At 41.8% G+C, this 72,089-nt stretch overlaps 1 protein-coding gene and 1 long non-coding RNA gene across 4 annotated transcripts; both read left to right on the forward strand.

Annotated features, from left to right (window-relative positions):
* Positions 1-4,842: 4,842 nt before the first annotated feature.
* Positions 4,843-10,980, forward strand: LOC120094692 (uncharacterized). 2 transcript variants are annotated; one of them, XR_010054794.1, is made up of 5 exons: positions 4,843-5,485; positions 6,350-6,737; positions 8,046-8,235; positions 9,608-9,699; positions 10,533-10,980. It is a non-coding gene; the product is annotated as an uncharacterized LOC120094692 (long non-coding RNA). The 2 variants fall into 2 exon arrangements; XR_005489162.2 differs by lacking the exons at positions 4,843-5,485; positions 6,350-6,737 and adding an exon at positions 6,747-7,246 and having other exon boundaries at positions 9,608-10,980.
* Positions 10,981-27,718: 16,738 nt separating this feature from the next.
* On the forward strand, positions 27,719-56,595 carry Cd28 (Cd28 molecule). Of its 2 annotated transcripts, none has more exons than NM_013121.2 (4): positions 27,719-27,797; positions 45,694-46,050; positions 48,028-48,143; positions 52,458-53,182. In NM_013121.2, the coding sequence occupies exons 1-4, from the start codon at positions 27,743-27,745 to the stop codon at positions 52,584-52,586; spliced, it is 657 nt and encodes a 218-aa protein (NP_037253.2). In that variant the 5' UTR covers positions 27,719-27,742; the 3' UTR covers positions 52,587-53,182. The 2 variants fall into 2 exon arrangements, with proteins under 2 accessions (NP_037253.2, XP_008765300.1); XM_008767078.4 differs by lacking the exon at positions 27,719-27,797 and adding an exon at positions 27,817-32,074 and having other exon boundaries at positions 52,458-56,595.
* Positions 56,596-72,089: the final 15,494 nt, after the last annotated feature.

Consider the following 72,089-nt stretch of genomic DNA (forward strand, 5'->3'; position numbering starts at 1 on the left):
AAATGTCAGGAAGATTACTGCCGGATGTTGGTTAATATACACGGAATAGCATTTTTTCTGCTTATAGAGCCAAGAAAATAACTCGAAGTAACTTCACAGTATTAGATATGAACACTGGGGGAGCAAGCTGACCTTTCTAATAGAACAATACCCTACTATTACATTGGTGTTTCCTGGGGCCCTTTGGAATTTTGAGTTATAAGAAGCCATGGTCCCCCCTCCCCTCTCCCCTCCCCTCCCCCCTCCCCTCCCCTCCCCTCTCCCTCCTCTCCCCTCTCCTCTCCCCTCCCCTCCCCCCTCCCCTCCCCTCTCCTCTCCCCTCCCCTCTCCCCTCTTCTCCCCTCCTCTCCCCTCCTCTCCCCTTCTCTCCCCTCCTCTCCTCTCTTCCCCTCCGCTCCCCTCTCCTCTCCTCTCTCCTCTCCTCTTCCCTTCCCTCTTCTCTCCTCCCTCCTTACATTCCCCTTTCCTTCCATTTCTCCTTTCCTTCCATTCCCCCTTCCTTCCTTCCTTCCTACCTTCCTTTCTTTCCTTTTTACTTTTTTCCTTCCTTTCTTCTCCCTTCCCCCCCCATTCCTCCCTTTCAGTAAAGATAGCAAGGTAAGAGGGATCAAATAAAAGAAAGGAAATGAAGTACCAAAAGAAGGACTTAACCATTAAAGCAGACACTTTCCCAAAGGAGTACTCCATCTGCACTTATCATTTACACCTAATAGCCACATGCAGGATGTACTTCCTGTGCTCTGAATCATACATTCTCAACAGAAATTACCCACCGGGGTAAAAGAGGTGTGTGTGTGTGTGTGTGTGTGTGTGTGTGTGTGTGTGTGTGTAAAATTACTTTTTAATGTATAAAGCATGGATATATGCACAATTACTTAGGCAGGTATACAGTGTAACTATGGTATTAAAAATCCATAGGGTGGCAATTAGGAAAAGAATGTCTGGAAAGATTCTTCACTGGGAGGTGACAGTGAAAGCAAGTGGCCGAGAAGTGCTGTCTTAGTGGGATGCTCATGCTGTACAGAGAAGGTAACTTACTTCCGGAAAAACTTCTTAATCTCGAGTAACTTGGTGTTTATTCAATAACATCAACTAGAAATTGATATGGTGGGATGAAGCTGAAATGGTAGCATGGCTTAAAAAATAGTGGGCAATTATTGGGGCAAATAAATGGGTTTTTCAATAGACTTACTTACTACAAACTCAAGAAACGTAGGCCAGACTCTTAGAATTGGAATTAAAAGAAGTAGGAGGGGGGCTGGGGATTTAGCTCAGTGGTAGAGCACTTACCTAGGAAGCGCAAGGCCCTGGGTTCAGTCCCCAGCTCCGAAAAAAAGAACCAAAAAAAAAAAAAAAGAAGTAGGAGGTAAAATCTCTTGTACTTTTTTTAGAATCTACAGTAGACCAGTAGACACTCTCCCCACCTCCTTACTTGTCTTGTCTTGCTAAGTTAATGGAGGATATATATATATATATATATATATATATATATATATATATATCCTGTGGTATATCTAGACTGGGGCATGTGGCGCTTTGAACATTGTATACAGGTAGGCGACTCATTGTTTACGTTATATTACGTTGATCTCTTCAGTTGCTTACCCAGAGTCAGTGTGCTTGTTCCCTGAGTTGTTTATAGCACTTGCATTTACTAGTACAATTATTATTTAATGAGACATTAGATAAACCAGTGAATAGAAAAGAAATAGGATTGTAGTTTCTACAAAAACCACGTTGAATGTAAAAAGTGAGTAAGGAGAATAGCCAACATGTTTTATATGCATGTTCTCAGTCACACTCAAATACAGTTAGAAGATTGGGTTTAGACAAGCTTGGGTTTCACCAGAGGATTATAAAAGAAGCAGAGAAAATAGAGGGAATTAAATATTATATATACACATATATACATATATGTATACATATATACATATATGTACATGCACAAATATACATATATACACATATAAACACACATATACACACCTGCATATATGCATATATAACATACATACATACATACATGATGGCTATTGGGTCTTAAGTTGCAGTAAAAAGAGAATTGTTAAGGATGTGAGAACCTAAAAATATAGGCTTGGTTAACTGAGGAGCACTGCAGTAGCAGAGTAATCTGAGATATTGAGGGTTGCAACTGTATGCTGGAATGCTTGAAATTAAGTTTATGAAGGTGGTCCAGTTAATGAAAATGATAAAAGGGTCTGTCTGCTTATTGCTCTGAAGATGCCAGCTCAAGAGGGTTGACCCAAATAACATAAGAGATCAGGCTATTAAAAGGATATTAAAGTCCTGAAGAATAGCCTCAGTAAAAATGTGCTGGCTGGTTTTGTGTTAGCTTCACACAAGTTAGTGTCATCTGAGAAGATGAAGCCTCAACTGGGAAAATGCCTTCATGGGTCTGGGCTGTAGGTAAGCCTGTAGGGCATTTTCTTAATTAGTGATAGACAAGGGAGGGCCCAGCCCGTCATGGGTGGTGCCTCCTCAGGGATGGTGGTCCTAGGTTATGTTATATATATATATATATATATATATATATATATATATATATATATATATATATACTCATATATGCACACACATATATATATACATGTGTGTATGTATATGTATATGTGAAAGCAGGCCAAATAAGTCATAAAGAGCAAGCCAGCAAGAAGCACTCCTTCATGGTTTCTGCATCAGTTCCTGCCTCTAGGTTCTCACCTGTTTGAATTCCTGCCATGGCTGTTTTTGAAAGTGATGAACTGTGATCTGGAAGAGTAGGCAAAATAAATCCTTTCCTCCTTAGGTTGCCTTTAGTCTGGTGTTTTATTGCAGCAGTAAAACCCTAGCTAAGAATGGGTTGAGTGGAGACAATAGAATGGCTCGAAAAATGCAGTTTACCCAGGGACAGAGTAGCAAGTGGCACGGTGTTCTGAGGGCAGAGAATGTTCATCACATCTGACTGTGATTGACAAGGGGGTTTACACCTGACTATGTGGGTCCCAGCTGAGTATTGATGCTGACAAGTCAGACTGAGATAGAAGGACAGAACTGAGGACAGTGTTTCAGACTGTGGGTCACAGGGTGCACAAAGGACAAACAGTAGGAGAAAGCATGCAGTGTTGTGTCAAGGAGTTCACTCAGTAGGGAAGCTGTAGGCTCTGAAGGTCTAGATGTTGAACTGAGAGTGACTTTTATTTTTTATTTTTTTTGCCATTTACTATTTGTAGAGAAATAATTATCATTTGACTGCCATCTTTAGAAATTTCTCAATGGGCTAATCTTTACTAATGCTACCCTTCTAGCAAGAATTCATTCTCACATGGAGTTTTAGGCTATGAGAAATCGTGCCTACATTTGGAAATATGGATAAATAGTCAAACACATTAAAATGTGAAAGGGAAGATGGAACTGGATAGAAAAAAATAGAAAGTTTATATCTATATTCGCTTAGAGACAATATTCTCGGAAGCTCATGTCTTTGCAAACTTCAGATCTTTTATCTCTGTGTGTTGATCTGGGTGCGCTCAACGTTAGAATGTCACGTCTTCAAACGTGCAAATCCTTCCCCATCGAGCTAAAAATAAGCAGTTAATTCTGTCTCTTCTTCTTCCTCTACTTTCCACTTGTTATCATGTTTTGATTTGAGAAGAGATACCAAACTGCCACAAGCAACTGAGTGTAGGGGTGGCTTGATCTGGGTCTCTCTCTTTAAGCAGAACAGCACTGAAAGTCAAGCTGTTAGAGCAAGGTGTAATGAAAAGAGGGATGGTGTTGCTTTGGATGAGGCAATGCTCACCGACATCAGACTATGAAGAGCTCATGTTTCACTCTCCACTAGTCTTTCTGTTGTATTTGACCACTCATCTCGGGTAGGTTCTAGTAGTCAAATGAGTTTTCCACAAAAAGACTTTATTTCTAACTTCAAATTTTCTGGTTTTTTTTCCCCCTCTATGACCTGCTATATAACCCTGGCTGGTTTGGAGCTCTTTATACAGACGAGACTGACCTTGAATTTACACGATCCCCCTGCCCCCTGCCCATGTAACAGTGTAGGCAGGACCCAGCCATGCCCGGCATCCTTAAAGAGATTTTAACAAAGGGACACTTTTCAGAAGCACGGAAAGGGTTCAGAGAGATAACGAGGGTGTGACTAGGAATGATAGGAAGCTGCGACTGCTCTTAGACTCGAGGGGACAAATGGAGAGAATCCAACAAGAGCTAGATCTACAGAGAGGACCACACAACCAGAGCGAGAGCTGTGTAGAGGTTTGTCATAACTGCCAAAACTAGTCAGTCAGGGCAAGGGGAGACATGACAAATGCTTAGCTTTCTCTCCTACCCACAGAGTCTTATGTAAAGTATGGAATTCAAATGGAAGGCAAAGGGTTCAAGAGAGTCCGGGTCATACTGTCCAAAGTCGTCAGAACAGGCCAAACCTAGTTTCTTCAACTCTTCAGTCCTTCAGGAGTCTGCCTCTCAGTTTCTCCCATATGCAACACTTCATTAAACTCAGAAAAAATTAGAAATCTGAATTTACTTTTCCAAGACCAGGATCCTGATCCACAGTTCAGGTTGGCTTTGAACTTGTCCTCCTGCCTCAATCCCCTTGCTGCTGGGGTATGTGCTACCATCTGGGTGCAAATATAATCCTTCTCCCTCCCCTCTTACCCCCTCATCCTCCTCCTCTTCTCTTTCCTCCCCCCACCCCAATTAGAGCTTTAGAGAGGGCACAGTGAACAGGACATGTTGAGAAACGACACACAGAATGACAAGTGGAAGTCAAACTGTCCTGCTTATGACTGATCAGTTTAGGTTGCAGGGAAGAACTTAGTATGGGGACGTGTGAAGCTGCCAGCAGGACCTGGAATTCATATCTTTCCCAGTGAGACCCAGAGATAGCACCAAAGCATGTGGGAGTGCCAGCTCTTGAAGGAAAGCAGGGAATGTTGGTTTTCTTTTGGGGAGGAAAAGTGTGGGTCTGCCCACCACGATGAAGATGGGAATGTAGGGTTTGGGTTGCGCTCTGTGAGGGCATCTCTTGCCCAGGAGAGAAGTATCTAGCACAGAAGTCCCACTAGTACACTGTAGCAGAAGAGCTGAGAACATTGTCTTTCCCTCAGTTTCTCATGCCTTCAGGAGTTAGGCACCAGGGATGGGAAGGCACAGATGAGTGATTTTACTCTAAGTGAGAACACTGACAGTTACTGAAGATGTTCTTTAAGGATGGGGGGGGGTGGTTTTCATTCATTTGTCACGAGGTTTGCACAGCTGACACTCTAATGACCTGTTGTCAACTGGGCTTTGGAGATGGTAAAAAGGAAGCTTGGCAAAGTTAAAGGGCCTTGATGAGAGCCGCAGAAATTACCTGGTGGCAGAGCTAGGATTCAAATCTAGACAGTTGGGTGCAGAGCTGATGTTCTTAACTCCTTTCCACATCCTGGAGACCGGCCTGTGAACAAATAATTACCCGGTAATGAATGAGGTAAGTGCTAAGGGGAGGCTGCATGCAGCAGAGGAAGCAGTGACTGAGCCGATCTGAGAGTCAGCCATTTGTACAAAGTCCCTTGCCTGCTGCCAGAAGTGAGCACAGCAGAGTCTTTTTAGGACTGGCATTATTATTACATAGGCACAGCCTCAGATGTGGAGGTCAACTCATGCTGCCCTGCTGCCTGGCTCATACATAACAACACTTAAAATAATTTCTTCCTGACACCCTGGATCCCTTCCAAGAGTTTTGTTCCAGTTCACAGATAAGGCAGAAACAGGAAAAGGATGTGCTAATGTTTCCCGACCAGGGACCTAGGTTGGAGTTTGGAATAGGTTTGTAATTAAAATATTGTTAAGGTTCTATGACATTATCTATATTTATATGTCTTAATAAACATGCTGTATAAAAAAAAACCATAAACACCAGGTGTGTGACTGGCTAAATCGTCCCATTTCTGTGCTTATAGGTCTATGATGAATAAAGGTTGCTTATTAATATTTCTTACCTCAAATACTTTTTACCACAACAGTAATAACTTAGTTGTAGAATATCATGATTTCTGCTAATAGCACAGAAACAAATTTACTTCTTTGTCTCATCCCTCTACAGTAGCTTTGTTTTGTTACTGGCTTGTCCCTTGGAGATCTTTGAACTATTGAACATCCATATATTTGATTCATAAATTACTTAATATTTGAGTATTGTTAGTTTATTTGGCCAAAGTGGACACTCCAAGCAGGTGCTGTCCACTGCCGCCAGGCGCTGGCCTATTCATGCCAGGATGTTAAGCACATCCTGTAGTTTGGTGTAAACACCAGGTGGGATTCTAATCCGCAGTCTTCTTCTGTTCCTCCGTAGGGAACGAGAACCAGTGGGAAGTACCAGTCAGCAATTCTCTGTGCCTTTAGAAGTCAGCAAGTTTCACTCCAAAACGACACAAAAAGGGAACTGGCCCAGTCACTCCCAAGCCTCCTCTGTACATAGCCTCCTTCTTGGCACGATCCCAGAAACTCTCAGAGAAGCTCCAAGTGGATGTGTAAATCCTTTCTTGGACTAGTTTCCCTTCTGTTGAGGTTTGGAGACGTTCTCTTTCCTTTCCAATGTTGAAGTTGCCTGGGAGTCACCTCCCTGGCTCATTATTGGATGATTCTATCATTTTGTACAGGGAGACAAAATGAAACAAGGTGACCCTCACAGCCATGGGGCCAATAGCTGGGTATTGTGGTCATCAAGGTAGACTCCAGAGGTAAGAGGAAGTCTGCTTACACATCTGGCCAGGTATTATCACACAGTTGTGTACAAGGACCACAGCTCTGTTCTTTAGAACCTTTTGCTCCTTAGCATGTCAGGGGATCCAACTAGCACAGGAGGTCTAATGAGCAGAGTGATTTGGGAGGGATGGGTACTACAACAGCTTTGTAAGACAAGAGGTTATGTCTTCTGATTACTTTTCCATCATCAAATGAAAGAATCGGAAAACTGGTAAGTGTGTCAGACTCCTGGCTGTCTCTTAGCATTGATTTCCTTTTTGCTCATTGTCCTGGAATTCTGAGTATGCAAATAGGAAAGATGATGAAGCTACGTTGGCCATGTGACTAAGCTTAGGTTGATAGGAAATAAGCAGAAATACTGCAATTTCTGGGTTGTGACCTGAAAGAGAAAGGGGGTGGCTACTTGACGGGTGGTGACCGAGTTCCTGGCTCTCCAGTTGACATTTTGAGTCCTGAGCTGCTAAGTCGCAGACTGTTGAATGAGGTAAGAAGGCACACCGTGGCCTTTATGTCTTTAGGAATCAATTTGGGTGTTTGTCAGGTAATCCTAACAATCTTTTTTTCTTTCTTTCTATTTATTTATTTATTATCCTGATCACTGCCCCTGCCTCCTCCCAGTCCCCCTTCACATAGTCCCTCCCCCATATCTCTCCCCTTCTCCTCTGAGAGAGTGGAGGCCTTCCTGGGTATACCCCTACCCTGGCCCATGACGTCTCTGCAGGGCCAGGCACATCCTCTCCCACTGAGGCCAGACAAGGCAGCCCAGTTAGGGAAACAGGATGCAAAGACAGACATCAGATTTGGGGACAGTCCCTGGCTCCAGTTGCCCAACAGGTTTTTACACCAAGGGAGTGACTTGGATGTTCAATAGATTAGTGTCAGCTTCAATTGAGAACATGGCCTTATGGCTCCAATGCTTCTGTTTTCTGAAGGTAGCCAGACTCCTCTCACAGATAGTTTGCTTGAACTCCTCATGGTTTCCATTTAGATTGCTGTCTTTCGAGGATTCTATAAGAAAGGGGCACGGTAGCAGGTCTCAGCTAGAATAGGGGTGGATATCTTGATCTTTCATTAGACTCAGAAACTCTGTTCCAAACCATCATTCTTTCAAACATCGCTGCATTTCTCTGGTGTGCCCTAGGATGGATGTGTGCAAGAAGACGGTTGATTTCTCAGCCATGACTACACAGTGTTTGAATCTGTTGCTAGGACATCTGTTGAATTTCCAAATTCTATCTTAGGAAAGAAATATAATTTTTCTTTGATGCTACATTCTTCTTTAGGCAGAAATACAAGGAAACCACTGTCTGTGGTGGCATTTTGGCAGAACTCTCAAGTGTAGCCTGGATCTGGGAACCCACAATTCAAGAATAAGGCACCATTTACGTACAAAACTGTTGGATTTGGAAGGATACTTGGTTTGGTATGTTCATGAAGCCACTGACTTACAGGGTCAAAGAGCTTATTTTTCAAGTAAGTATATTTTACTGTTTATGAGAGACTACCAAAATAATTATTTCCTGTGTGGGTCAGCGGGAGTGAGGTAATCTCAAGGAAAATGTTCCATTGTGCTTATTGGGCTGGGCGGGGAAGTGACTCCAGACATCTCTTAAAGGAACAGTCATCACATTAAGTGGTGAAATCTGGTTCGTATGTCTATGGGAGAGAGGTTCATTTTCTTTTTTGTACTTTCAGGATCTCTCATGAGAGGCAACAAATGAGACTGTACACATATGTTGGCACAGTTTCACTCATTCTTCTGTGGCACACTTATAAAGTGGGTTGATGTATATAGTGTATAGATGTTTTAGAAAGATAATTCTATAGGAGCCAGAATAGAACATGTCCTGTTTCCATTAATTTGGAAGGAGAAACTTACCTTGCACTTGTCTGCCTTGAGCCACTTGAGATGTTTTATTTGCCAGCCTACACTAAATGATTAATCGCATTAACCACTTTTGGATGAATGAATGTGAATGAATGAATGGCTTGCCAAGGAAGTAGATTTTAGTGAGGAGATTTCTACCTACATTTTGACCTGTCCTGGTACTGTGACTCTGGCTGAAAGGTCAATTTGTTGTCCAAGGCTAGAATTTGACTAAGGCAATGAACTTCATGGTTCAGAGATTAAGTAACACTATGCTTCATATAACCACCCTTCTAAGAATCAGGCTTAGGGTTACCTACACCTTGTGAGATATTGGCACAGCATGTGGAGTGATCACACCAGTTGGACCAACAGGTAATAGACAATCACACCAAATTAATAGGATTCCAGTTCTGGTCCATATATTAGAGGGACAACTTTGGACATACAGGTAGAGTGATATACTTCACTCTATTGACCTTGCTCCATTGCTATGCTACAGAAGTTTAGAGTGTATATTACAGCTTGTAGAGTTTCATATTATAATACAGAATGTTCAATGTGTGACAATTTTTGTTGAGTGTCTATTAGCTGCGGGCATGTATTGGGGCTGGAATGAAGACATGGACCAAACAAACAAACAAACAAACAAACAAACACCTGACCACAAAATAATTATAAATTGTATTCATTCATGAAATATAAACTGCTATGTGAGGTAGAGAATAAATGAAAATTTACCAGGGGCCAGAAATGAGTGTCTGGGCAAGATGTGCCTACTGGTGCTGTAGTGGCACGGCTGTGAAGTGCTAACCAACTCTTCCTTGCTTAGATTTGAGGTTGTTTCAAAGGAATTAATGCCTGGGTCTGTTAACCTGGTTAACATCCCGTGGCTGGAAGGAGGTCTAGAAGTAACCTACAACTGTTAAGTGGACAATGGTGTTAAACTGCCTCTAAACACTGTCTTTATACCTACAGATTGGCACTGCTCTCAGCTTTGGTCAGAGAAGCTTCTCCTTTCAGTGAACAATGGTTGACGTAGAGACTCAAAACTGGTTGAAGCGCTGAGAGTAAGTGACCTTTGAGTGATTGTCTCTAATCTAAACAGGACATCTAGGCTACTTCCTCCAAGGATGAGGAAACATTGCAGAAGTGATGGGCAGAGGGTTAGAAAACAAATGAAATGAAATGCTGCCTGGTGGGTATGACATGGCCATGATACCCATGAATTAAGCAGTTACTTTCCCAAGACTCAAACAAGATGAGGGCTTATCACATTATACCCTGAGCCCCCTCCCCCTTCCTGAGGAATGATTGGCAGGCAATGAATGGTAGAAGAGGGAAACTCATCTTCTTCAGTGGTGTGTCAATCATGCTCCAGTACATACATTCTCCCCGTGCACGGGGAAGCGATCCTAATCAGACTCAATGAGTCACACCCCACACCACCATCCAAAACCAAGTAAATAAAGAGGCAGACTTGCAGACAAGAACAGTTCTGGGTCAACAATGTGGAAGGTGGGCTGTGATCCCATCTCCTCCCTGGGGGCCCTGTCTATCTGCTGGAGGTGGTCTCTGCAGATCCCATCCCCCCACTGCTGGGCAATTTTGGCTAAGTCACCTGCGATGAGACCTGGGAGCCTCTCACATCCCAGGTCTCTGGGGCTTTCTAGAGGTTCCCTCCACCTACCCCCTCCGAGGCTGCATGATGTTTATTCCCATTCATTCTCCTTGCCCATGGGCTTCTCTCCTGTCTCCTCCCCTACCTGAAAGAAATACAGAGACAAAAGTGGAGCAGAGTGAAGGAAAGGCTGTCCAGTCATGGGCCCAACTTGGGACCCATCTCATGGGTGAACACCAAACACTGACACTGTTGCTGATGCTATGTTGTGTTTGCTGATAGGAGTCTAGCACGGCTGTCCTCTGAGACAGATGCTGATACTTACAGCCAATCACTGGGCTGAGGTCAGGGACCCCTGTGGAAGAGCTAGGGGAAGAATTGAAGGAGCTGAAGAAGACGCCAAACCCATAGGAAGAACAACAGTGCTAACTAACCTGGGCCCCTAGGAGCTCTCAGAGACTGGGCTACCAACCAAAGAGCAAACAAAATACTGGTCCAAGGCTTCCAGTACATGTGTAGCCGAGGACTGCCTTGTCTGGCCTCAGTGGGAGCAGATGAACATAATCTCGTAGAGACTTGATGCCCCAGGGAAGGAGGATGCCCAGGATGGGAGGAGGCGTACCCTCTCAGAGTCAAAGGGGAGGGAGAATGGAATAAAGAACTCTGGGAGGGGGAACCTGGAAAGGGGGGCAACATTTGGAATGTAAATAAATAAACTAACTAATCAAAAATAAAAAACAAAACCCAGGTAGACTTGTTGGAAAGAAGAGATTTACCAGAAATGGGCAGGAGGTGTGAGAGGCTGTAATGGGTGAATGTGATTGTCCTTGTTTTCTAGAATAAACACTGTGGTAATTTGAATGAAACCAGTCCCCCTAGTCCTGCAGGGAGTGGTAATATTAGGAGGTGTGGCCTTGTTGGAATAGGCTTTGTTGGAGGAGGTTTGTCGTTGGGAGCTCGCTTGAGGTCTCAGAAATTCAACACAGTCTCCTTCTGCTGCCTGTGGATGAAGATGTAGAGCTCTCAGTCCTTCTCCAGCACCGTGCCTGCCTGGACACTGCCATGCTTCCCACCATGATGACAATGGACTGAATCTCTAAAACTGTAAGCCATCCCCAATTAAATGTTTCCCTTTATAAGAGTTGCCCTGGTTTCTTCACAGCAATAACAAGACAAACACCATGACTAAAACCAGCTTCTGGAAGAAAAGGGTTTATTTTATCTTATAGATAAACATCGCTATGACGGAAGTCAGAGCAGGAATTCAAGACAGGGACCTGAGGCAGGATCTGAAGCACGGACACAGTGACTGTTGTTTACTGGTTTGCCCTTCATGGCTTGCTCAGTCTGTTTAATTATAGAACTTAGGTTTACCTGCTTAGGAATGGCACCACCCACAGTGGGCTGGGCCTTCCCACATCAATTATTAATCAAGAAACTGCCCTCATAGACTTTCCTATAGGCAATCTAATAGAAGCATTTTTTTTCAAGTGAAGTTTCCCTTTTCCAGAAGACTCTAGCTAGTGTCAAGCTGCTAAAAACACTAGCCAGCATAATAAAAAGGGCCAAAAATATTGCAAACATATATGAAATTGTCGAAGAATAAAACATTTTTAAAGAAAATGAAGGGAGACTGAAAGAAGAAAAAGCTAAAACACACACACACACACACACACACACACACACACACACACACACACACACCACATACACCAGAAAACAAAAAACCCTGTTAGGAGAAGCTTTGGGGAGAGTGAGAGGAACATATCACAGACTGGAAGGAAGTCATCTTAATGACTTAGTGACTAGAATGAATTGTTGTTTTAGAGAAGAAAGCAAAGGAAACAAGGCCAGGAGTTTCCTAGGTGTGCAGGTGTATGTGTTCTAACTGGCAAAAGTCTTCCAAAAATGTTTAGATGTACTCCCAAGACACAATGTGCAAAGGTATGTGTTGGGTGTATTGGAGAAGTTGGGGCTTTATTTCCATATCTAGAACAAGAATTGTTTGGGCTGGAGAGATGGTTTGCTCGTTATTTACAGAGGACTTGGATTTGATTTCCAGGATCCACATGGCATGGCTCACAGGGTCCATAGGAGGTGCATCACCACCTTTCTTCTGAAAGTTGCTTTTGGTCATGGGGTTTATTATAGCAATTGAAGGCAAACCAGGACACCCAGAAACACCCGTTACACCCTCCTGCCTCCTGCCCATTTCTGCTAAATCTCCCTCCTCTTCAGCAAGCCTGCCTCTTATTTTTATGCACTTTCTTGGTGTTTGGAGGGTGTCGGATGTGACTCATTGAGTCTAATTAGGATTGCTTTCATGAGCATGGCTAACTTAACAGTGGCTACGCCACTAAAGAATACGAGAGCCTATCTTCTAGCAACTGTTGACTGCCACTCTAGTTCCAGTGGATCCAACACTCTCTTCTGGATTCCACAGATGCTTCCCACACAGGGTGTACACACACATATACATAAAGATAAAAAATAAACAGACAGACAAATGAAAAAAGGATTCCGAACTTGGGCGAGGTCCTCCCGTCATGAATTTAAGGTCTCATCTCAGCTGAGTAATAGTGGTGGGAATGGAAAGTTGCACTTCATCTAAAGTGCAGGAAAAAACAAGTACTAGAAGAGTGAACTGGTGGAGCTTGTGATTCTGGCCCAAGCATCAGCACCATGGTGGGAGCCCCCATCCATATTCAGCTGCTATTTGGAACTGGAGGTCTAGGAGCATATGGCGGCCGGAGTGTATAATGTTATTTACCCTGTCTGCTTCACGATCCTTTAGAATGACAGCCATCCTCTCTCATGGAGGTTATTAGGACGCATCCAGACGCCAGGTCTCGGATGCTGAGTGTTTACTGTGCATGTGCGAGTTTGTGTTTATGGTTCATGCGTAGGTAGATGAGGTGCTAATGGCTGTCAGATGTCCTGCCTTATCCAGGGCTTCTCAGGGAGCCATGCATATAAACTTGGTGAGGAGAATGACATCCTCTTTTCCACTATCCTCTCTAACTGAAATTTAACACTGCAAAGATATATTTAGGCAACGGACCACAGTGATTTTACTTTAACTCGTGACTTTGTCATCAGTAGAGATCACAGATTATTTTCTTACCACAGTATGTTTGATGAAAATATTCCTTTGAAAAAAGGTAAAGCCAAGTGCTGACGTATACACCTTTAATGGGAGGCCAAGGCGGGACTGGTGTGGATTCCAAGCTGGATTGGGCTATGCAGTGAAACCCTGCATCAGAAAAGTAAAAATGGCTCTGGGGAATGAAGCTCAATGTTAAGGAACATTCTTACGAGCAAGGCCTGAAGTTTGATACCCCTCAAAACACACACACACACACACACACTCTCTCTCTCTCTCTCTCTCTCTCTCTCGCACACTCACATGCACACACATCCCAAACCACCCCACCACCACATTGACCCCTTCCTCAAATATTTGAAAACTGTATTTTGTTTTGTTTTGGTTGGTTGGTTTTTTTTCAAGACAGAGTTTTCCTGTTTAGCATGGCTGTCCTGGAACTCACTCTGTAGTTGAGGATGATCTTGAACTCATAGATCTGCCTGTCTTTGTCTCCTGAGTGCTGGCACTAAAGACACGCCACTATGCTTGATTGATGAAAACTGTGTTCTAGTAGTATAGATGAGCTTTTGATTTTGCAGCCATATGTATTTATCCTATACATTTAAAAACTATTGAGATAAGGCTCTTAGATGGGTAAAGGGTTTCTGGACACAAGAAAGGTCAAGAACAGCAGGCTTAGTTACTGGAATTCAATAGGCTTTCATTTTTAACCTATCTCATTTTCATATCTCCTCTCATATGATATACTTCTTCTGTTTTGGTGGCAAAAAGGCAAGAGTCAAGAGGTTCTGTGAACCCCTTATCTATGCAGATACACCACACACACTTTGTCCAGTTTGTAGACCAATTCAGAGACTGGATTTCCAAGAACTAGAAAGAGTGGTAGATTTAGAGTTAGATAGATCTGAGAGACTGTGCCCATAATATTGGGTACAAATTGTACATTTTCATAAATGTTCCCTATGCAGCAATCTGAAAAAATAACAGACATCATTTGTTTTGAAACCATGACCTCCAGGACCTGGGTAAAGTCCAGCAGCCAGCCATAGCCTTCCCAGTCCCTGTGGGCTGCAGCCTCGGCGTCCTTAGGGACCACATCTGAAGACATAGTGCAAATCATTATCCAGTCTGCCACTTCCACCGCTCAGCCACCTTACCAGTGATATTTTTGGAAGTCTGAATTTCTCAGCACAGACAGCAACAGTAGCAAGCCTGAGAGGTTAGATGACTGTCTGAGGTGGCACCCTCGAGTTAAGTGCCATATTCTCACTCTTTGCTGAAATGAAAATGCTTCTATTTCTGCATTTTGGAGGGAGGGAGAAGAGACAGAAGCAGTGTCTGGTCATATCACCAAAGACTAAAAACTGAATATAAGAATGCACAGAATATTCACCCGTCGCCCACCACAAGGTGTGAGCTACAAGGTGTGAGCTCGTCTTCCTGCCTGCCTGCTCGCCTGCCTGCCTGCCTTGCTTGCTTCCTTCCTTTTTACTAGGTCTCATGCCACCCAGGTTGACCTTGAACTCATGATCCACGGGAGTATAGTTTCTGATGCTTCTCCTATCAGTTCATACAGCTTAGGTGGAGTTTATTCGGAAGCTGTGATTTAATGACAAAAAACAAGAAGTCAAGGCATCTAAGAGCTGGGGGAAGTGTGCCTGAGTCCTTTGTGGCTGTTTCCTAGGTCTCTTCATCAATAACATGGACTACAAGCTCCCACACATGGGTTTTCTGAGATAATATGGGTGAACTGCAAAAGGGACCATCATTTGTCAGTCTGTAGCTTCTGATCCTAGACAATGGACACTAAGAAACTGGTCACTTCCTCTTTTTTCTTTCTGTTTCTCAGGCCTTCAGTTTTCCTTCTCGTGATGCATTTTGTTGTGGATTTGAAATCTCGCCTTTTCTCTTGATTTAAACAATTGCTCCCCTGATGTCACACCTCCCGCCGCCCCCGACTCTCTTGTGTCTCATCCCCACCTTCCTGACCAACCTTTTTTCTGTACCACGCGCTAGCTAGGAGTAAAGACTCTATCCTTGGAGGCAGTGTCTGTGGTTCTCCAGCGATGCCTGTGGCCGGTTGTATAAATGTGCAGAATTCTGGGCTGCTTTCTGTGGCTGCAGGTCTCAGTCACCGTCTCCAGTGGTTTTTCTCAGGGACAGTTCTCTGCCCATCAGCCTGACTCCTTTGCCTTTCTTAATCTTTCTCACTTGATTTAAAACTGAGTCAGCAAGTGGAAGACAGTAATTTATTATCCTTTCCAAACTCAACAACAGAAAAATACCAAGATTTAAGGCACAAGTGGGAAGGAGCCACTTCACTGCTTGTAGTGGCCCTGAGCTGGAAGTCCCCTAAGGCCCGCTTTCACCTTCCTCTGCTCTGAGCGCTCAGCAGTCAGGCTGGACACAGAGCTTAAGGCCACTGATAACAATCATATGAAACCGACATTGGCGAGCAGACCTGTTTTAAACACTGGATCCATTATGCAGATGCCTCCTGAGTCCATGACATCAAAGCAGGGGTTTGTCTTACTGTAAGACTTCTGCACTGAACTCAGTTCACAGAGTAAGATCCAAGCATGGTGTGGAGATTCGTGGTGACTGACAAGTCTGCCACAGCCCAAGCCTTCCTTGGTGAAATTTCACTTTCACGTCACCCAACTCTTTGTGGGTCTGCAAGCAGGCCAGGCCCCTTAAGACTTTTATTGGTAGTGTATACTGTGCCTGAAAAGCAAGTTCCCCTCCTGACTATGGTCTGTATTCTCTGTATCATGTGACCCTGCTCACACGTGCCTCTCCAGGTAGATTAGGGTCTTCTTCCTCCACGTTTCTTCAAGGCTGACATTTTTGAGGGGATATGGGAATTCTCTTAATCTTCCAGTCTATAGGGTGAATGAATGCATTTCTAAGGTGACTTCACGTGACTTACATACACTTCCGGTCTTACTTGTTCCGTTTAGAGCTGCACAACTGTGGTTTCCCCAGAAGAGCCTGATAATAATTTGGTCCAGCAAACATGAGTAAATGTCACAGTGTGAGCAATATCAGGAGAAATTAGCTCAGAGCCAAGCCCTGAGAGGATAAGGTTTCCCCATATTCCCAGTCTCCATCCAGAGTCTGCGATTGGGCAGATCGATGAGCTCGGTGCTAGGCACTCCAAGTCTGAGTGGGCTGGGATGCCATGGGAGCTACATTCTGTGAGCACTGAAGTCGTCTGGACTTCTTCTCAAGGCAATATGTAAAAGACACCATATGTAGCGTTGGTGTTGTGGGTGTTCTAGGTGCATTCTTACACAAATCCTAGATTTATCTGGTCTTAGTGGTCTTTTCCTGTTTTTCCTTTTGTGCATTCTTTTTGAGATCGCATAGCTCAGGCTGGCTGCAAACTGATTGTATATAGTCCAGGCTGGCACCCAAATTCTTCATCTACCTGCCATAGCTTCTGGATTCTCTCATGTCACCACTCAGCTCCCTCTCTCCTTCCCAAGTACCTCTCCTTCCTATTTCTAGAAGAAAGCACACAATTTTAATTTCATCCTGTGTACTTATGGGAGATTGATAAAGACGTGTGTGTGTGTGTGTGTGTGTGTGTGTGTGTGTGTGTGTGTAAAGATAACTAAGCATGATATCACTTAGGAAGAAAAACACACTGCTTTTTCTAGAAAAATTAAGTCTTAAATCTTTGAGATGGTTTTGCCTTTGCCTTACATAGCAAATGCTTAATAAACTATAGCCACAAGTATAATCATTAATTATTAGTAATAAGATTCGATTTTTAAAAGCAGGTTGCATTTATGCTAAAAATCAAAGCAAGTGTGGAGAGCACTCTCCTGGCCCTACATTCTTCATAGGAAGTAGAGATTGTATATATTAGCTGGAGTTCATCCAGGCTGCTTTTGGGACAAACAGGATAGCAGGTCAACAGCTGTTACTCTTCTATGACATTCCGGGAAGTGGACAGATGTATTCAGATGACCTTCCTTATTCAGTGACTGTGGGAACTTGTGGGAAAGAGTAGGAGACAGGGGGCCACAGCAGAGCAGGGAGGAGGAGCAGATTCCCAGTGGGTCAGTAACATGAGCGACCACGGAGAGCAATGTTGAAGTTAACAGCTTTATTTCCTGGGGGGGCCGCTTTAAGCAACACGTTCGAAGGCCTATAAAACTTGTAGCAGAGGGGGAGGAAGCTTAAGCATGACAGTTTTCCCAAGGCTTGGACAGGATTTCAGTTCCTGAAGAGGTTAGAGGTGGCCGGCTTACAATCCACTTATTACATGGTCAGGAATAGAAAAGGGATCTGTCAGGTTCAATACAGGATGCAGAGTGAAATGCATTCCTTTCCTTGCTCTCCCACCACAATCATGTCTAATTGTCATCTGGACTCCAGAAAATACCTAAACATCCCAGTGCCTTTAAGCAGCAAATCAGACACAGGAAGCTTGCTGCCCCTGTGCCATGCCATCCAGAAGGTAGGAGACTGTCTTTAGATCAACCTCAGTGAAACCGTCAGATTTTCAGAAATGCAGAATTTTGGGTATAGTTGACTATTTCGCTGATAACCATCTTCTCAGCAAACAATGTCAGGTATGTAAGTTTACCCTGTTGACGTGGCCTAGCTGGAGTCTGAAGGCAGCACACCTTCTCCGTGTTCATGATGCCACGCCCCCTTTGCTTTCTTCAGATTGACAAATACACGAACTTCTTGTCAGAGCCTATTGTCTGGGCTCCTGATAGGTCTGCCTTGCTCACAGTAGTCTGAGTTCTTTGTCTGGTCAGGATAACTTCCTTTCAGATGATATCAAGGCTGTACTTTGATACTTTGTTCCTCTTCTGGTGAGGTCTCCATGAGTATAAGGTCAGCATGATGGTGCTGAGAACCAAATCGTCCTGATTAAAGAAGACATTAGAGAAGCAGTTCTTAACCACTGGGTTGTGTCCCCCTTGGGGCTCCCATATGAGACAGCCTGCATATCAGAGTCTTACATTAGGATTCATGACAGTAGAAACACTACAGTTATGAAGTAGCAACATAGTAACTTTATGGTTGGGAGTCACCACAGCATGAGGAAATGTATTAGAGGGTCACAGCATTAGGAAGGTTGAGAACCACTGCCTTAGAGTCACGTTTAGCAGAATGAAACAAATTAAGACAGCTGCTTAGAGTTGCATTGTGAGTATACGGCTTAGCCACTCTGAGCTCTTGTTTCCTTAACCATGAAATGGAGATAATGATGCTCTTCACCTCCTGGGGTTGTAGTGAGGATTAGGTGAGATGAAGCATGCCTAGCTCTTAGCTCATGCAGCTGGAAGCCTCAGATAAATCTTAGCTACAGCTTTTATAACTCAGTGATAAGCCTACCTGCTAAGGGGCCAAAGTCCACTTAGGTCCTTTAGGTAATTGCTCTAGGAAAAATTTCACAATATTGTTTCATGTAGTTCTTGATAAAAACTCTTAAGTTGTTCTTGCAAAAGTTTTACTCGGTTGGATTAGATGATCACTGTAACTTTCCTTTCTTCCGGGTTTAGCATTATTTTCTGTATAAGGCACTGATTCTGCATGTTTGGGGTAATATACATGACTTTCATAACTTCATCATTGCCTATCATTTTAAATAAATTCTTAAAAAAATACTAGCAGCTGGCATAATACTATAAAGCCCAAAGACAGAATCACTTGTTTCACTATTTTCCTACAACCATCCTGGGAGCATTTGAACCTGTGTAGAAGGAGCTGTGGAAGAATTAGGAACATAAATGAATAGCAAGTATCTAACTGGAATCCAGATCAATATGCTTTATGCTGTTTGGCTTGTTCTGTGTGACAGTAGCTACAAGACTTCTTACTGATAACTCGCAGCTCAACACTGTAACTCTTGGAAGCTTTCAATGATACTTTGTAGTTAATACCTATGTGTGTTCAAACTTCAAGAGTGTCCAATAAGGGGAAACACAATGCTAATTTCCAAAGACACATGCTGGAAGAAACCACTCTGTGTAGTAAAATGGATCCATCTAAATAGACCACAGGTACATTTTATGATCTGTTCTGATGGAGTTAACAAACATTTATTCAGCCTTTACAAGCAATGTGAAATAGAGATCAAATATGTCTCTAGATTAAGGATGGAGAAGATTCATACTGTGTGAAATATGAACAACATATTGAGTTAGATATTTTCATCTCTGTTTTATATAAGATGAATTGAGACTATAGCTCTCTCAAAGCTTCTTCTTCTTCTTCTTCTTTGAGAGAGAGAGAGAGAGAGAGAGGGAGGGAGAGAGAGAGAGAGAGAGGGAGGGAGAGAGAGAGAGAGAGAGAGAGAGAGAGAGAGAGGTAGGTAGGTTTAGGGTTATGGAGATTGGGACCACAAGGAGAGAGAGAGGGGGGATAGCTTAGCCATGCTTAAGGACAGTGTGGAGGAGAGGAGAGAAGAGAGACCACGCCTTAAGAACATGTAGGATGGAGCAGTGGAGCCTCCATGTACAGGGGCTGAGGGCTCTGCTCAACTGAGTCAAGAGCAGCCAAGATGGAACCTGGAAATTAGTAAGTAGGAACTCAGAGTTATCGGCAGGAGGTAACAGCATGGAGGTTAGACAGTTGCCCAGCTATTGTGCTGCTTAAGGCTTATTAAAACATAAAGGCTGTGTGGGTGTCTTTCATTTGGGAACATAAGCCATCGAGGTGGGTAGTAACTCCAAGCCGGGATTTATTAAACTATTAATGCTACAGACATGTCAGGGTACCTTTGTGCACTCTCGGGTTTAAGATTCCTTCTCTCATTTCTATTTCTTAGGATTACAGGAATGCCATTGAATCTCAAGAACAAACGTGAAATGGCAAATAAAGTATGGGCCTTTTTATTTTAAATTAATTATTTAAATAAGAGGATATCCTGTGAGTTCAATATATATATATATATATATATATATATATATATATATATATATATATATATGTGTGTGTGTGTGTGTGTGTGTGTGTGTGTGTGTGTATGTATACACACACACACACACACAATTGAACATGTATTTTGAAAGGTGTGTGGGGGAACAAATGGCAGCTTGTGTTTCTTTTTATTCTAAGGAAAGAAAGCCAGCTTTTACTAGTCCATTGATAAACATTAAGTGCACTGGGGCCTGGAGGGATGGCTCAGTGGTTAAGAGCTCCTGCTGCTCTTTCAGAGGATCAGAATTTGGTTCCATCATCCCTATTACGTAGCTTAGGTCTGTAACTCCAGCTCCAGAGGAACATGGCGCCCTCTCCTGGCCTCTACAGGTACCTGCATCCATGTGACATACTCTCACACAGTCATATACATACATAAGTAAAATTAAATCCCTTTTCAAAGACTTGAGTATGCTTAATTGCTGTCTTTTAAATCTGTGTCACTTTACCCAGAGATTCATCTTCCTTCATTTTCAATAAAGGAGTCAAATCAGATCAGTTGTCCTGGTTCATTTCCATGTAAGCTCAGTTCAGTTAAGCATTACCATATGTGTAACATGAACTGGATGCTATCTTACTATCTTAATATGCTTGAGAACATTAACTGACTTTTACCTTTTTAAAATAAGCCATAGAAAACTGTGACAGAACATACACACACACACACACACACACACACACACACACACACACCACATTTTGGAGAAGACATCAAAATTATAAAAATAAAGCAAAAACAGGTGAATGTCACTATAGTAAACTTAAAAGTCATTAAGAAAATAAAAAAGCAAAGAAATGATCTACTGGATGCAAGAAAATGTTTGTGTTCCCTAAGGGGATAGGAACTCCACAGGAAGACCAACAGAGTCAACTAACCTGGACACTTGGGGCTCTCAGAGTCTGAACTACCAACCAAAGAACATGGCTGGACCTATGACTTCCTGCTTACATGTAGCAGATCTGCAGCTTGCCTTTTATGTGGGTCCTGGACAACTGGAGCAGGGCTGTCCCAAAAGCTGTTGCCTGTATGTGGGATGGATTGTACCTGCTGGGCATTGTCTGACCTCAGTGGAAGAGGAAGGACCTCGCAGAGACTTGAGGTGCCAGGGTGGCAGGTGTGGGGTGGGAGGGACACCTGGTGGCCCCCACCCTCTCAGAGGAGAAGGGAAGGGGGTGACTGGGCGGGGGCAGTGAGCAGGATATAAGTGAATAAGCAAAGAAAAATTAAAAAGTAAAAATGTTATATTTAAAAAAGAATGAGAAGTTATAAGTTGTTTATAATAGATCTAGTATTCCAGTGTAACAAATCATTAAAGGACAAAAACACATTAAAAAAGGAAAATGTTTGCAAAGTATGTGTCTGATAAAGGGTTGATATTTAGAATATATAAAGAACTCCAAAACCCAATGGATAAACTGTAAATAACTCAATTAAAATGAGTTTTAAACTTGGATAGACATTTCTCAAAAGACGCCATCACAAAAGGGCAAAGGATACAGGAAAAAGGCTTAACATCGTTAATTATGAGGAGTACCCAAATCGAAGCCACAGTGAGGTACCTTATCAGTACAGAGAGAACAGATATTACAGGGAAGAGTGGTAAATGTTGGGGAAGATGTGGGGGAAGGAGCCCCCATGTGATTTGTTATCCTACTGGGGGAGGGCATCCAAGGGAAATTCAATCAGAAGTAGAGGAGCTATCCCATTCCAAAGTACACCGCACCACCACTCAGAGCAGGGGACACAGGAGTACACCGCACCACCATTCACAGCAGAGGACGCGGGAGTACACGTGGGAGTACACCGCACCACCATTCACAGCAGAGGACACGGGAGTACACCGCACCACCACTCACAGCAGAGGACGCGGGAGTACATCGCACCACCACTCACAGCAGAGGACACCGGAGTACACCGCACCACCACTCACAGCAGAGGACACCGGAGTACACCGCACCACCACTCACAGCAGAGGACACGGGAGTACACCGCACCACCACTCACAGCAGAGGACACCGGAGTACACCGCACCACCACTCACAGCAGAGGACGCGGGAGTACATCGCACCACCACTCACAGCAGAGGACGCGGGAGTACACCGCACCACCACTCACAGCAGAGGACACGGGAGTACACGTGGGAGTACACCGCAGCACCACTCACAGCAGAGGACACGGGAGTACACCGCACCACCACTCACAGCAGAGGACACGGGAGTACACCGCACCACCACTCACAGCAGAGGACACGGGAGTACATGTGGGAGTACACCGCACCACCATTCACAGCAGAGGACGCGGGAGTACACGTGGGAGTACACCGTAGCACCACTCACAGCAGAGGACGCGGGAGTACATCGCACCACCACTCACAGCAGAGGACACGGGAGTACACCGCACCACCACTCACAGCAGAGGACACGGGAGTACATGTGGGAGTACACCGCACCACCATTCACAGCAGAGGACGCGGGAGTACACGTGGGAGTACACCGTAGCACCACTCACAGCAGAGGACACGGGAGTACACCGCACCACCACTCACAGCAGAGGACACGGGAGTACACCGCACCACCACTCACAGCAGAGGACGCGGGAGTACACCGCACCACCACTCACAGCAGAGGACACGGGAGTACATCGCACCACCACTCACAGCAGAGGACGCGGGAGTACACCGCACCACCACTCACAGCAGAGGACACCGGAGTACACCGCACCACCACTCACAGCAGAGGACACGGGAGTACATCGCACCACCACTCACAGCAGAGGACGCGGGAGTACACCGCACCACCACTCACAGCAGAGGACACGGGAGTACACGTGGGAGTACACCGCAGCACCACTCACAGCAGAGGACGCGGGAGTACACCGCAGCACCACTCACAGCAGAGGACGCGGAGCAACCTAAGAGTCTGTTCATTATGAATGAACCAGGAGCATGTGGAACGAATAGACTCTGCAATGAAAAAGAAGAAGGTGCTGCTGTGTGAACAGAAATGGAGGTCATTGCATTCAGAGAAGTAAGTAAAGGGGCTGGAGAGATGACTCAGTGGTTAGGAACGCTTGCTGCTTCAGGTTCAGTTCCCTGCAGCCACTTGGGCCCCAAAGGCTCTGCATCCTTTTCTCAGTTTCTCAGGCATTTGCACTCACATGTATGCGTGTACATAATTTAAAACACAAACTTATTGTTTTAGGCCTTTTCCTTTTTATTTATTCTTCTCTTATATGTTACATCCCAATTGGAATTTTCCCTCTGCCCCCTCCTCTCAGTCTCTCTCCTATAGTGAGAGTTTTGGTTTCTTAAAAATACAAAAATATTATAGGAATATATATTCATTTTAATCCCAGGTCTAGGATATAGGGGCTGCTTCCGATTGTCCACGGTAGCTGACTACGATTTGCCTTGTGCTCTAGCAGGGGCATGACTTTGCTGCTGAAAACAGTTTCTGTGACTGTGATGTTAGAAATTCTGAGGACTTTTCAGAAGATATATAAATGCTAGTGACCCAGGAGGTAAGGTTGTTGTTGATGGTGGGTTGTGTTTTTTTTAAAGTAGTTATGTGCAGAGAAGAAGAAGAGGAGGAGGAGGAGGAGGAGGAAGAGGAAGAGGAGGAGGAAGAGGAGGAAGAGGAGGAAGAAGAGGAGGAGGAGGAGGAGGAGGAAGAGGAAGAGGAGGAGGAAGAGGAGGAAGAGGAGGAAGAAGAGGAGGAGGAGGAGAAAGAAGAAGAAGAAGAAGAAGAAGAAGAAGAAGAAGAAGAAGAAGAAATAATTAGATATCTTGACTGAAATATTAAACTCAGTGCCAAACTCAGTGCCCCAATCAACAGGAAGTAGTATAATGATAACATCAACCCCTTTCACCTCTATCCTTTTTTCTACCCCTACCTAGTGTTAGTGAGTTGAAAGAGTAGGAAAGGTGTGGAGAAGAGTGGAAGAAAAAAGAACCCATAAAGTAGTCACATGTCCAACTACACTCCCCCACTACCTCCCCTTTCTCCTGGATCCCCCATCTCCACCCCTCAGAAAAGAGCAGGTCTTCCAGATACATCAACCCAATATGGTATAACAAGCTACAAGAAGGCCAGGCACATGCCATCACATTAAGACTGGACAGGGCAACCCAGGAGGAAGAAAAATGTCCCAAAAGCAAGCAAAAGACTCAGTAATATCCTGGAACCCACTGTTAGGAATCCCACAAGAGCATTAAGCTACACAACCATAACGTGTATGCAGAGGACCTGGGTCAGACCCATACAGGATCGCTGACCTTTGTGAGTCCACTTGAGTCCCAGTCAGTTGATTTTGTGGGCTGTGTTCTTGTGGTGCCCTTCTCGCCTCTGCTCCTCTATTCCTCCCCCCGCCTCTGCAGAACTCCCTGAGCTCCTCCTAATGTTTGGTCGTGGGACTCTGTGTCCTCTCCCATTAGTTATTGGATGAATTCTTTCTGGCCTCTCTGATGGTGATTATGCTGGGCTCCAGTGCCAGCACACCGTGCAGGCATGACATGGTAGGTTGGAGGTTATATGGCTGGGTTGATGTCCCATCCCTCCACTTGAGGCCTTGCCTCGTTACAGAGGGTGGCTGTAGCTTCTCGTTTCCCATTACTAAGAGGCTTTGTTCATAGATTCCATGGAGTTTCCACTGTACTAGTTTTCTAACTCATTCCTCAAATGCTCCTTGCCCCAATTCTAGTTGTTTCTCCCAGTATTCTCTCACTCCATCCACCCTCACCCACCCAATCCTTCCTCTTCTCATCTCCACCTGGGAAATCTATTCTATTTCCCCTGCCTGGGAATATCTTGTGTCCCCCCACAATGCCCCTTTAAAGTACTCCTTGATACTTAGCCTCTCTGGGTCTGTGAATTGTAGCATGACTGTCTTTTACTTTTAGCTAATATCTACTTAGAAGTAAGTACAGACCACATTTGTCTCTCTGGGTGTGAGTTACTTTATACAGGATGATTTTTTCTAGTTCTTTAATTTGCCTGAAAATTTTGTGATGCCATTTTCTACCAGCTGAGTATACCCCATTGTGTTAATGTGTCACATTTTCTAAAAAAAATCTGTTCTTTGTTGAGGGACATCTAGATTTTTTCCAGTTTCTAGTTATTACTAATATAGTTGCTACGGACATAGTTGGGCAAGTGCCCTTGTGGGAGAATGGAGTGTCCTTTAGTTATATGCTCAGGAGTTACCACGGTATGGCTGAGTCTTGAGGTAGAGAGATTCCCAATTTTCTGAGAAACTGCCATATTGATTTTCAAGGTGGTTATGTAAGTTTGCACTCCCACCAGCAATGGAGGAGAGTTCCCCTTGTTCTACATCCTCACCAGCACGAGCTGTCACTTGTGTTTTTGATCTTAGCCATCCTGACAGGTGCAGCATGGAATCTCAAAGTTGTTTTGATTTGCATTTCCTGCATGGCAAAGAATGTTGAAATGTTTCTCACCCATTTGAAATTCCTCTGCTGAGAACTATCTGTTTAGATATGTATCCCATTTTAAAATTAGATTATTTAGTTTGTTGATGTCTAGTTTCTTGAGTTCTTTAAATACTTTAGATATTAGCCCTCTGTCAAATATGGATTTTGTGAAAATCTTTTTCTATTCTGTATACTGTCATTGAGAGAGAAGTTGGCTACAGAAAGACAAGTACCACATAATTTCATCCAATTGAAGATAAAACAAAACAAAACAAAATATTGATTGCCTAGAACAGGAGAATAGAATCAGGTATTGTGGTTGACTTCTATAATACTAGCATGTGTCAAGAGAATTACAAGTTTGAGGCCAGCCTGAGCTACATATGGAGACCCTGTTTAAAAATAATCGAGTGTAGAACAGTGGTTACCAAACAACGGCTGGGAAAGGAAGAGGAGAGGAAGGTTGACTCATGGGTACTAAGCCGCAGATAGATAAAAGCAAGAAATTTAGTGTGCTATTACAGGATAGAGTTGGAACACACACACACACACACACACACACACACACACACACACACACACAGAGTGATAATAAATATGCAAAAACCAATTCTTAATCTGATTTAAATATTTAAAAATATATGCCTATAAAATTTCATGTTTTTTTCATTAATACATTTAATATTTGTTTTATATACCAGCTAAAACTTAATAAAATATCTACATCACATGGGGATGCCTTTGAAATTAACATATGATAACATATCTACAAAAAACCACAAACAAAACAACATGGAAAGTAATGGCTCAAATATTAAGTGCTTTTACAATTTGGGAAGAATGCAGGTAAACCTTGATTTTTATGCTTATATTTCTTTTTCTAAATTTTCTACATATGAAAAAAACAATACAAATTGTCCTTTAAAATATATACAAAACCACAAACGAGGCTGGTTTCACAAAGCTTAGATTATCAGGAAAGAAAAAAATAATCATGGAGAAAGTTTTGAAAAAGCTAACGTGTGTGAGATTCGTATAACCATGCAGTGCTGACACCTCATCGGGTGTTTACAGCTTGTATAAAAGCCGGACTACCAGGGAAGCTGTTGAGTACAGATGCTGGCCAGGAGGATCAAGGAAGGTTCCAGAAGAGGAATATGGGGCTGGCCATGCTGGTATACTAGTCCTGTCTATAGGCCAGGGGTTGAGAGGTGTGGAGGGCTGGTTACAGATACCCCAGGATGTCTCTGTGGTGCACCTTCCAATGGTCCGGGTTTTGAATGGTTCTTTGAGGGACATAGGGAACCTGTTTTGTTTGCCTCCTGTTTCCCTAAAAAAAAATATGGCGTTTTTATGACTTCCTCTTTGCTCTGGAAATTTCTGCAGCTGCTCAGCTCCCTGGGTGCTTGCCAAGTGTGTACTTGGAAAAGTGTGTACTTGGAAAAGTGTGTACTTGGGGGCAGTTTTCAAAATTGGTAGAAGTGAGCTGTACATACATTCCATAGGATTATGTTAAGATTGTTACAAGCATCAATTTCATAACATTTATATAGAATTTAAACACTTATATAGAAATCTCCCAACTTCCCACACAGCCTTATGTTTTGGGCTTGTCTGTAAGAGTTTGTTTTCCACGAGAGGGTTTTCTCTTTTCTTTAGAATACCTTGTTTGTCTGCTCTTGTCATTGCTGGACCCTCAGCACTCACATTTCACGGTTCTGTTACTCATCAGCAAATAACTCTCCTGAGCATATTATCTGGTGGTTGACACTCTTTTCAGTGCCTGGGGGTGGGGCAGTCGCTAAAAGAAGTAAAAGTCAAGTCATCAAAAACAGAATGTAATATCCTGTGTGAAAGTCACGAAGCCTTGTGGTTTGAATCCCTTGATCATGTGCCCCGTAAGGTGGCCCTGGATGGCAGAGAGTCACAGACCTTGGCAGGTGCCACTTAACTTCACACCACACTCGGCCTTGCTCACAGGAGGAGCTGCAGCCCTGACCCTCATCAGGACAATGACACTCAGACTGCTATTCTTGGCTCTCAGCTTCTTCTCAGTTCAAGTAACAGGTAAACAATTTTGATATCGTTTCTTCCTTAAGTATTTTTTTTATTTGTGTTCTTGTACCCAGCCTGGTTTGCTTTAAAACTGTAGTGACCTGTGGAACTTGAAAACATTTAAAATGTTGCACTAATATGACAAGCTACTATTTAGAAACTAGCTAATTCTCATAATACCGTAAATAGAAGTTTAACAAGAACCTTTTGGGAAGAAATAACATTTTATTTAACAACTAGTCCCAAGAACTTTTATATTCGAATTTTATTTATTTATTGTCTTGGGTTTTTTTGAGATAGGGTTTCTGTTTGTAGCCTCCGATGTCCTGAAACTCACTCTGTAGACCAGGCTGTCCTCAAATTCAGAGTTTCACCTGCCTCTGCCTCCTGAGCGCCAGGATTAAAGGCGAGTGACACTACCGCCCAGGTCAGGATTTTACTTTTTACATCCTAGAAACCTGTGATAAAAAAGTAAGTAGGTAAATTCTGAAGGTTTTGGATTAGCTTGCCTGGGCTCATATCTCAATTCTTCCTCATAGAATTTGGGACAGTATTTAAACGATATAAAGCTGTGTAAAATGGGACCCTAAATGAGTATCCCCTCAATTTCATTGTGCGATAAAAGGAAATGATCACTGTGACGGTCTTAGTTCATGCTTGACCAGTGAGCGTGGTGTTCATGCAAGTACTACATCTACCTGAATTCAGCGAGGGCCAAGAAGAATCCTGTAGTAAGCACAGAAGCTACTAGTAAGTTTCCGTTCACCGTTGGTGGAAATATGTTTACTTAGGTTAAATCCTTCAAATTCCCAATAGCAACGACAAGGAGGCTATATATTTATCAATTTGAAAGCTCTTACTCTGAACAGTCTTTGGTTCTCGAAAGTAAGAGCTGTTTACTGTCATAAACTTCATTCCGAATGAAGAGACCATTGGAAGGAGGCCATCTCCTGAAGAGAACGTTCAATAATTTCTTCAGAGGATGCAAGTCCCCAGTAACTGGCAACACACATTTACAGCTGGAGAGTCTTTAAAAGTTATTTTTAAAAGGTTTCTGCACATCATGTTTCAGGGATCTTAACTTTCTCTTAAAGGAATACTTAAGACATTTTAATGCACTAGATAGTAAGGCCTTACCATTATTGAAAGTCATTCAACATTAGTGATATTACACAGAATGCTTTTCTGATCCCCTCTGTAGACAACCATTTGTCATAAACTCACATATTTTCTTTGCAAACTTTTTGGGTTGGACTCAAAGCTTTGTACTTTCTCCCTTTAGAACCTTTACTAGGGGGATAGCTAAAAGAGAAGTTGGCAAGTTTACATGCACTCAGATCATTGGTTTTTATTTACCTTAAGATAGGCTTTGCTTCACAGACACCAATTCATTTTCCTACTAACTCTTAGGATTTGATGCCAAGTGGTCATTGGTGAAGTAGGATGGGGCAGAGGTAGAAAGCTGAAGAGAAGGAAGTTAAAAGGAAAGGAAGATAATTGCAACATGCAAAGATGAGTGACCCATGGAAAAGGATGTAAAGCCTTTTGTGTGCTTTTCATTTCTCTCCCCATGTCCACCACCTTGCACAAGGAAATGTTACTGTTTGGGCTGGGGATGTAGTACGGTTGGCAGAGTATACATGAAACCCTTGGGTTTGATCCCAGCACAGCATCAACCAGGCGTGGTAGCGCATTCCTATAATCTAGTGGAGGCAGGAGGATCAAAATGATCAAAGTCATCCTTGGCTACATAACAAGTATGAGGCTAACCTGGGCTACCTGAGACATGTAACTGCATTAAAATGTGTCTGTGGGTTAGGGGCAGGTCTTCATATTCATGAATTAAATAATTTCGACTCACTGGCTCACAGAATGCATTAACATACTTACTTGATGGTGCCTAAGTGTAACCTGATTCTCATGGTTTGAGTGATACAGCAGAAAGATCATTATGGCTCAGTTAAAGAAGTTGGATACAGGAAAGGTTAGAAGGCTGTACCTCAGATAATTCCTCTGCTAAAGTTATGTGTTTTGTATGTATATGGGATAATAGTGCTTCTGAGATCTGAAAAGACAGGATTCTGTTGGGTTTCGAGTGTGAATCCAGCTCATAGCTGCAGGTTCCTGAGGGCATAATCATTTGTGGCTGATAGTAGGTGTGTGTAGATAACATATATTATTGGTTATATACATATAACCAAATATATATATATACACATACATATACATATATATATATATATATATGTTTACTTTCTCCATGAGAACACTGCTTTTCATTTCTCCCCAAATCTTAGTGGATAAAGCGTGTCAAAATGGCCAGGTTGAACATGAATGATTTCTCCAATGATTCTGTATTCCCCTCACAACTCCTTTTCCATAGAGAGGTAAAGAAAAATAATTGGCATTTAATAAAAAGTCATATCTACAAAGCAGAGTAATTAAAAACTTTACTCTTGTTCAGTCTTTGGCAAATGATTTCCTCTGTGGTAGACACACAGAGATAATTCTCACGGTAAGTATCGCTCTGAGGCTGGGCTTGCAAAGGTAAGATTAAAAAAGATGAGTACTGAGGATGTAATGGAATCAGCAGACTGCCACACTTGCACCAATTCTGATGCACTGCAGACAGCTCTTGTGACTGCTAAAAGCTAACCAGGCATTCTGTCATTCGAAGTGCATTTGATAGCTTCTTCCAAAATATGGAATTTGCGGAGAATTTGGTTGGCTACCATGCTCTTAATTAATACACTGTCTTTTCAGTGCCCTCTCAACCATCCTCTTTTAAAGGCAACCTGTCTAGCAGAGACTTTAATAGCAAGGACTTTTAAAACTGATATTGATTTATCAATTCCAAGAAGTAGAATGAGTCATCGCCACAGGCAGATCAGAAGAACCGAATCTGTGATCGTTACTGTGAAGAGCAGGCATGCAAACTTCTGCTGTGGGGGAAGGGCTCTTGTTGCCTCCCTTCCTTAGATGTGGACTCTTCTTTTAAGTGCCCCTCCTATCTGCATGAGTGAAGGATTTCCTGTAGTCGCCGTGATGGTCATATATGGATATCTTCCTTCATGTATTTCTTGTTGGCTGTGTGCTGACCTTGACAAAATGAAAAAAGATTATGCCACTAAGATCCCAGAAACAAGTTTCATTTGTGGTTTGTCATCTAAGGCCATTGTTCTTTTTGTTCACCTGCCCAGACATTGGCGGGGACCAGGGGTTCACTTGTCTGAGACTAGAAGGCTCGGAACTCCCAGAAAGCTACCTCACAGCAGACCGTTGACAGGGATAAATCCTTTTCTCCTCTTCTCTCAGCTAAATTATAGTTTATCTTTTTCCTTAAAAAATTAACAGATTTTGGAACTTTCCTGTTGAGGGTTTAGTCAAACTTGCAGAGAAATGACACCTGGGTGCTTTTGTTGACTCACTGGAGGGGTGTCCGTTTCTCTAAGTCAGGTGAGGCTTTCTTTGGACTCTCTGGGCAGTGATGCGGTTAATAGCACTGTTGCCACCCACCCACCTAGTCAACTAATTAACCAACCAAAGAAGAGGACTAAAACAACAAATGCTCAACATACCCGTGCTTCCAGCAGGAGGCTTGGTGAGTGGCAATTAGTCTCTGAAACTTGGGGAACAGGCTTCGGAGGGGGGGATTCAGGCTTTAAGGGTGGGGGAAAACATTCACAAAGTAGGCTTTCTCCTCTCTCTCTCTCCCTCCCCCCCCCTCTCTCTCTCTCTCTTTGTGCTTGTGACTCTAGGTTTGATGGACTTTAGCTGTAGAAGAGAGGTTTGCTGGGTGGGATCAAGAAGTCCCCAGTTTCTTGGCAGAGACTCAGGAAGGGTGTGTTTTCTCTGCTTTTAGTGATTCATTGCTAATGTCATTGGTACCATGGTTTTGTCTTTGTATCATTATGCAAATTGTATTTGTGTTCTTCATGAGTAAGAGATCCCCCAAGGTGGTGGAGAGTTTTTTGCTTAACTTCGAGCTCCTTTATCTCCACATCATGGTTACCGTCATCTCCTTGCCACCACCATTGTTATCTCTCGGATGCTGGTTGGCAAGGTAACCAGGTTAATGATGTCATTCAAAATTACTTACAGTTCACATTAGTCTCTAATCTAATCACAAAATCCTTTCCACAGCCGCTGAATCATAATCAAGATAAGACTTGTTGGCTCGTAATCGACCATATAAGTCTCTTCATCGTCCAGCAGCTCCTTTAGACATCTGATTTATTGAATGTCCTTCATTCCAACAGTGACACTGGTTCTTTTACTGAGGAGCTTAGGTGGGTGTTGGAATTTCAGCCTTTCATTTTTGTGTTTTGTTCTGTGTTTATGTATTTACAGGTGCATGTAAGCATGTGTGTGGAAGCAGAGGGCAGCCTCAGATTCCACTCTTCTTGTACCCACCACCATTTCTTTCTTGTTTGGTTTTGTTTTTTGGACTCTCTCTGTTTTGGTTCTCTCACTGGCCCAGATCTTGCCAAGTAGACTTCATTGACAGCCCAGTAAGCACTAGGGATATGCTTGTCTCTGCCTCCCTGGCCCTGTGATTCCAAGTGTATTCCATTACACCTAGCTTTTTAATATGACTTCTGGTCATTGGACTTGGCTCCTCATGCTTGCAAGGCAAATACTTTACCAACTGACCTATCTCTCCAGGGTCACCATTTTAATTTTTAAATCAGCTAGCAAGTAGAAGGTTGAGGTTTTTCTTGCTTAGGGGTACTTTGCAGAGGAGGGAGAGTCATGTAGATGTATTTGCAGCTTGTTTGGAACCTGGTAACTGTCTTTGATATTGAGTGATACTAATACATGATTGGAGATCAAAAGGGAGCTACCTGAAATACACTGAATCTATCCTCAGGGAGTAAGTATGAAAGGGCACAGAGGAGGCGAATGTTCTCCTCTATTGCCATGCTCCAGGAACCCCAGAGCAGAGTGCCAGTGTCTGTTTTATAATGTGCTGGCTCCTCCATGTGCTTTGGTGAGGTAAGTTCTCATTCATACACTCCTGCAGCAGACACTTATTGAAAATCTTCTATGTACAAGATTCCTGTGACAGATTTAAAAAAAAAACTCTTTAAGATGTGATAAAGAGGAGAATTATAAAAGTCTTAGGTTTTTTTCAGTCTTAGGTTAATTATGAATAGCCTTCTATCCACACTAATTTATTATTGTGGAAAGCAATTAAAAAACACCGGTGTTTCGAGATGGGAGCAAACAGGTATTTCTCAGTTTGCAGGGAAGAAAGTTGTGTTGATGGTCACCAGAAGACGTTGAGAGAAAGGTTACATTGATAGCTTTCTAGGGATTGTTGGATGCCTTTGGGCTGCTCTCATCCTAGTTTATCCAAGCTAGTTTCTTCTGTACCCTAATAAAAAGCTCTTAACTCCAACATCCTCCACGGTCTCACACACTGGTACCCACTCTAGTTGACCTCATGGAGGCTGGTTTCATCTTTCGGTTCCTTCTGTCCATCTCTGCTGTTCCTGATCTACTGTCTTTCACACTAGTTTTTTTGGGGGTGTGTGTGAACGATTCACCTCCTTGAGGAAAAGTCTGCCTTTATTGTTAGAGGCGGTCCTATGAGAATGTAGCTCACTTTAGCAAATATTTATTAAACTCCTCATAGTTTAATCCTTCATGGCATTGAGGAAACAGAGGGAAAGGACAAAAGCACATGGGCACAGCACACAAGACCTGCTTGTATCATTAGCTGAGTCTTCTTGTTTTCATGGGCTCAGCAATTTAGTTGAGAGGCAGCTACATGATGAGAGTTGGGCATTCCCCTATCTTACCTCATGGTGCTATATGATGCTTTAATGGCTTTGCATGTACTATCCTTTTCTTATTTGCATTTTTCTTTTATTGAATTTTTTATTTACATTTCAAATCTGGGATACCCCTTCTACCTATCTTTTGAAGGTCTTCTTTGAGAACCCGAATAACAAAACAAGGGACTTCTGTTCTCTTTAGAGTTCCCAAAATTGTTATTGAGAATTGACAACATCTGTTTTGCATACTAGACTATTATTAGCTCCCCAGTAAGAGGCTCTTGTCTCATTTGCTCATTTAAACTTGGGGTTGGGCATAAATGCTGGAAGCATGTAGGGGTTAACCAAATATTTGTTGAAAAAGAAAATGAACTTGCAATGTGTCAGAAAGGGAGAAGCATTAAACAAGCACTCTGTCAAAATTAATGTGGGAGCTGGACATGAAGTTCATGTTGTAGTCCCAAATCCCAGTACTCAGGAATTGGAGGCAGGAGGATTACCAGGAGCTTTGGGCTAGTCTGGGTTACACAGTAAATTTTATGCCAGCCTGGCTATACTGTGACACCTTGCCTCAACTCCCCACTCCCAACCACAAATTATTGTAGGATGGTAAGTCTTTATGAAGAGTTGGAAAGCTGTTGGTAGGTAGGATGTTAATGGAGGATGCCACTGGTGAAAATTGCTAGCTCACATTTAGTTTGCACTTACCCCATAGACATTGTTCTACTTGTTTCTCCGTTGTTGAAGGCATTCAATCTCCTCCTAAAGCCCATTAAGAATTTATCATAATTGTATCATAATTCTTAGATGGGAAAATGGAAATACCAAGCAGGTCCAACTAATTACATATTTTTACATATTTCCTAGCATCCCACAGCTAGGAAATATGTAAAATCCAGTGTGTTGCTTCAGGGTTCATGTTCTGACCAAGACTATGTTACCTGAGAAGGAAGGACATTAGTAAGGAAACAAAATCAGAAATATGGTTCCATGTTCTTGGCAGTCAGACTTGGAAGTCTAGGGAGGTAAGATAGGACCAGGTTAAAACAAAGGGCTGAATACTGATAAAAATGCTGGAGTTTGATTTTTAGGGTCTCATGAAGCAGTTGAAGTGATTCAGAAGAAAGCACTTAGAAATGCTTATCTGTGCAATGAAGCAGAAGGCCTGGGAACGGCAGGCTAGTTAAAAGGATCAGGGAAACTGAGTTGAATAGAATCTGGGAAATTCCCCTGGTTAGGAGGCAGCTGGAGTGAGCACTGGAGACAGAGCACAGACTTCCAAGGAAGGACCGGAGAGAGCCAAAGGAACACTATTGAAATCAAAGGGCTTCCAGAGGAGACTGGAGAAGGGAGGAGAAATGGGTGATGCTGACAAGTAGGGCCAGTCAGACTTCTGAGTTTACACAGAGCTTTGGGGAAGGAAAAGAAAATGTCACAAGATGAAGAGAATGCTGAGTGGGACAAAACTGTAGTGCAAAGAAGAGAAGTGGATAGACAACGGCAAGCTGATCAGGAACTTGGATCTCCTGAAATGTCTCCCATGGTGTTTTGTACAAAGCAACAATGCGATAAATGGTTCGATTCATGACTTAGCCATGTCTGAAATGTGAAGGGAGTTAAGAGCTGGGTGTGTGTGTGTGTGTGTGTGTGTGTGTGTGTGTGTGTGTGTTTCTGTCTGTCTGTGTATTGTGTGCTTCTGAGGGACTAGCGAGGAGAAAATACTCCTAGGAAACAAAGGAGGAGGGAGAAGAAGGAAAAGGGAGGTTGGGAAGTCTTCTCAATGTGAAAATTAGAGAGAGGACAAATCTCTAAGTGCACAGTGTGTGGGGACTTGATCTTGGCTCCTGCTGAGATAACAGGGCCACAAGGTTCAAACCAACTGGAAGCTTCCAGTTTCCAGTCAGGGATGTTAATCTTAGCATCTCTCTGTGGGGTTTTGTTTTGTTTGTTTTGTTTTGTTTTTGGAATAAGGATGTAGCTGCTTGATCTTTGGAAGACCAAGACTGGTTTGCTTTCTTTTTTCTTTTTAACTTTCTATTTCACCCCCAACTCAAAATGTAAATCTAAGGATTTCTCAAGATGGGGAGATGTGATTAGGGGTTTTAATTTGTCACATCATGACATATGTTATCTGGGTATCAATTCACTCATACATACATACACACATACATACACATACACATACACACACACACACACACACACACACACACACACACACACACATATATATATATATATATATGTGCAGAGAATTGCAAGCCAGTTATCTCTGAAATCTCTTAGATCTGTTGTTTAGAATCGTAGATGCTTATGTGCTTCTAAGTGACTGCAGGGTCTGGGGAAGCAATGTTGCTTTGTTGACTCTTAATTTCCACTGTAAAGTTCAGGTCTAAAACAGTCATTATTTCCAAAATTCCAGGCTCTAACACCTACCCAGAAGAGACTGTGTATGTCGCAGGAACCCTGAGCAGCCTCTTCAAATGTTTAATATTTACAGAGAGCAGAACAGATAAGAGAAGTGTTCTGCTGTCTTATTTATGTGTTTTGAATGAAAGCTCAGATGATGAAGGCTCAGGAGCCCCAAGATCTGGTCATTAGATTAAAATGCACGTGTAGAAAACAATATATCAAGGTAGCCAGATTGAGGGAGTCAAACTTAATTTATTTGTGTAATCTTATTTACGAGTTTATACAATGAAGTGATTAAAATATTATATTCATGTAAATAATTCTTTTACAACTGTGTTTTTCAATATTCAAGAATTGAATTGTGGTCACTACATTTATGTTGAAAGTTAACAAAGGTACCTACTCATTGGGTCCTAGAATAATACAGTTTGATTTTTTTTGAATGGCTCAGTGGTATTTGCTATGGTACAACTTCCATTTACTTCAAACGGCTCCACTATGGTGTCCTTCTAGCTCTAGAAAACAGGACAGTTGTTGTCCTATGAATGGTAGGTGGCATTGTTCTCAGGCCTCTGAGGTTGTGTTTTTAGAAGTTTCAGTTCCATGGTGGTCTCTGAGAGGTGGGGCTGGATTACACAGGAGTAGGCAATGGCTTTCTACACATCTTAAAATTACCATCCACCCTCAACACAGGTGACGTAAGTATATTTCAGTCTCTGGCTGGCTTCCTAAACCTTTTGTCTCCTTTCTAATCTTCCCTGTAGGGAGGCCTTATCCACCCCTTAAGTCTAACATTTCTGAAACAATGCATCCATTTCTTTTCTCCAAACAGTATCATTTATTAACTTACATTGTCACCCCGGCCTCTATTCACTTACATTGTCACCCCAGCCTCTATTCACTTACATTGTCACCCGGCCTCTATTCACTTACATTGTCACCCCGGCCTCTATTCACTTACATTGTCACCCCGGCCTCTATTCACTTACATTGTCACCCCGGCCTCTATTCACTTACATTGTCACCCCGGCCTCTATTCACTTACATTGTCACCTGGCCTCTGTTCACTTACATTGTCACCCGGCCTCTGTTCACTTACATTGTCACCCCGGCCTCTATTCACTTACATTGTCACCCCGGCCTCTATTCACTTACATTGTCACCCCGGCCTCTATTCACTTACATTGTCACCCGGCCTCTATTCTTGCTCTCAGCCGGCACAGGAACTCGTGCACACTCTTTGTGATGCTTGCTCATCCCTTTGCAGCGCAGGCCTCACCAGCTCACAACTCTTACGGCAACAGTCTTACTGCTCTGAATTTTCCTTAACCTTCCTACGCACCCCTTCCCTCAGGGGTGGGGGTGGGACTCCATTCTCACCTTAGATGTAAAGAGTCCTGGAAAAATCCACGAGCCTTTTCTTGGCATCAAAGATGCCTGCGTGATGGTGTAATCATCTTACCCGTTTCTTCCTTGCTCCTTTCTGATAAACCCTTGCAGTAAGATCATTTCCTTAGTCTTACCCTATCTCAGTTTGCTGTATACTTCATGGTCCAGCTAAAGGCTGTTCTGTATTGAAGCCTCCAGAGTCACCTGTGACCTTTCTCTTGCCACTGTCACTGCCTCTCTATAGAGTTCATGCACCGCTTTGGCATATAACTGTGTACCTAGCAGGGTTTCTTTTACATCTTTCCATCTCCAAATAACAAAATACTTTAGAATTAATTATTTACTTGCTGAATTAATGACTTTGTCATAGAGGAATTCAGAATATCAGAGAACAATTTTCTAACTAATCAAATTTTGCTTTCAGAGTGTATACATTAATTATTCTGATAATTTTTCTCTCCTAGAAAGGAATGCTTTATATCTCAGTACTCAGATGGGTTTTGTTTTGTTTTGTTTTTTGCCATCGAACTGTTTGATCTCTGAGTTACTTTCTGATAGTTGTATATAGGACAATAATATTTAAAGAGACAAAGGTAAGTGTCCTCTATATTATAGTCCTCTATGTAATTATTATGTATTATTGTACAAAGCCATTTTGGGGGGGAAACTATTTCTGCTATGATTTCTTATAAAAATGGGAATTTCACAAAAACAGTTCATGAAAAATGAGAGAAAATGACCATAGTTTTTTTGAAAGTTTTAACTTTCATTTAAAAATTTTAATATGATTTTCAGAGTCTGTGGTCATCCAAAGCACTGTAGGTTAAAATAGAGGTCAGAGGTAAAGGTATGGCTTAGACCCATAATGGTCCAAGAAACTCATTTAGTAAATTTATTCATCAGGCTTCTATTTCTGTTTTCATTGGCACCTATAATCAATTTGTAATTGTTTGAGTTGAATGATATTTGAGTTTTGTTGGTATAGTTGATAGCTATGACGTGAAGCCTTGAACAAGGTTAGCTGGTTGTCGCTAACCAACAGTAGTCATTTGTATCAGTAGTCAGTTTGTCACACAGGCCTCTGTTAGACTTCTGTCTCCTTCTGGCTCTGGCAACTACTGTCTTCAGATCTAACAGTGATCACATCTGTGCTGCTACATGCCACCGGTGTCCCCTGCTTCTGTTGGGTTCTGCTCTCTCACAACTTGAATGGTGCATCTTTCATAAACAAGCCCGCCTACTGGTGCCAGTGACGGAATAGGCCATGTATTCTCGGTAGGAATCCTGAAAGAGACAGCATACACACCTATATATCATATTGTTCAAATTCATTTTTTTAAAAAAGACTTTACTTACACCATTCTTTCTTTTAAAAATGAGGAGAATGTCAAGAAAACAGTCCATGGAAAATGAGAGAAAATGACCATGGTTACTTTGAAACTAGTCAGAGTCAGAGGAGGTTTGACTTACAGGCTGCAGAACCAAGCACTAGGTTGGCTTATCAGAGAGCCTGTACCTTATAGTCTGAAAGGAAGCAAGTGGTCAAGGGGGTAGAGAGTGAAGGATATCCTAGTCCCAAACACGAAATATGCTCAGAGGAAAGTTATAATAACTTAATCAGATCTGTGGTCTAGACACAGGCATTCTTTACCAAGGCAACCAATGACACCTCCATAACTGGCTATAAACACGAGATTGCAATACAGCCAAATGAACCCCTGTCCCCTACCCAACATGTTACTAAAACATCAAACTCTGTTCAGTTAGAATTTTCAAAGGAGAAGACCAGAATTAGGAAGCTATAACTTCATTTTTTCAAATGTTATAGAAATGTTGTGATGGGAATAAATGGAATCCATTAGAATTTCAAGAAGAAAAATCAATTTCTAATTAAGCATGTATTATATCTTTCTAATATCTTCTTTAGCATGCCAGTATAGTCAAGCCTTAGTGGGCCATTTTATTTCACTATGGTGCTTATGATATAAAGCAGGAAAGATAGAATATTATAAATTTAAACATGATTAAAAATGTAATTTTTTTAGTTAAGGATACACCCATTAAAAGTTGGATTCAAAAGCAACTTTATGAGCTGACTGACATCTTTTTTGTACATGGGGCTAAACTGAAATAGAAGAGCTACAGTGGATAACAACTACTCATGAAGTAGAAATTCCTTGTGAGAGACAGTTTGCATAATATTGTCGGTAGGTCTCTCAAGAGATTCATCTGTGACCTGTAGGTCTCTCAACTTGTGAGCAAACTCTCTGTGTATAGTTCTCTCATGTTATCCATGGGGAACATGTTCTAAGACCCTCTGTAGACACTTGAAACCCTGGATAGTGAAACTCTGCAAATGATAGTGAAACCCCTCCATCTTTGCCGAGCCCACCATGCACTGTGGCTGCAACTTTTGCTGTCAGAGGTGTAGCTGCAAACGAGCATGACTTTCCTCCTTAGCCTGCATCCTACGTACCTCAGCCTTTGCTTTTCCTTTCTTTGGTAAGAGGAGAAGTTTCGCCAGAATCACTATTTGTACACCGCAGGCCATTATGAAGTAAAATAAAGGTCGATTGAAGAAAACCAGTGAGATACTTCAGTGGTTGATGCGATAGCTCAGGGAGCAGGTCCATGACTAACCTGTGATTGTGGTGGAAGCACAGGCATCATAGAATAGAGGGACAATCCCCATCTTAGGCGTCATCATCCCACTCAGAGTGACGCCAATTCAAAATTTATGGATTGCTTATGTCTGAAATTTCTCATTTAATGGTTTGAGTTTGCAGTTGACTATAGGAACAGAGACTATAGAAAGGAAAATCACAGGCAAAGAAAAGCTAGTTGGAAACAAACTTCCCTTGAACATGAGCACGAAACCAACTTAGTCTAGTAGAACGAACAAAGTTGTTCCTTTTTGTTCTTCTGTTCATTCATTCTTTACACCTTTGCAAATAAATTACACTTTAGCTCTTTAGTAATTTTCTTTTTCTTCATATAGTACTCCACTAAAATGGTGGAGAAAATGAAGTTTGCTTTGGACCAGTCCTCTTACCATTAACTTACCTACTGCTAAACAGTAGTTTCCTTGACCTCACTTGAAGCTCCTAGTACCAGCTCTTTCATCAATTCCAACTCTAGAGGACCTAAACCAACCACTGAAACTGTGTTAGAATGTTGATGCAGAGGGAAAGGAACAATAGACCAAGATCTGTTGGAAGGCTTGAGTTCAAGTCTCAAAGGTCACTTATTTATCCTGAACTTGGACTCTTTAAAATCATTTTTACAGCCTCATGACTCTAAGCCACTATGTTCCCTATATTGTATTTTATGCTTCATATTCCTTGTAAATACACGATTTTAGCTTAACTGGGAGGGGTGTGTGTGTACATCCTTTAAAGGCCAAAGCTCTTTGATGTTAGGAGCTACACCTCCAAGATGGCTTTCCATGGAAGCTGTACAGAGGTTGGTCTGGTTCCTAAGTGTAGTAATTGACCCACTTAGAGTTGATAAGAAGGAAAGAAGTTGGTTTTGTAAGTATTCCATTCCCTTGGAAACACAATGAGTTTCCAACCTTCCAGAAGCCAGTTCTGCCCCAAGTTTCACAGACTATGGGTGGGAAATCCGGCTCTCACAGCCCTGGTATGGACTGCAGATAAGTGCCTTCTCACCTCTGATCTTAGTCTTCACCTTGCCGGTTGTAGAGCAGACCTGTGAGGGAAAGAGTCTTGAGGTTACTGCTTCCTGTCTCCACAGCTTTGTCTTGTTTAGCTGCTAGGAAAGGCTTTGAAAAGCAAAGCACAAATTCATCACCAAAACAACCTGCCGGTCAGTAGACGCATGCCAGCCAAGGCAGGCTCTCACTGCTGAGTGCGTGCATGTGGGAGAGTGACTGTTTCTTGTGGGTGTAACCTAGGGAAACCACTCACAAGAAGGAAAATAGAATCAAATATTTGCAGAGGGAAAGAAAAGTCATTCCTTGCATGATTTAGAAAACAACATATCTTCAAACAGACACCTGCATAGGAAAGCTAAATGTATCTCTAATTCCTTCCAAGCCAGTGGTTCTCAACCTTGCTAATGTTGTGACCCTTTCATATAGTTCCTCACGTTGTGCTGATCCCCAACTATCAAATTATTTTGTTGCTACTTCGTAACTGTAATTTTCCTAGTTATGAATTGTAACATAAGTATCTGAGATGCAGGATATGTTATAGTTGACCCTCAAGGTGGTCATAACTCACAGGCTGAGAACCACTGTTCTAAGTCCAGGTATCTTCTTAAATTTTATAGTATTTGCTTTAATTATTTGAAATGACACAGATTCCCAGAAACTAAAAAAACAAAAACAAAAACAAAACAAAAACAAAAAAAAACCAAAAAACAGAAAACAAATGAACAAACAAACAAAAAACTAAAATACACAGCCAAGCTGACCATTGTCATGGGCTTTGGTTCAGCTGTATCTTCTTGCTGTAGTGCGGTAGGGTGGAAGTGTGTCTCCTCACACATGCTCCAGTTTTTAAGGGAAATTAAAAGGAGCTGACGTATCCTCTGTACTAGAAACCACAGTGAACACAAATGGTCAATATCAGTTAGGATAACTGTAATCTTTCTTTCATAGCACAAATAAACCTATTTTACTTAGTGTGTCTGCAGAGGAGCTGTAGATTCCGAGGTCTTGTCAGATACCTTCTCACATGCAATAAATAGGTGGGACCGAAATCTAGAAAATGTATTAACATTTAAAAAGAGGTTTTATCTACTTGAATCCTAAGCTAGAAAGCTGTTAGCCACATTTGAGCACAAATAAGAAATTACTTCAACCTCAGTATCTCTCTTTAGGCATTAGCTAATCTAAGATTTATCCGTTGACTCAGAAGAGAGAAATGTGAACATCAACAGATAAATTGCCCATCTCTTTATCAGAGTGTTCAAACTCTTCCCAAAAAAAATTTGGCACAGTCACAAAATGAAGTATTTCCCCTTTCCTTGCTCTGAGTATCTAGCACAATGACAGCTAACAGAGCCTTGACACAGGGGCTGTGGAGTTCTCTTGAGAACATGCCCGGTTTGTAATGCTGAGGTCAGATGGGCTCAGGAGAAATCAGACAACCTCAACCCTGCTGAGGCTTGAACTCAGAGGCCCCTTGATGGGAAGAAGAAAAGCTACCTTTGAGTTATTCTATTTCTCCTTGTGAAGAAAAAAACCGTTTCAGAGAATGACTGCAGCCTCTTCCTCTGAAAGTTTCCATCCTGTGTCATGACCCCTGATGCTGAAAACATGTCTTTTTTATACCCAGATGTCCAAACTTGACTTAGGTTTTGGATCTGTTTATTCTGGTAGTGAAGTAGAAATGAGTAAAAAGAAAAATAGCTACTTGTTTCTTACTCTGTTGGCTGAGGAAGTCATTCTAAACGCTTCCTTTTCTCTTTAACCACACCTCAATCTCTGTCAAGTGGGAAAGCATTAGCCCATAAACACTTCTCACCTCATCCACTCCTTGTAAACTAGTTTAGTCTCTCTTACCTCTGACCCAGAAGAATGCATCTTGCCTACTGTCCATGCCTTCATTCTTGTATCTCCAAAGTACTGCTTCCACTTTGGTTAGAGTGATCTGCATAAATGAAAAGTTGTGTACATCTGCTTTTTGGCTTAAAAGCCTTCACTAGGTTTGTATCACTGGCAGGAGATCTTGGTAAGCAGCTGTCAATCAACGTAGGCATCATCCTGTATTTTCACAGTCTTCATGTCTAGGAAATCAACTGGTCCCAGAACCTGCAGACTGTTGTGTACTGGATCAAAACTAGCTATTTATATATTTTTCTCCCTTATTAGCTGTGAACTGCCCAAGGAATTCATGTCTAGGGAATCAGTCTTATCTCTCATGTGTGAGTGTTGGGAAGATGTCATCTGCTGAATCAGACAAGGATGACTAAATGAACATTGGAGTTTGGATGCCGGAGCTTGTCCTTTCCCCTCTAGCTCCTCCCTCTCTACCCGGATGCTCACAGTAATGTTGCTCAGAACAGGCAAACGATATTGAGTGTAGAAACAAAATGCGCTGTAGCTACACCATAAATAGTCATAAACTAACGTTCTCATACTTTATCGGAACACAGATGAAACTCGAAAGTTGCCAGATACAAATGGCATACATGCTGCGACTCCAAGGGTGTGAAATGTCCTGAGTGGGCAAATAGAGACAAGAAGTAGAGAAGTGGTTGCCAGGGGCTGGAGGGAGAGAATGATGGGAAATGATGGCTAATGAGCATGAAGTTTCCTTCTCGTGTAACAAAAATATTTTACAAACAGATGGCTGTGGTCCATTTGCAACTCCCATTGTATTAAAAAGTCCCTTAATCATATTTTTAAAAGAATAATTCTATGGTATGTGAATTACATTTCAGTAAAGTTAGTTCAACCCAAATATCAACATTAACCACATCTTAACTTATACCAGATATATCAGAATTTCTAGGAGGAAGAGGCTGTGGATATGTGTTTTCTTTTTAGGTTCTACATGTATAGAAATAAATATAGATGACAAAAGCTATTAGAGATTCAATTTTGTGTACTTACCTTCAACACAAAGCCAACAAATAAACAAAGAAACAAACAAAAAACAAAAGAAGAAAAAAAAAACATCGAACAGACACAAACACAAAGCAAAAACCAAAACAAAACACCTGTGTACTTGGATTCAATCCCAGGTTAAATGATAAATTTCATTTTTAACAACTTCTGAGTCTGACTGGCTCCTGGGTGTGGGTACAAATAACCCTTTAAAAATTAGAAATAGTGGATGAAAGTGATTGCTCCACAGTTAAAGGATAACCTCACAACAACAACAAAAACTATAAATAGATAGTTATTAGCATGTTGCCCCAGCAAAATTGATTTTACTATTTTAAAATTTCTTCATAGACAGCAATTTATTTACTTCTGAAAACTTAAGGTCATGTCTCAGAAAGGGGATTCCTACATCCTACATGTCTTTGAACTCTGAAGTTGACTCTCCATGCCTAAGCGGTCAGCTACTTAGGTGGTGTGGCCTTCGGTTTCAGTTCTGATTTTGTTCATCATTTGCTCAATGACTGTAGATGAACTATTCATGTTTCTAGACCTCGTTCAGTCTTTCTCTTTAAGCAAATATGTAGGAATGGTGTCCCACACGTTTAATCCCAGCACTCAGGAGGCAAAGGCAGGTAAATTAGTGAGTTTTAGGCCAGCCTGGTCTGTGTAGTGAGTTCGAAGATAGCCAGGGCTGTAGAGTGAATCCCTGTTTTTGTTCATTTTGTTTTGTTCGTTTAGAAAAAATATACAGCCAAAGACATGGTAGGCACCTGTTGCCAAGCCTGATCTATGTATGGGTGGAGGGAGAGAACCAACTCCTGCAACTTGACCTCTGACCTCCACTTGCACACGCGCGCACGCGCGCGCGCGCACACACGCACACACACACACACACACACACACACACACACAGAGAGACACAGACACAGACACTTAAAATGTGATACTTTCTTTTTAAAAAGGAATACATTTCTATGTTCTGGAAAGGGTGGGGGAGCAGTATTAGCCTGGTCTCCCCTCCCTCAATGGAAGTGAGAGAATGATTTCATTTTTTTTGCCTTTAAAGTGAGGAAGTGAATTAGATGGTACCCAGAGCCTTGATCGTTTGTTGCATAAAGATACAACTCTGTGTGATCTGAGAGAATAAGCATGCAAGCTTCTTGGGATACTCTTATCTGGATTTGCTGTGGAAGAGGAATTTAAGCCAGCACTTGGAGCTTGGAGCTACCAATGTTGTTTCCTCTTTCCTTACCCCTTTATCCCGCTCTTGGTTTTGGTCAATAAGCAAAGCCAGAAAGTTTTGAAACTTCAAAAATACTTTTACAAAAAATCTGTTGCAGAGTTGAAAAATATCATTTGGACATCTGTGTCAGGCTTTCAAGCTGCCTCCAAGCTGATTCAGGAAGTCAATCCAAGGCCTGATTAACATCATAGGAATCTCAACTTGATTGAAAAAGTTCCTAGCGCCTAGCTGTTGTACTCAACGCTCACGGAAGGTCACAGTTTGCCTTCCAGGTGGAAGCAGGCCACCATCTTCCCATTCAGAAAAGGATGCCAATATTATTGAAATATAGGCTTGAAAACTTTCGACGTAGATGCAGTCATCATTCCAAGAAGAACTATTAATCTATCTTTATCTGCCAAGGGACTAACTTTGTTGGAGATCTGTTCAGTTGGCTAATTAATTCACTTTGATTTCAGGGCAATGGAATTATTATTCTTATGTTCCTAACTAAGTGTTTTTCCCCCTCAGAAAACAAGATTTTGGTGAAGCAGTCCCCGCTGCTTGTGGTAGATAACAATGAGGTCAGCCTCAGCTGCAGGTATTCCTACAACCTTCTTGCAAAGGAGTTCCGGGCATCCCTTTACAAGGGCGTGAACAGTGACGTGGAAGTCTGTGTCGGGAATGGGAATTTTACCTATCAGCCCCAGTTCCGCCCAAACGTGGGGTTCAACTGTGATGGGAATTTCGACAATGAAACAGTGACGTTCCGTCTCTGGAATCTGCATGTTAATCACACAGATATTTACTTCTGCAAAATCGAGGTCATGTATCCTCCGCCATACCTGGACAACGAGAAGAGCAACGGAACTATTATTCACATAAAAGGTAACGCGCCACTGCACTCCTGTAACCTGAAGGACGGCTGTGCAATGACGAAAGCAAGGTTGGGACAAGTGAAGCCGGGGCACTCACACGTGATCCGAGACTCTCGTAACCCTGAGATCTCGTGATCCTTTGACTCCAGCAACGATTCCAGCTTATTAGGAATGCCTTTACCTTTCCTCGCTGACATGCTATGGAAGGATGAGGGAAGAGTCTATGGGAATAGAACCTATGAGATTATTCTGGATCCAAGTACTTCATGCCCAGAATAAGTGTGCCACTAAAATTTGACCTAGTTTTTGGACCCTTCGGTTAAGATCAAGCATAAAATTGTGCATAGAGTGTTCTACAGTGAAACATAGTCTGACAGATCAGGATTCAGGAAGAATGGGTTGGATACCAAATTAGCTCTCTCTCTCTCTCTCTCTCTCTCTCTCTCTCTCTCTCTCTCTCTCTTTCTTTTTTTATTTTTGTGATCCGTGTTCTTCCACTACTAAGTTTCTTTCCATTTTCCAAAACATAAAAAGAATGCTGAACTAGAAATTTAGGGGGTGTGCAATCTGTGATCCCCAGTAAGTTATCCAACTTTTTAATAGCTCCAAACTCAATTTAATTAAGCAGTACTCATGAATCAGCAGCAGTCAGTACGTTATGTTTACGCTCTGTGTAACATTGGGAAGGAAAATAATAGGATTCTCAACTCAAATATAGCTATTGGCATTAACATAAATACTGAGGGAAGTCGAATAGATTTTTGTGTATGTGAAAAGGGTAGATAAGAAAATATATGCTCCATTTTATATTCAATTTTAGCACAATTACAATAAATGCATTTTCTCTAATGCCATAACAAAGGTATACTTGAGAAAACTCAAACACCAAACAAGAGAAGAATTATTATATTAACATGGCAGAGTCGCTTTTATGTTCCAGCAAGAAAAACAGAGGAAATTAATACACAAATTAAGATTTCTAATATCAGGCAAAATATTTTGATTGGAGTAAGTCAAAGGATAAAAAGAGGTAGACTATTTTGGAAGCCCAGAGTAAAACATTTCTTCACATAAATGATACATTACTTTAGTTAGTACTTTGTGTGTGTGCATACAACATGCATATAAATACAGTTAGGAGAAAAAGGTGTCATGGACTCTGTCCTTGGCAGCTTTCAACCCTGTTTGAAATTGTATCATAAACCTAAGTAGGTAAATTGGAAACTGCCTGTGCTCAACTTTGAGCTTCTGACTTAAAGATATGACTTGAGGAAGAAGAGCTGGATAATGTTTTCACACTTTGTCAGATAGCTCTAATGTGTAGCCAGGATTAAAATTTCACGGACTAGAGAGCTGTTGATATTCTTTTTATTTAGGTATCTTATTACAACTTTATTATAAGGACCCTGGAAATAAAAAATTCATGTATCCAAACTAATCAGACCCAAAGTCTGTCATCTCAACGAATTATGAAGTATTCTTCCTAGTTATAATTTTCCACGCGTTTCAGTAGAACTGCACGGGATAATCTGTTAGAGCTGGAGTCAGATATTTATATTTTATTTTTTTCCGGGCTAGTTTTCTGACTGGCAGATTAAGCTGATGGTGATTCTCCACTTGTATCATTTTACTTATTTCCAAGATAGAGTTTGGGGTATAAACTAGCTTCTGATGGGGGTAAGGGGCAAGGCGTCAGGTTAAAGTCACTGACCATTAAAGTGGCCATTAGCATCATGAGATGCTACAAGGTCCAGTGATGGCCACCAGTGCAGCACTGTAAAGCAGTGTTTTTTGACCTTCGACTCGTATAATGACAAAGTATGACCAGTGGTGGGGTTGAATAAGTCCCAAAGAGCAAGACTCGCTCACCTAAGCTGGTAGCATTTTGCATGTTTTAGTACTTTCAAATTCTTCTCTGATGTTCAGGGCAGAAATGTACTCAAATGCTGTTTCTGTGTCCTTTAACCCACTCTGTTGTGTTTTTCAGAGAAACATCTTTGTCATGCTCAGACGTCTCCTAAGCTGTTTTGGGCACTGGTCGTGGTTGCTGGAGTCCTGCTGTGTTATGGCTTGCTAGTGACAGTGACTCTTTGTATTATCTGGGTAAGAGGAACAACATTGCTTTCACATGACTTCTCTGCCCCTGCCCTCTTGACTATGTTGAGAGTCTGGCCTGTGTCTTTTCTACTGCAATGAAAGCTGGTGAAGTTTTTCAGTCTGTGCAACTTGTATGTAGTAGTGACCTGATGTGAGCTCTGTTTTCCACCCAGTGGCCAATCAGAATTAGGACTAAATGGGAAGATTAAGGTGGGCAATTATACAGAACTACCTTTCTTATTCTTAATTTTGCAACGTAACAATTGCATGTAAAGCAGCTTAGTGCATACATAGAGTATAAAGTCTAAGCCTCGTCAGGACTAGGCAACGGAAGCCAATGCTTTGTCTCAGGGTCAAAAACCAGGAGAGAGTAGCCTGCAGGAATTGTGCATTCAGACCAGAAGAAAGCAGGTCTGTTTGTGTCAGTCCTATTTCCTGTCTCTTCCGAAGCAGTTGCATTGTGTGAGGCCAGCTTGGATGCTGTCATTATGAAAGCGTTAGGGGAGAGAGACTGTTCAGAGCTTACTAGTCTCTGCAGATGTCTCAGCAAAAAGTTTATTTTTTTCTTCACATTTCTCAATGTTGAAGTTTTGATTCAAGCTTGAACACTTTTTGTTTGATTTTTCTGAGACAATGTCTTACCATGTGGACCAGATTGGCCTGGAACCTATTATGCAATCCAAACTAACCTCGACTCACAGAGAGCCTCCCGCTTCAGCCTCTTGAGGGCTGAAATTATAGGTGTGTACCACCATGTCTGGCTTTTGAACCTATTTAAAAAAGTTTTAATTGTATTTTATTCAGGTAAGTGTTTTGCCTGCATGGATGTCTGCACCATTTGTGTGTCTGGTACCCATTTGAAGCCAGAAGAGGGCATCGGATTTCCTGAAATTGGAGTTACAGATACTTGTAAGCCACCTTGTGGATGCTGGGAATTGAACCAGGCTCCCTGGAAGACAGCAGTGCTGTTGACCACTGAGCTATCTTTCCTATGCGCTCTTGAACACATTTTGATGAACATATTCACTGTTAAGATGGTACCACCATAGCAAGGATCCTTTTCTTAGAAACCAACTTGCGTATGAGGAGCAGAATGCCCTATGCATTGATTCTTCATACCTCTGATTGTTCACCAGAAGCTGGGTGAATATACAAGTAATTTTTTCAATGAGAAATGTATGCTGCACAAGAAGAAAAGACCCCTTTTCTTGCTATTCTCCTCTCATCTACTACTAAGGACACTTAGGATTTAGTGCTTATTGTGTTGCTAAACCGGTAACCACCATACAAACCAAATAAGGACCTAACTAAACCTGTTTGAAATATGATACCCATTTGAAGGCATATATTTAAAGGAACAACATATAGTCAGGGATTTCTGAAAGCCATGCCATGTGACGCCAACTTATTTACCATAGCGTTGGTGAGGGGACCGGACAGCTCTAGCTCTAAGTCATGAGTTGTATCATCTAGCTGTAGATTTAAATTGTTTATTTTCTTATGCAAATTTCCTCTATTATTCCTCACACATTCTTGTAGTTCACAGGCCTTGGGGGCAGGTGGACATTGGTCAGGCTACCTATTGAATAATCTATGACCTTTACACAGTGGGGAACACGGTGGTAGCTTGTTCACGGGAATTCTTTGTTTCATCTTGGGAATTCTGAAAGTTGTCCATTCAGGGCATGGTGACAGGGGTATGGGTACAGAAACTATTGCCCGAGGCCTAGCTCTGGTATTAGTTGAGAACTTTCATCCTTCTGGATTTTGGAGTCAGCATTCTTGCTATCCTCTGGCTATGCGGGGGTTGCCAATGATTTTAGAATCCTCAGGTTTGGCTTGGTTTTTCGAATCCTCAACCACTGACTTTCTTGCTTTCCAGATCTCTGAGAGAGAATGTGGGTTTTCTAATCTACAGACCAGGTGCAATAGCCCTCTAGGTACCCTTCCAGGAAGGGGCTCCCTTGTCATATATTGACCCGGGTCAAAGGAATTTACTAGCTTCATGGGAAGTACTCTTGGAAACTGCCTTGGCTTTCAGTGGTCCCACAGGTACCACTTTAAAACGTATGGTAAATATATATCTAGGAAGCCACCACTTTAAAACTTATGGTAAATTTATATCAAGGAAGACAGCTTCCAAAATGAGGCCCCAATGGGCTGAGTGACTGAAATCATCCCAAAAGCAGCTTCTCACTTTCAGTGAGTTAAAACAATTCACCTTTTAAATCATGCACCAGAGATGTTTTGTGCTTTTCTTTGGCAGCCCCACAATTTCTGGTAAGATTTGTATTCTGTGCCTTGGGAAAACTGTCTTTGACTTATCTCACATGCTCACTGTGACTATAGACCTTAGTGCTGTACATCTGTGGCTTGGGGAGTCAAACCAGGTTATCTAACAAGAATGTCAGTTATTTGGACCTCCAATCCAGATCTTTGTACTCTCTGACCGAACAGGGGTATTAAAATAATTTATACCTCACAGAACAATGTAGCACCTTTACCGTGGGCTCATTTTTTCCTTTCTGCTATTTGGTCAAGAAGCATCTTGGTGAGCTAGGCATTTAGGGATCCCTAGGGCTTAACCACTTTCTGGGATCCTATTTTTGGCTGGTTAGCAGTGTGCCCTTGGTGAAAGTTAACTAGTTTCCAGAGCCTCCTGAGAATCCATGTGTGCTACTGTAGGTAGTTCCAGGCTGTGTGGGTTTCTGTCTCTGGGCTTGGCCTGATGTTGGCATTTGAGTAAAGATAAGCTTCTTTTGGTCAGGTTGCTGTCATTCTCCAGTCTCTGTTCACTCAGCTGAGCTGTGACACTGGCTTCCTTTTCTAGCTCACAGGAGGGTTGTTTTGTTTTGTTTTGTTCTTGATGTGCTCTTTGCCAGTGTGTACCACAATGCATAGATAATGTATATTTAGGTAGCATCTGCCTTTAAATCTACATTCTTGACCATTTTAGTACATTGCTTATGTGTGTCCTGTGTGTTGCTGTTTTGTCTAAGAAACAAGGCAGAGGTAGAAGGAAGGGCAAAGGGTAGAGTGGCCTTGAAGTCACTCATCTTTAACAGGCATTGGCTGGCAAGAGTCACAGAGGCACAGACTCAGGAGGTGGGTGCTCTATACATACACATTGTGAGTGCACATGAGCACTGTGGGTTCTGGGCTGGACCCCCAGCTATTTCCATCCCATGGGTTAAGAGTCAGGGTGATGCTAGTTAAATCCACTGTCTGATAACAGTGTTGGGGTAAGCACAGGAGCTGATTGTAACAGACTTTCTTTATTATCTTTGCCTGTAACCTGGAGAACCCCGGAGTCACAACACCCTTCTTATTGAGGCTTTTCTTTAAGCCATTGGAGTATCCCCAGGCAAGGTTAGCATTTGGGGGTTGGCAAAGGAGACCCTAAAGGTTAGCACCAGTACTGACAATGCTTGCCTGGGTAGCATCTCCAGCCATCTTTGCTTACTTCGAGGCCTCGGGCGTGTGGGTGTCGAAAGGAGACCAAACCTGTCATCATCCACTCATTATGTATTCAGGATCCCCTGTCACTCACACCTATTATACATACTTAGCACATCAGGCTTTTCTGCATACAAGTAGATGTTGGTTTTCATAACAGAGAATCCTGAGTCTACAATCCACATGACTGTCTGCTTTTGACAATTATGCAAACTTTACCATCACACTGATCTGGCAATGATGCCCCTAAACCACAGTCAAAATGTGGTCAAGATGCAAAGTGAGTTTTACTCTAGTTCCAGGATTAGTGTCACTCCTTTTTCTCTGCTCCTGGTAGGGTTTCTTCCAGAGGTTGCTCAGTCTTGGAAAACAGTGGTGGGTGATGCTATTGTTTTCGCAGAAATATATGCATATAGAAAATAGGAATACAGGTGTGCAGAACTATAAATACTGTCATTCATTTGGATTCTGATTACCAAAACTTATACTTGATCTTAGCCAAAAGGCTGAGAAATGATTGCTAACCTAAATTTATAATTACTTTTTTTTCAGATCCTGAAGGATCTGAAAGGGTTTTTGTTGTTGTTGTAGTTGGTTTGGTTTTTGTTGTTTAATTACAGAAAAACAGCTTTACTTAATGAATGATTTAAGTGGGAATGTTTAACCTACCCAAAGATGAAGGGCTTTCCGTTGTGTTTAGATATCAATGTGATCTAAAATATTCTCTTGGGCTTTGGATTAGATGACATGTTTGAGAGCTGGTGATCTGAAAAAGTACTCGCAAAGTCTTAGAAGCTCTCCTGTAACATCTCCTCTAAGTCCTTCCATATTGACCTTTTTCTCTTTTCTCTTTTTCCCCCGCAGACAAATAGCAGAAGGAACAGGCTCCTTCAAAGTGACTACATGAACATGACACCGCGGAGACTCGGGCCCACGCGCAAGCATTACCAACCCTATGCCCCAGCGAGAGACTTTGCAGCGTACCGCCCCTGACAGGGACCTCTATCCAGAAGCCCGCCGGCTGGTACCCGTCTACCTGCTCACCATCACTGCTCTGGATAGGAAAGGACAGCCTCATCTTCAGCCGGCCACCTTGGACCTCTACTGGGCCACCAATGCCCACTATTTTAAGAGTGTCTAGATCTAACATCACGATCATCTCGAGACTCTGCAATGAATGAAAGAAGCTTCTATGGCAGGATAAATTCTGTGTGGCTTGACCCGGACGCAAGCTTAATATATTTATTGACTTGACTGGGGAAGTTAGAGTAGAGAAATCAAAAAGTGAAAGAATTCATTCAGCCTTGGAAAGTCAATTTGCAGGCTCCTAGATGAGCCCCGCCCCTTTCTTATTTACCGGCATATTTCAGTCATGTGACCTGTGATAGCCAAAGACGTTTTGGGTGGAGAAGAAAGGATAGAAAAACCTTCTCTTTGGCTAAGTTGGTGTTTGGGGTGGAGGTAGGTTGGAGTATAGTACTTAACTATTTGAAAAATAATTAAAACACTTTTTTTTTACTCATGAAATGAGCCATTTAGCTCCTAAACAGTGTTTTTTAGTTTAGAAGGATGTGGCCATATTTTTAATGAATTCTGACCATTTTAATCACATTGACCCATGGAATGGCCCCAAAGTACCCTCCAGGGCTTGTTTCCTCACTTCCTGTCATGGGAATTCAGTATTATTAATAGTCACAACATAATTTCAGAACTAAATAGCCCTCTCACACCAAGAAAAACGTGAGAGCAAGTAAGGTCACTTTAGGTAAAACACTCACACACACATATGTATGTATACATATATATACACACATATATACATACATTCATATCTACATATATGAATGCTATGAAGAATTATCTGTTTAGTAGCCTGTTATAGTCAAACCATTTAAGTTTCAACTTTCCACAGTTGGGCCACTTGTTGTTTTTGTGGATATCTGAAATTGTGTCTATATAGCTGTAGTCATGATACTGTGAACACAAAGGCTAGTGTTAGTATTTGTTAGGTGGCAGCTTCCTCTGAGGAAGGGAACGAGGTTGTTCTTGCCATGTATGAAAGAGGTAGATATTTTCCAGAAGGCACCATAGAGAGCCTCAGTACAAGTTCCTTTAGACTCTAAAGTTTAGAGGGATTTTGGATGTTCTAGGGCTCAGGACTCCAGAACTTTGTGGGCTCAGCTGCTTCATGGGGATTCATTGACATGAACAACTATTTTGGAGTGTGTCTTTAGGGACAACATCAAAGTTCTCAAGATCCTGCCTGACCTGATACTTTGTTTTCCTTCCAGTTTGGGTCAACTGGAATGTATATGGGGACCTTGAAGAATGACTGTACAGCTGTCTCCATCATTTGTATAGTGCTTTGAATTATTCTGAGATTTTAAAGGCAGAAAAACCTGGTTAAAAAATTCTCATTACTAGTTAAATGGCCTTGGGCAAGTCACTGTTCATCCAAGACTATGACTGTAAAATGGACATAATGAAACTTGCTGTGTTTCCTCCAGCCTCTGTCTCCTAAGGGTGGGGATTATAGGACTGCACAATCATGACCAGCGTGTAACATAAATCTAAACCAAGCTCACGAGAATCTCTCAGCTTCAATAATTTTCCAGCTCATTGGAATAGTTTATCTTGTAATCAAACACGAGGCATTTCCACTCCCCTCACTGTTTTGCGTATAAAGAGGTCTTTAAACTATTTTTTTTAATATGAGGGGTAGGAAGAGATAGGAATCTTTTAATTCTAGACAGAAGATATTGTGCTCTGGTAGATTAAAAAAAAACCAAAACATTGGCTTCTATTCTGTGCCTTTAATTAAACCAGATAAGGCCAAGATCAGCCCTACTGGTGTGATAAAATACTGGCACTTGTGATTGCAGTCAGCCTCTTGACATGTAGAGTTCTTGAATCTAAGTTATAAAATTATATTTGAAAATGACAAAGCTGGAGAATTTATAGAAAGGGCAATAGCAGATAGCAAACCCTTTTTCAAATGGAAAGATTTGATCTTTGGCAATCGATAACTTTGTTTTCTAACTGGAAAAGGAGGTTTACTGGCGATGACTCATACCTGAGTTTTTTCTTGCCTCCTCTGAACAGAACCAAGGCATAGGTGTCAGAAGCCTTTCACTATTGGTATGAACCAACAGATAGTTTAAGAACACTGGTTTGGAGTAGAGCATTTGCAGTTTCAGATGTAGTGTGTATGAAGAAAACTATGTCATTTGCTGCTATTATTCTAAGAGCCTTAGAATTTAAGGTGTACCTGTAATTTTTAATTGTGAGCTCACCTATTTGGGACTGAGCATGCCAATTTTGAAGAGAGCTGGTGTGCCTTATAGCTACATCCAATGATAAAATTACCACACTAGCATGTGCCTGTTTTTAAACTCATGCTTTAATGTTTTCCTTAGGACAGGTGTGCACCCCCTTTGCAGTGAATCAGGAGAGATTTTGCTATTTGAAAGAGTGTATGACAAACATTTATACACCTTTGGGTTCCTCTCTCTCTCTCTCTCTCTCTCTCTCTCTCTCTCTCTCGTCTCAAGTGTGTGTGTGTCTCCTCCTCCCCCAACTCTCTGTCTCTGTCTCTTCCTCTCTCCCTCTCTGTGTCTCTGTGTCTCTGTCTCTCTTTCTGCAGATTTTCAAACATTGTTATTCCTTGGAAGAAATACGAGCTGTGATTGGTTTGCTAGGCTTCAGTAGCAATGTTTTATTTCTTGGAGATTTCAGTCTGGGTTTATCCAATGTGTTCTCTGTGATATGACTTCGGGGAACAAATATAACTTGATTGAGCCTTCAATCATGTAGGTCTTCAATCATTTAGTCAACTAAGTGAGCCACTATTCTGCATGGATATTTTAATAGTCACGCTGATGGTCAAATGGATGTCTGTCTGGTGTCTCACCCTAGTTTTCTGTACTGCCATATGGGAACTATATGTGACTTGTATACTCATCTGAGTATGTTAAATTCAACTACACGAGATGGACCAGAGACCACCACGTTCATGTCCATATAGCCACCATTAACCCAAGTAAAACACAGTGGTATGGGTTCTTTCAGGACTTGTCAGTGAGTTTATGAAGCTTAAATCTCTCTTGCACTGTTATGTTTATGCAAATATCAAAAGCTTGTTTCTGTATCTGGGACTTAACATATACCATTTTCTCTGTCTATGATGTTATTCCCTATATATCTACTTGGTTTATTCTTACTTCCTTGACATATTTGTCCAAATGTCACCTTCAACTGTAGTTAATTACCTCTACAACCTGTCTCTATTAATTGTTTTATTTTCTATATCATTCTATAACTAGATGTTTTTCTTATTTATCGGTTTATTGTCTTTTTTTTTTCCTAATCTACACTGGATCTCCACAGGGATAGAACTCGATTTGCTTTGATTTTATTGCTGTCTCCCCAGTGCCTGGAATAATGCTTAGCATGCAATAAATATTTATTCACTGAATAGATGGATTTCACATGTGTTTATGAGTTAATCACAAATCTAAATGATCACACTCTGAGAAGAAAAGAATCATTTCTATTTTCCACTTCGTAGAGACAAAGGAGGTAAAGCAGTCACAGAGAAATTTGGTGGCGAGACATCTAATTTATACAAGTTCATTTACCGTTTAGAAATTTTTGTGCATCCTGAAAGGTAAATATAGTTAGAATCATCCTAAAATGTTATTCTAAAAACAATCAATTAGGAATAAGTTGATTTTCCATTTAAAGTTTTCAAATTCTCTCTTAATAGATTGGTGACACCCTTATTGTTTTTATTTTTGGATACTTTTTAAAAAAATTGTTATTGGGGATGGAGAGATGACTCAGTGGTTAAGAGCATGACACAGGTTATTCTTTTAGAGGTCCCAGGTTTGTTTCCCAGCACCCACATTCGATGCTCATGAAACTCATGTGGTTCAACAGACATATATTTAGGTAAAGCATATACACATAAATAAATAAATAAAAACAATGTATTTGTTGACAATTTCATGTATATGTTCAATGTATCTTGATAATACCAATACCCAGCTCCTGGTCACCAGGTCCCCTGGATAGTCCCCAACATCCCTCTTTCATTTTCATGCCCTCCCCCTTTTCTTTTCTTTTCTTTTCTTTTCTTTTCTTCTTTTCTTTTCAGTAATCTGAGGAATCCAGTTAGTGCCACTTGCTGGAATGTGCAAGTCTTGGTGACTTGACCTTGTACAGGTCTTGTACAGGTATCCACGGCTCCTGTAGTACAATGGCTGTGCAGTGGCTGTGTCATGTCTAGAAGACAGCACTTCACAGTGTGCCACACTCTCTGGCTCTTATATTCTTTCAGTCCCCTCTTCCATGATGTCTCCTGAACTTTGTGGGAAGGTGGCTTGCTATAGACCGCCCCTATTTGGGGTCGAACATACAGAAGTCATTCTCACCAATTTGAACAGTTTCTGCCCAGTGCAGAAAAGAGGCTTATTTAACCAAAGTTGAGAACAGCACTTACCTATGGATATTAATAGAAATATTTAGAAGGAAGTCTTACCTGTCCATTCAGTAAAAAATAGTAGTGGGTTCCCCACTATGACCTATGAGCCACAGACTTTTGACCAGGTTCACAGCATCAGGCATCAACTCCCTCCTATGGAGTATGGGTCAAATCTAATCAGAAAGTGGCTGGTTACCCCTGGTTACTTCCTGTCACTATTGCATCTCTGGATGTATCTTCTCTGTCAGGTTGATATTATAGCCTTCAGCGTCCAGTTCTACGTGAGACTTTATATCCCCAGCCCACCCCTCAGTGGTCCAAAAAGCACCTCTCAGCACTCTGAAAGTTAACCAGCCAGAGACAAATCCTCAGGTCAGTTCTACCTTGACTTCTCTGCTCCTTAATCAAAGTCTGTTGTATCTTCAGCTGTAGGGCTTTAGCATGTAGTTGAGGTGGGTAACCAGGAACAACAACAACGTAGTTGCTGTGTGGCCCTCAGCAGTCTCCCTGCCTAATAACTTGTAGGGTCATATTCCATGCTCGGCACTGAGATTTTTTGTTTAGAACCCATGTTTTCTGAGAGAAGTATTTTGTCAATGCTTTAAATCTATCTTTAGCTTCTGGTTTCTGAAAATATGGCTTTTGTAGTTAGAACCTACAGCTGAATTGCTGCTCTTTTCTATGGAGTGCCTTTTGTCTCAATGAAGTCTAGAAGTACCTTATTGGCTGTGATCTGAAAAGATCTCAAACGATGGTTGGGATAGAAAATGTCAGTATCTTTACCTGTCTTGCTTGTGGCCTAAGTGGGTGCTTGAAAAGCTTGCAGCAACTTCAGAATAAGAGAAGAACAAACACATCAGCAGAGAGAGGGGGATGGGAGAGCAAGAGAATCCTGTATGTGGTGTAGGCCCTTGAACCACTGATACGAGAGCTTGTCTGATACTTGATAATCCAGTAGCTGTTTCTATTTGACCTCAACTTTTCCTTTGAAGATGACCTGGGATATAAAAGGTGCACAGTGAATTCATTTCTTTCTTTTTTTTTTTATTAACTTGAGTATTTCTTACATACATTTCAAGTGTTATTCCCTTTCCCGGTTTCCGGGCAAACATCCCCCTACCCCTCCCCTTCCTTATGGGTGTTCCCCTCCCAACCCTCCCCCCATTGCCGCCCTCCCCCCATAGTCTAGTTCACTGGGGGTTCAGTCTTAGCAGGACCCAGGGCTTCCCCTTCCACTGGTGCTCTTACTAGGATATTCATTGCTACCTATGAGGTCAGAGTCCAGGGTCAGTCCATGTATAGTCTTTAGGTACTGGCTTAGTCCCTGAAAGCTCTGGTTGCTTGACATTGTTGTACTTTTGGGGTCTCGAGCCCCTTCAAGCTCTTCCAGTTCTTTCTCTGATTCCTTCAACGGGGGACCTATTCTCAGTTCAGTGGTTTGCTGCTGGCATTCGCCTCTGTATTTGCTGTATTCTGGCTGTGTCTCTCAGGAGCGATCTACATCCGGCTCCTGTCGGTCTGCACTTCTTTGCTTCATCCATCTTGTCTAATTGGGTGGCTGTATATGTATGGGCCACATGTGGGGCAGGCTCTGAATGGGTGTTCCTTCAGTCTCTGTTTTAATCTTTGCCTCTCCCTTCCCTGCCAAGGGTATTCTTTTTCCTCATTTAAAGAAGGAGTGAAGCATTCACATTTTGATCATCCGTCTTGAGTTTCGTTTGTTCTAGGGATCTAGGGTAATTCAAGCATTTGGGCTAATAGCCACTTATCAATGAGTGCATACCATGTATGTCTTTCTGTGATTGGGTTAGCTCACTCAGGATGATATTTTCCAGTTCCAACCATTTGCCTACGAATTTCATAAACTCGTTGTTTTTGATAGCTGAGTAATATTCCATTGTGTAGATGTACCACATTTTCTGTATCCATTTCTCTGTTGAAGGGCATCTGGGTTCTTTCCATTTTCTGGCTATTATAAATAAGGCTGCGATGAACATAGTGGAGCACGTGTCTCTTTTATATGTTGAGGCATCTTTTGGGTATATGCCCAAGAGAGGTATAGCTGGATCCTCAGGCAGTTCAATGTCCAATTTTCTGAGGAATCTCCAGACTGATTTCCAGAATGGTTTTACCAGTCTGCAATCCCACCAACAATGGAGGAGTGTTCCTCTTTCTCCACATCCTCGCCAGCATCTGCTGTCACCTGAGTTTTTGATCTTAGTCATTCTCACTGGTGTGAGGTGAAATCTCAGGGTTGTTTTGATTTGCATTTCCCTTATGACTAAAGATGTTGAACATTTCTTTAGGTGTTTCTCAGCCATTTGGCATTCCTCAGCTGTGAATTCTTTGTTTAGCTCTGAACCCCATTTTTTAATAGGGTTATTTGTTTCCCTGCGGTCTAACTTCTTGAGTTCTTTGTATATTTTGGATATAAGGCCTCTATCTGTTGTAGGATTGGTAAAGATCTTTTCCCAATCTGTTGGTTGCCGTTTTGTCCTAACCACAGTGTCCTTTGCCTTACAGAAGCTTTGCAGTTTTATGAGATCCCATTTGTCGATTCTTGATCTTAGAGCATAAGCCATTGGTGTTTTGTTCAGGAAATTTTTTCCAGTGCCCATGTGTTCCAGATGCTTCCCTAGTTTTTCTTCTATTAGTTTGAGTGTGTCTGGTTTGATGTGGAGGTCCTTGATCCACTTGGACTTAAGCTTTGTACAGGGTGATAAGGATGGATCGATCTGCATTCTTCTACATGTTGCCCTCCAGTTGAACCAGCACCATTTGCTGAAAATGCTATCTTTTTTCCATTGGATGGTTTTGGCTCCTTTGTCAAAAATCAAGTGACCATAGGTGTGTGGGTTCATTTCTGGGTCTTCAATTCTATTCCATTGGTCTATCTGTCTGTCTCTGTACCAATACCATGCAGTTTTTATCACTATTGCTCTGTAATACTGCTTGAGTTCAGGGATAGTGATTCCCCCTGAAGTCCTTTTATTGTTGAGGATAGCTTTAGCTATCCTGGGTTTTTTGTTATTCCAGATGAATTTGCAAATTGTTCTGTCTAACTCTTTGAAGAAATGGATTGGTATTTTGATGGGGATTGCATTGAATCTGTAGATTGCTTTTGGTAAAATGGCCATTTTTACTATATTAATCCTGCCAATCCATGAGCATGGGAGATCTTTCCATCTTCTGAGGTCTTCTTCAATTTCTTTCCTCAGTGTCTTGAAGTTCTTATTGTACAGATCTTTTACTTGCTTGGTTAAAGTCACACCGAGGTACTTTATATTATTTGGGTCTATTATGAAGGGTGTCGTTTCCCTAATTTCTTTCTCGGCTTGTTTCTCTTTTGTAAAGAGGAAGGCAACTGATTTATTTGAGTTAATTTTATACCCAGCCACTTTGCTGAAGTTGTTTATCAGCTTTAGTAGTTCTCTGGTGGAACTTTTGGGATCACTTAAATATACTATCATGTCACCTGCAAATAGTGATATTTTGACCTCTTCTTTTCCGATCTGTATCCCCTTGACCTCCTTTTGTTGTCTGATTGCTCTGGCTAGAACTTCAAGAACTATATTGAATAAGTAGGGAGAGAGTGGGCAGCCTTGTCTAGTCCCGGATTTTAGTGGGATTGCTTCAAGTTTCTCTCCATTTAGTTTAATGTTAGCAACTGGTTTGCTGCATATGGCTTTTACTGTGAATTCATTTCTAAACCGACTCTTTGTTTTGTTGAAATGAGACTCATTAAGTTTAGTAGATGTAATGAAAGCTTGGAAAAGATGAGCTCACATCCAGGCTACTACTCAAGAAAGTCTGGAATCAGCTAGTTTCATGGATGCCTCGACAAGGAAATCTGATCAACTGGAAACGTACCAGAATGAGTGATGTGAAAACCTCTACACAGATCTCGGTAAGTATGTGTTTGTTATACTAATGGAAAATTGCATAACCCATTTCTGTTAAAAAAGTTCAAGTACCTTCAAGCTCAACCTCAAGGTGAAGCACAAGGCAAATTTTATGATATCGCAGGACAGACCCCTCTCTCATGCCTTAACCACACAAATATGTGACTCTACAATCAACAACACTTTGTTGGGGTCTCAGCCCAGGGTTTCGTGTAGACAAGTACACAAACAACTGAGCTGCATACCCAGTCCAGGGTAGTTTCCTTTTCAGTGAGGAGAGAGATGTGTGTATCTATCTTGGTGTATGTATGTGTGTGTGCATAAGCACATGTGTGTGCATGTACATGCTGATGTTGGGTATTTTCCTCCATCTTTCTGCACTGCACTTTTGAGACAGACTTTCTCACTGAACGTAGAACCATGCCAGTGAGCTGCACTAAGCTCCTGCCTGCACCGTCATCCCAGCCCTAGTATATCAGGCTAGCCCCACAAAGCTTGTCTCTTTATGTGAGTGGTTGGGATGGATCTAAACTTAGATCCTTGCACTTGTGTGGCAAGTCCCTTACTGAGCCACCTCCTGAGACCCACATTCCTATTTAAGCAGTATCTTTGCCATCTCTCATTGTATCTGGAACAGAGATGATAGATAGTTGAGACAAATCAAAGAAATGCCTGGGTTCATTGCAACAGAGATCTGACCAACACAGTAAAATGCAGCTACTGAGAGTCTGGGAACCACCTCAGAAACTTGCTGGTTTTATGTTCTGTGTTCTCCACAACTGAGGCTTCATTGATGTGCTGGCAGTGGTACTCAGGATCTCGGTTCTTCGGGAACATATCTGAGGGACTGGACTTCCTCACTTTTCCCCATCTGACATCCTGAAAGTAGGGTGTGTGTGTATGTGTGGGGGGTTATGGTTCTTAAAACTGTAGACTCTTGTCCAGAGCAAATATGTAACACTAGCTTAAATGATTTTTGCTTATTTCAGGGTTGACATTGGACACAGTGCTTGAAACCACTTGCATTGAGAGTCTGTGTATCCAAGAATATGTCAGACTTTCTGAACTGACTTCATTCTTGGGGCAAAATCAAGGATCAGAATATGTGCTTCCCAACGGCCATGCCCTATTTCACTTACCCACTTAAACTCCCTGAAAGGATTGAAAGGGCTACAAACTCAAGGGGATATAAAGTTGTAAAGGGTAGCTTGGATCTCACTTGCACTTCATTATGCAAAGGTATCTCAGTAACAGACAATCCCCTTTGTCTCCAAAGGGCAAGTGTGAGCTGGGTGGAAATGTCAGTTGAGACAGAAGAGCAGCAAACAGCTCTGTTTTCCTATAGTTGTGGTTTTACATGGTGACGATGACACATGAAGATGAGGATGTGCAGCATGAACTCCAGTCATTATCTGAGTGAGCATCTCTGCCAACGCTGAAGGATATGTGTGGGTGTCACCTGCAAGCAGAGGGGGAGGGGGAGGGAAAGAGGGGGTAGGAAGGGAGGGAGAGAGAGAGAGGGAGATGAACAAGTGAGGTTTATTTATGAAATTCATATTTGATTTCCTTTCCCTTGATAATTCTTACATCTGAATTTAGTGCCTAGACTAAATTGACGTACATTTGGTGACTGAGGAAGAGGGTCAGAAAGGTGGGTTTGAATTAGTATCAGCAAAGTTAACCAGACTTTTACAGACATATTTTTTTTCAATTTCTTGTGCACACACTGAGCATTTGATTCGTTGGATTCCAAAGTGAGAGTTTTTGTTAACATCTGGAAACCAGAGATATAGATTATATGAAGCCAGACTATCTGGAGGTTGTCATGGGGACAATCTCATTCTAAACGGGGTGCAATTTGTGTTTTATTTCTCTCTCCTGTCTTCCTCATCATCCAACAACATTTTGATGACCATCTTCCCAGCTCTGAAAAATGGACTGGGTATAGGAGAAATCATAAAGCAACACTGTTGTTCTTATCTCTGCATGGGCCAATCAGAGTATATTTTACAACCCTTTACCTCCATCCACTTATCTTAGGGCAGATACTTAGTCTTGACTGTAGGACTTAGACATTGTGTATCTACTGTTAGCTTTTGGTTTCCTGCTTTACCTAAAATTTATTTCTCTGAGATGTTCTTGCTTAATTTCTCTAACATCTTTATGTTCTTAGACCAGAAATTGAATTTATTATTTTTTTGTAAAGGGACGTATAGTATATATATCAGTGTTGGTGACTGTATAGTTTCCTGTAGCTGTTTCAGTTTGTCACTATAGATATAAACAAGTGATTTATGATTCCTCTGATTGTTGCACCTTCACCCTGGTCATATGCACATGTAAAATCCATTCTTAAGCTCACAGCTGTACAATGTCAGACAGTGGCTAGACATGGCCTATAGGCTGCAGTTTGTGACCTCTGAGATAGAACCAAGCCACCATTTTTAAGCTTTGAGCTTGTCTTTGAATGCCAGCCACTATCTAGAAGGGATCAGTCTGGGTGTGTGTAAAGACCTCTCGGGAGTAGTGAGTGTCCAACTTTAGGGAAAAGGACATGGATCAGCAGAGAATGAGGGAGAGACTTCGCCCAAGAAAGAGCCAGCCTGGGGAGAAGAAACTAAAAGCAAGATGACAGAATTCTCTGGAAATTAGTACTAAAAGCCCAGTGATTACTGTTACATTTTCTTTGCTCTTTTCCCTCTCATCCAACCATCAAATCCTTGCAATCTCCAAGGAGACAAAATAAATTTTTATTCACAGTAGGCGGAAGGGGGGGGGTTATGGCCTGTGTCCAAGGTAATGAAAAAGATTGATTGCCCTGCAAATCCTTCCACATATAACACACTCCACTCCAGTGTGGAGTGGGTGGAGCAGAGACTACAAGCAGCTGTCTCGGGACTGGCCTCCTTCCACTTTCCATGAGTTTTCCTCTCTAAATTTAGCTACTATTTATAGGTGACCGGGAGAACCCACCCTCACCTCCACCCCTGCTGCTGCCCACTGGAAGAGAAAACTAAAGCTTAGTGTTTCACAGGTAGGTGTTAAAGTTAGTTTTACACAGATCAAAACGACATTGACCCAACCTTTGTCATCCCTTATTGATGCTCCGCCCTATTTATCTACAGCTGCTGGTTACACCCAAGGTACAAATAGTTCCTTCTGGAAACAGCACAGCCTATAGGGGCACTCTGAGCCACACACCCATGTGTACCATCTGGGCATTTTAAAAATAGGGTCAAATGTAAGATTTAGCTTCTCTTGTGCAGCCAAGAATAGGACATTTCTACCAAAAAGTCAGATGCCTAAGGTTTAATATGCCAATGGTCTATAATATCAGGAATGACGCACCTCTCTCAGGATGGCGTATTCTGGCTTCGCACATTCGCTCAAGTTAGAGTCTGGGTGAGCAGCCTCAGGACCTCCAAGACTTTTCTTACATAGCATATAGGGCTACTAAGTAGGTCATTCACTCGGTTCCCTTCCCAAGGGCTTCTAAAGAGGGGATAAGAAAGACTGAAGTCTGCTCAGCCTCCTCTTAGGAAGCTGTGACAGGAGAGAACTTATCTTCATGTGGGGCCTGCTGCGATCTTTCTGCCATTTGGTTACTGAGCTTTATAAGGAGAGGCATAGTCTCATTCTCTAAAGGAAGTGACCTAGGATGAAAACCACTGAGAACAAAACAGGAAGAGAGGTCCTGACTACTACAGGCACCTTTCTCCTGTTTTTTTGTTTTTGTTTTTTGTTGTTGTTGTTTTTTTGTTTGTTTTTGTTTCTTTGTTTGTTTCTTTGCTTTAATCTTCTCTGCCCCTCAACTCTGTCGTCTTTCAGTGGGTTGTTTGCCGAGTGTGGTAAGGCAAGAATAAACTTCCAAGTTTGGAGCTCAGGGAGAAATTATGAGTTATTGTGCCCCATAGAAAACTAAGTTTGGGGCTGAACCTTGGCTTGGCCCTTGAACCTTCTTCTGGAACAATGGCAGATTGTCTTTGGTTTTTACTCACTACTATATGAAAGGATTAGATGAAGAGACTTCTGTGCAGATGCCTTGTACTTTTTTTAATCCCACATTGCAACTGTTTTATTTTTTTCATATTATAGCTCTTATATATGCATGCATATCTTTGGGATTTATCTGTTGGGATTATTTGAATAAGCCTATAATTTCTTGTACAGGTTATCTTCACTAGTTAAAAATTCTGAGTCACTTTTTCTTAAATAAATAGTGAATTACTTACAGATTTAGCCTAGAAATATTTATGTGGGTTTTCTGGTATGGATTTAATTTGAAAATCACCTTTACATAATAGCATGAAAAACAATTTCATTGTTTTTAAAAGTTCAACATTTCTTTAATTATAATACTTGATAGTACAAACCTAGCGATTACTGAATTCTTCAGATTATATTATATCTTGAGTGTAATACATAGATGCTCAAAACCCCTTCTCTGAGTGAACAAACAGGTGGATAGATGAATGGAAAACCTTTTATCTGAAAAATACACAAAAACTGTTTTTGTCTTTTGATATATTAAATGAACTAGGTATTATGAAAAGGCTTGGGAAATTTGAAAACTATTGATAAAATACACAAGTTTTTAAAATGTCAAAGTGTAGTTTATTACCGATGCCTCTTAGGACATCGCTCAGACACTCAATTCAAAAACTGTGTCCTCTAACTTGGCAACAAACAGAACTCTGACTGCATTATTTCCCCACTGAATGCTTTCCAGGAAATCCAAAGAGTGAATAATGGTAGGTGTAAGCTAGAGTGATGGTAACCCTGTCATCCATGATTGGCTGACACTAGCATAGATACGTGACACAGTTCTAACCAATGAGGCAGTAAGTGTGCACCAAGGACCTCTGGGAAAGTTTCTCTTTGTTCTTAATAGAGAGAATTGGAAATAAAGAATATCCTTTTTTATCTTAGATTGTTTTGTTTTCAAGGGGCTTCTGGACTCTGAACAGAATTGGCTTGATAATAAGAGCTGGTTGAGGCCAGGAGAGGAGGGCAGGGAAAGCAGGCAAACTAGAAGAAACTGAGCTGAAGGCTGGAGCAACCCTGAAAGTATCTTTCTTCAGCTTCTTGACATGACTGACAACAAATAGCTTTATTATTTAAGACATTTTGGTTGGACTTTCTTATTACATGAAGAAGCTTAATTGTCCTAATTAACGTCCTAATATTGGCTGAAGATATATATATATATAGTTTATATATATGTATATTATATATAATATAGTTATATATTATATCCTAATTAACTTCTGCATGTTGACTAATTACATATTATATAATGTATATTATATAATCTATGAGTTATATACGTTCATAAGTTACAATTGTTTGGAGAAATAAAGAACTCAACAGTACCTTACCCTCTTGACATGCTCAGTTATTAGTCTCTGACAACCTGAAGAAACTAGATGTTATCAGAACATTGATGACAATGTCCTTATCTCAGAACAGAAGACATTTGGCTTCTTTGAAACATTGGCTGCTGATATTCACTAAGTTGGAGAAGAGCAGAAGATTCAAGCAATCATTCAGACTTTCTCCTCTTAAACCCACCACCACCCCTACTTTCCTAAGTCAACATAATCCCTAACTGTCTTCTAATATATTTAGAACATATACCTCTCATCAAGGAAACTGCTTTTTTGCAACTGAAAAACCACAACCAATCAAAAGGCAGAATTGGGGAGCCTGGTACCAACTGACACATCTACAATACAACTCCTCTACTTGAGACTCAGGGATCAGGGGCTGAGCGGAAGAGGGGCTGGAAAGATTTAACAGCCAGAGGAGCAGAGAGTTTGCTGTGAGGTGGTCTCGAAGCCCTTGGTCCTGCCAAGACTGAACCCCCAGTGAACGTGATTGTTGGGGGGAGGGCGGTAATGGGGGGAGGATGGAGAGGGGAACACCCATATAGAAGGGGAGGGGAAGGGGTTAGGGGGATGTTGGCCCGGAAATCGGGAAAGGGAATAACAATCAAAATGTAAATAAGAAATACTCAAGTTAATAAAGATAAAAAAAAAAAGAATGTCAGAAGCTACACCCATAATGTTTCACCATCCTGAACTGAACAAGGCCAACACCAAAAGGCATGCTGGTGTGGATAGGAGTGGTGCGTGAAACCCATGAGGCCTCAACCCTACACAAAGAACTACAGGCAGCTAAGGAATGCTGAGAGCAGGAGAAATAGTCTTCTCAGGGAGGAATGTATCAATGGTTTTCCAATACCAAATGGTCAGCCCTGAAAGTATGTATATACAAGTAACTGTACAGACTAAAGAGGTTGTATTTATGTATTTAGGAACACACACACACACACACACACACACACACACACACACACACACACAAATTAATGAAGAAAGAGACCATGTATTTGAAAGAGTAGGGAGGAATATATTTGAGGATTTGGATAGAGGAAAGGGAGGGGGAAATGCTGTAAATATACTATAAATTAAAAAAACAATTAAAATACTTTCTCCTCTTTCTCTTTTTGTACGAATTGGTGATGAGAATGTTCTAGAAGGAATCTGGGAGAGTTGAAGTTTTTGTTTTTGTTTTGTTTTTTTTATCAACAGGGGATTGAACTATCACACTACTTCCCAGAGTCCTTTTAAAACACAAAGCACAGAATCAGGCTAAGAGTCTTCTATGCCAATGGTCTCTTTCTCCTGACACACTCCTTAATTCAAAATACAATTAATAAAGTAAATTTAAAAATTCAAAATATACTTACATTTAAAAACATACTTGAAATGCTATTACACGTTTAGATCAGTGGCTTATTTCTCTATGTGTAGTACCTCATCTTGCCATTTTTTAAGGTTTTACTTATTATCGTTGTGTGAGGGGTTTGTGTGTGTCATGGTACATGCGTAGATGTCAGAGGACAACTTTGTGGGGTTGATTCTCCTTTTCCACCTTTATGTGGACTTCAGGTTTTGAACTCAGGTCATCAGACTTCATGGCAAATACTTTAAGCCACTGATCCTGCTCTTCTGTGCCCTGTTTTTCTTCTAATGAAATCTTATCAGAAGACTATTGATAAACAGGTCCACTTCCCCCATATCCTAATAACATTTCCTTTCTACTACCTCTGCTGGGTGGTGGACTAGAGGAGAGGCTGATCCCTTATTAAAATAGGTTGCATAAAATTTATGCCTACAGGAGTAACAGTTCTTTGGAGTGAGCTTGGTCTTCTTGGGCAGCAGTTCAGTCCCATAGCAAACACCAAATACAATTCAGCAGCCACAGACCAGTCCACGAGGCAGGCAGACACCAGGCATTAACCAGCAGCTACAGTCCAGTCCTTTCAGCAAGCAATGTCAGGTATAACCTGGCTACTGTATTCAGTGTTGATGAAACTGCCAGGCTCACGAACTGTCCTGAGGTGAGGCTGCAGAAGAGGAAAGCTGCTGCAAGAGCCCTGAGAGCAGTTTTTGGGCAAGTTTCTCTCAATGGCGGCATTATCACAAGTTGAGCTCAACAGTGCTATGTAAGTTGAACCAATATATGAATGTCTTTAGCAAAAAATAACAAGGCAGAACAAACCAAGGCTCAGTGCTCACCTCCCACTGTCTGCAGGGTGGTATTTATACTCCTTCAGCAAGTGTCCTTTCATGTGTCTGCTATATCCAAACACTCTCTCACCTGTGTCTGCTTTGGGAAAACAGTCTTTCATGCGGGTGCTCTAGCAAGACATCTTTCACCTGTGTGCCCCAGCAAAACATTTGACATGACTTTCCAAAGAACTAGAAGTTTCCACTTCAAAAGTACCTATTTGATATTTGTGCTAAATGACTAGCTTAGAGTTCTCAGTCACACTACAGTCTTTGGCTGGTCATTATCACAACTGGGAGCCAGCATCATGCTATGGGTGGGTAGCGTGGTGTTCTTGTGGGACTACTCACAGTGGAAGTGGAGTCTCTTACTCTTGCCTGCTCATGGCAAAAGTGGCTTTTAGCATCCTGGGCTGTCTCTTATAGTGGGTGTGTACCTACAATCATTGCATCTTGTTATGCTGTGTACAGTTGATATCACAGGGGGGCCTGCTCTTCTCTGAGGGGAAATGGAGGAACAGTGGTTCTGGGGGCAAAGGGATGTGTGTGGGGGGAAACAGAGAGGAGAGGACAGAAGGTATGCTGCAGTTGGGATGTATTGTATAAGGGAAGAATAAAGAAATAAAAGATACTGATGACGCAAGCCATGCCAACAACACAAACCCTCAGCCTCATGAAACAAAAGGACACAAGTGGACAATAGGAGTGCCTGGCTCACAGGTGCAGGATGCAGATACTGATGATATACACAACGAAGGACCCGGCAGATGAACTTGAAATCTTGGAAGACAAACTGAAGGGCAAGATGATGGACCACTAACATAGCCGCCTTTTTCTTAGAACACCTGACAGACTGTAGTGTGGCTGAGAACTGTAAGCTGGGGACCAGCAACAAGCGAGAGAGAGGGAGTGGCTCTACTTGGTCCAGCGCAATCTGAGCTCCTTTGAGCTCTGAAGTACCATCTGAACTGAAAGTTGGTTGTTGGGTCAAATTCATTGGATATCTTGACCTACACAGCTTGAAAGACAATCCGAAAGCCAAGTTACAGAAGCGGTTGCAGTGTGACTTGAGTTCAGTTCCATCACCTGATGGGGAAAAAGGCTGGGAGTTCACCTGCCAAACTCTCATTGGTGGGACTGATGGAGCATGAACACCTTAGTGTGTTTGTGTGGAGTGACATAAATATCACTCCCAGAACAATTTAGCCCAGAATTTGGCATTGACACAAATAAGGAGTAGTGGAAAGAGGTTTGCAAGCAGGTGGTTGACAGTACCTGTGAGGTGGTCAGATTGAAAGGGTAGATAGAAGTGATGGTTTGTCTTGGTTGTCAACTTGACTACATCTGGAATGAACTAAAACCCCAAAATGGAGGGCACCCCTGAGATTTCTGCTTAGTTTGAAGCAGGTGAATACACTTCTAGTCCTGACCTTGGAGGTAGGAAGACACAGGTTTTTGATCAATATTTTGATTCGGGAAGACATACATTTAATCTGGTCCACACCTTCCGCTGGAAGCCTATATAAACATGGATGAAGGAAGCTCTTACTCTTTGTCTGCTTGCTCTTTCCTTGTTAGCACATCCAATCCTTCACTGGCATTGGAACCTGTTTCTTCGGGATTCTAGAATATACAGAAGACTAGCTGAAACACCCGGCCTTGTGGGATTGAGCAACTACTAGATTCTTGGACTTTCCTCTCACAGCTAGTTATTGTTGGATTAGACTGCAGCCTGTAAGTCATTCCAATAAATTTCCTTTTTATATTGATGTATAATGGGCTATGTACGTAATTATATATATATGTACATATATATATGATTATATATGGATTCAGAGATTAATTCAATAAATTCTATAACTCTAGAAAACCCTGACAGATTTAGTCAAGAGCATGATGAAAAATCTAGAAGTATGTACCATTTCCAGCGTGATTACGGGTCTCTACAGAATAAAGGACGACATCTTCCTCAGAGAGCCCTTCATCCTGGAACCAAAATGGAATCTCATGTCATGGAGTGACTCTGACACCTGAGGGGGAGGACAGCTTGAAGAAGAGTGTAGATAGGCTCTGGAAATTCAGGAAGAGCTGCACTTCCAAAGTCTTCCAATGTCTTAGCACTTTACCATCCAGACTGCTGCAGGGTTTCTATGGAGACCACACTCCCTGTCCTTTTCATCTGAGCTGTGATTAATCCAGTTATGTTAAGGAGGCCTGGTGAAAACCTCAATTCCCTTCAGCTATGCACTGATGCCAAGTGGTACTTGTGTACCGGTAGCCTTGTTAATGTGACAGTACCTTGTTTCTGGGACACTCTACCAATTGTGTGCAGCACAATAGCCTTGTGCTGCAAACTGTCACCAAACACTCCTAGGACAATGAGTTCCCAGTTAATTACACCAATCACAGCTTCAGTGTATAAATCCATTATGCATGTCTTATGCATAACTGTTCTAAAGGATATATTTTGTGTATTATATGTAAGTGTATATTGTGATATAATGTAAATAATAAGTTCCTTGTCAACATAAGCGCCAGACAGAGAGAGAGAGAGAGAACACGAGAACCAGAAACCTAATAAAACCACATTTTAAAATCTGCATTTAAAATTATTTATAGAGTATAATCAATATTCTAACAGTATCCAAAACTACAGAGTAAAAACTAAATATCTTCCTTTTCCATATCCTCTTGTCTGCAATTTTACTATTTACAATTACTGTTTTAAAAATAGCTCCTATTTACCTCTGTAATTCTTAATATGTCTATATTCTTATTTCTTGATTTGTTGAACTTGACAGAATGGATTGATTCTCTACTATGGAAAGTGTCTACTAACTCTCTCACTTCTAGTTTCTGGAAAGGTTTTAAGCACAAGAGGAACCTGGTCAGAAGTGTGTTTTGGGAGGACTCTTTGCTAGCATGTGAAAAAAGGTTTGGCAGGCACTGCAGAAACAAGGCAAGGATGCATGTTGGAGGACTGGGTGATTGGGAAGGTACTTGGTTGAGAGAAAGGCTGGCACACTCAAAGTTAGAGGGACGCAGTCACTCCTGAGTCCTGACTGCTGTGTTGATAGGTGGTGCTTCCCACTGCAAGGTCAGGATGCACAAGGAGAGAGCTGGTTTAGATTGAAGAGGGATGATGAATTTCACTTTGTTACTGATAATGTTTATGGGACTCATCTACACATGCCTTATGGGGCAGTGGGACACTGAGTTGGGGTATACAGAGAAAGAAGGACTAGGGAGGTGTAGATCTGTGAGTCAGTGTAGCTTATTAATTTACTCCGCCCATCCCTCCTTCTGTTCCTTTTTCCCTCAAGCACCCACTGATTGCCTTGGATGAGCTTCATGCTGGGCAGGAAATGATAAGAGAATGTTAAGTTTCTTCACCTCATGGAGCTTTGAAGCTGATGGAGATGTTAGCAGGCAGGCACAAACTCATGGATGCATATGTAATTATAGACTGTGGTAGGTGTACCAAAAAAAGTTAGCTTTATGTGAGAGAGTAACAGTATGAACCAAATTTAGACCAAGG

Source organism: Rattus norvegicus, chromosome 9, assembly GCF_036323735.1.
Source record: "Rattus norvegicus strain BN/NHsdMcwi chromosome 9, GRCr8, whole genome shotgun sequence".
Taxonomy (NCBI): Eukaryota; Metazoa; Chordata; class Mammalia; order Rodentia; family Muridae; genus Rattus; species Rattus norvegicus.

Coding starts and splice junctions, on each gene's coding strand:
- Cd28 (NM_013121.2), top strand. CDS start 27,743: ATGACACTCAGACTGCTATTCTTGGCTCTCAGCTTCTTCTCAGTTCAA. Junction 27,798..45,693: donor CTTCTCAGTTCAAGTAACAG/GTAAACAATTTT, acceptor TTTCCCCCTCAG/AAAACAAGATTTTGGTGAAG. Junction 48,144..52,457: donor TGACTCTTTGTATTATCTGG/GTAAGAGGAACA, acceptor TTTCCCCCGCAG/ACAAATAGCAGAAGGAACAG.